At 35.6% G+C, this 72089-nt stretch overlaps 1 protein-coding gene across 1 annotated transcript; it reads right to left on the bottom strand.

The window, feature by feature from the left end:
- Positions 1 to 30192: 30192 nt before the first annotated feature.
- LOC149171691 (3-ketoacyl-CoA thiolase 2, peroxisomal-like) lies at positions 30193 to 53399 on the bottom strand. Its single transcript, XM_089426053.1, has 9 exons — positions 53277 to 53399; positions 52986 to 53137; positions 52761 to 52851; positions 31423 to 31503; positions 31179 to 31262; positions 30916 to 31042; positions 30717 to 30815; positions 30563 to 30630; positions 30193 to 30312 (listed from the first exon to the last, which is right to left on the bottom strand). The coding sequence occupies exons 1-9, from the start codon at positions 53397 to 53399 to the stop codon at positions 30193 to 30195; spliced, it is 945 nt and encodes a 314-aa protein (XP_089282179.1).
- Positions 53400 to 72089: the final 18690 nt, after the last annotated feature.

Raw genomic sequence — 72089 nt, 5'->3', positions numbered from 1 at the left:
TAACACTCCTTAGCATACATTAGCACTTTATACCACACCTTAACAGTCTTCAACATGCCCTGCCACTTCATAACATTATATCACTCACTAACACACATTTGGAACTTGGCACGTGTTGGCACTTGACAAGTCTTAGCATCTCTAGAATTCATTGAGATGATTTGGTATTCTTTGGCATGGTTTAATATTAAATCTATTTGAGATCAATTATTGGAAAGTAGATGAGAAGTAATAGAGGAATATTTCGCACTTGGAATCCACTAACACATGGCACTTAGCACCTATTGGTACCTAGTGTTGGTGTGCATAGCATGCCCCTCTTGGAAAAGGTATGTTGATGACTTATTAACCCTATTATGTGTTCATTCTCCTTTTCGTTTCCTTGACAGTCCTTGACACGTATTTTCACACCCTTGCACATCTTGGAATGCATTATAACTTGACACATCTTAGCATATTTGACATGCCTTAGAACTATCTGGCACATGTCAGCATTCCCTAGTATGCCCTGGCACTCATGCCCTCACAACTAGCCTTAAAACATTTCACGACTTGGGAACCCAATCAAGTCCCTAGCTACTACATTTCATGTGACATTGGCCTGCTTCAGCTGCAACAACTTGACCAATTTCACCTACTACAAGTAGATTATGCTTTTTTCACCTAAGAACTACCTATAACTCATCTTAGGCCACTCATGTCCAAGCTCAAATTGGCCCCCTTAAGAAATTACCAAGAGAAGGATCACATCTAGCCATGTCTATAAAACAACTAGGTAACATAGCCTACACCGGAAATATTTCACTTGTATGTCCTATTCATATAAACAATAGAGCATTAACTGAGAATTTTCAAGAACCACAAGATGGATAAGACACATAAGATATAAGTCAGCACAAGTCGAGTTCCCCAAAACTTATACACAACAATGTACAATATGAAATTGTCTATAATACTTTAAAACATGAGCATTCGGCCAAGGTGTGCCACATGCCATATAAAAATAATAGATAAAGGCAAAACATTGTTGTGTCCAGCGCAAAGTCTCCCTTTGTCGAAAACTACTCCGTTGAGCTCCTTATCGCAACCGTAGGCTTTCCTCCTGCAATCCTATTATGAATTTCTTCTAACACACTTCGTCCTTGGCACACTTGAATTCACTGACACTCCCTCACACACACTCTTATTTGTTCATTTCCATGCATTTTGACCTAGTTCTCCCTTGTGATGCCTCAACACTCCCTAACACTCCTCATCGTGCATTAACATTTCTTGGCATTTGTTAGCATGCCATTATGTTTCTTGTCATGCCATTACCCTCCCTTACTATCATGCCCTCACAACTACCCTTACTTAATTTGGAACTTGGGAACCTAACCAAGTCCTCGCTTGACTACAAGAGCTTGACCAAGTTACAATTACTACAACTAGACTATGTTGTTGAATTATGTAGCTTGGGAGGTGCTCCACAAGCCTAGTGAGATGGGTTTGTGAGTGTGGTCATAAAAGGATTTGTGGGCAAAGAATCCAAGGGAAGGGGTTTTGGATGCAAGATGGGGTTTAAAATCTAAAAGAAAATTAATATTTGATAAGATATAAGTGGATAAAACCTGTAAGTTATAGAGGGTTCCTAAGAGGCCTAGATAGGAAAATATATTTAAGGATGCCTTAGTATGAAGGCAAGAACATGAAGTGAGAAGGAGTTCATTTGATCAAGGAGGTGAGGAGATATGTAGTCCAAAAGTAGGTCGAGTTAGAGGGCTGAGTAAGGGTTGCTAAAAGGAGACCATGATCATCCACCAAGACCGATATCATCATGTGAGGCTTCACAAGAATGTCGCATACTTTAATGGGTTCAAGCTATCAAGTAGGATTACATATTTTGGTTCTCTTTTGGCATATTGAGCTCAAGAGAGGCGGCTCATGAGAATTTGGGCATTTGATTTCAGTGGTGTTTCTGTGTGAAGGATGCATCAAATTATGAAGTAGTAGATAGGGTTGAGACCCTGTCTTGTGGTGGCTAGTAGGCTGCAAGTTTGTGATAAAGAATAGCACAAATGGAGGAGTGCTTACATTGGAATTTAGGGCCATAAAAAAAGTATCCACAAGTGTAATATTGACTAAGGTAATAATAGTTTTAGGGTCATAGAGATCTAAACTTCAAGTCAATATTTAGTCAAAGAAATGCCCAGAATCTATGGATCCATATGATCTAGGTCGAGTCTGTTATGAAGGAAAGAGTTGTTATTTTTTCTATGAGTGGATAGGGATTGTTCTAAAGCAACTAGAATAAAGCTATAATGCCTTAGTTAAGGTGGTTTCCTAGCATGTTCAATTCATAAGGTATGCCCTTGAGACCGTGATAAATCTACGTAGAGGAAGAGAAGTCATGACCCTTAGAGCGAGGCTTATCTCTACGATATAGACCAAAAATCTTGAAGATGGTTTGCAAAAGTATGTGTGGAGATAGCGGACCCAAAGGAGAGTGGAACTTGTGTAGAATATTGATAAGAATAAATGTTCCACATGAGGAATGGATTGACATGAAGAGGAGTTGATTTTGGTGTCTTCCTAGCACATGTTGGCACAACCTGGCACCTGGCACATTTTAGTTGCATGCCACTCTGGCATGCTAGCATGACTTAGTGCTTCTTAGCATACCATGTCAGTCCCCCCTTACCACACCTGGAACTCACTCACACTCCCTGTAACACACTCTTATTCATTCATTTCCATGCATTTTGACCCAGTGCTCCCTTGTGTTTTCCTAGCACTCTCTAATACTCATCATGGATTGACACACCTTGATATGCTTCCTTAACACTCTATCATGCCTTGGAACTACCTAGCATATCTTGTCACTCCCTCCTTAGCGCACTTGGAAGTCATTCACACTTCATTTCCATAAATATGAAACTAGTGCTCCCTTCTGTTTCCCTAACACCTGACCCTAACACTCCATAGCATGTGTTCACACCACACCCTAGAATTTGACACATCTTAGTAGCTAATAATTAGCCATGTTTAGCTTCATAGGAAAAATGGTATTGTAGGAAAGTCTTATGCATTTTTTATAGCATGATTATATCCATAGGTCAAATGTCATTTGCTGTCTTGAAGTAAACATTTAAAATGTGTATTGAGCTTAGTTAACCCAATATGCGAGTTCCGTCATTTTTAAAAGTTCACGATTCTAAGAAATAAAAGGCAACATATGAATATCCAATATTTGAATCCATAATTTGAAGATGTATATGAAGACACCAAGTATGTTCATGACCCTAGAGAAATATGTAGGGAAAATTATTTAGTCACAAGTACCATTATCTTTTGTTGATTATTGTAGCCTTGCAAAGAAACATTTCTTGGTGTAAAGGGAATTCTTGGGTATGCTTGATATGGCATGTTGTAGCTAAAAGGAAAATGTAACAAGAGGTTTTAACTCCTCTAATTGTTCATTAATGAACGGTTGTTTAATGAATGTGGTGGCATAAGTCCTTAGATTAGTAGGTATAGAGTGTAGGCCAATTTAGATGAATTCTATCTCTATAACATTTTCCTAGAGAAATAGTTGGAACATTATTCAGGTACATAAGTGTCTTGATAGATGGAAGTATGTTCCTAAAATGTGTTATTGTTCAATGTTTATAGTTAGGTTGATGTTAGACCCTATAATATAGTAAGTTCCTGATTATTTTGTGTGGTCCCAATGTTTGGCCAAAATATCTGATTGGTCTCCAATTTGTATGTTGTTTGAGATGACAATCCTATAAGTAAATCATAATGGAGGAGCATATATGAAGAATTTGCTGTATATATGCTAGAATGTTTCTATAGTGAATAACTAGTGGTCGGTTATTATAGTGGTGAAATATGAATTGAAACAATATTATTTTACACCTAGTGTTAATGGTAGATAATTCTTAGTTGGAATTATGATTTTTCAACATGGAGGACATAATGATCTTGTAGACATAATAGAGAGTTTTTGGAATTTCATCCAAAAGAATGGCAATGATATTCCTTATGGTAGCAATGGAGATTGGTTGGAGATGGATAAATAGGGTACACCTTTTATTATATTGAATCAAAATGAAGACCACGTGGAAAGATGAATCACATATTATATTTGGAGGAATTCTAACATGTTGTATGTAGATTATGTATATTGGTCATTGATTTTTTTGAGCTTGATCTTAGTTAGAGTTGGTACTCGGGAGGAGTGTTGTAATAACATGCAACATTATAAAAGCTTGTACTTATTTCCTACATGATATGGAGCATGTAAATAGTATTTAACCATATATATCTATGTATTATGTAAAGGGTGTGTCATTGTACGACTCTTTTAAGAAGGCATACCCATTATCCATGTGTCAATAATGATCGGGATAAGTTTTTTAGAACAACCTATGATAGAGTATAGGCCATGTGTGAGTTGAATTCTTTATGAGTGGATTATGTTGGTTGTAAACTATATGGGGCATGATAGGTTGATCCAAAATGGATCTTAGATAGACTTCTAAGTATAAAGTGTTCCTCATAGAGAAAAATGAAAGTCCAAGGATGCTCCTAGAAATAGTCGCATTGCATAGATCTTTTGATTCTGAATCTACTGCAACTTGAATGGGATAAAACGAACTTTAGATGATGAAGTTATCACAAAAAGAAGCTTGCCTTTGTTCCTTTGAAAAGGAGGCAAATTCTTCCAAAAATGGAATAAAATGCCATATAAAGGAAAATCGCATCGGAAGGGTTAAGCAGAGGACTTAAGGCAAGGACAGAAGGAACCCCTGACTGCGACCTTTTTCTTATCGCATCAGAGGTAGGCCTTTGCCCGATATTGGGACCGTAGGCATAATGACATGTGATTGGGCGATATGTGATGGAGCGATTTCGATATCAGCGTCAGCGGATTAGCTTTGGCGTATGCCATAGTATAAGGGAAGAACCCCAGGGTTGTAGCAAAATGTGATATGCCGATAGTGACGTGCGATCTCAATCATCGGATCGGGAAAAGGGATCAACGGTCAGGATTAATTCAACGATTGGCGATCGATGATCCCCGATGCCAGTGCCAATGCGATTGGGATAGTGATATGCTGATAAGGGCCGGACCCGATGCGTTTATAGACCTGACTTCATAGAATTTGAAATTTGGAAATTTCAGAATTTCAATGTATTCCCGTGTATTTGGGTTTTGGCCATGCGACAATGCGATAACGATATTGCGACCGAAGGAGGACCCGATGGGATTATGGACGTGATCCTATAATTTTTTATTTCCGATATAAAAGTGTTTTCGGGCTTTTTCTGTGTATTAGCGCATTTCCATTATAAAACCGAAATACAAAGGAAATGACCCAAAATGATAAAGCTGGACACGAAAGTTTTATAAATGTAGCTTTGGGTTGTTTGAGTTCTGTGGTAAGCGAGATTTCGGGTAGGCCTCAAGTTGTAAGTTTTATTCGATGGGCTCCACCTGATCCCATACACTGGCCGACACATGGCATGGAATAGGAGAGAGAAATCTGCCTTTTCAGGCGGGTAATCTCTGTGCACATAAACCACCCGAAATGGCTGTCAGCAATTGGATTGGAGATCACGGAGATCAATGGTGGGATTCCAATAGCCATAAAATGGTAGACCCAATAGGGATTATGAGCATGATTTCATAGAATTTGAAGTCTAGTATTTCATGCCTGATAGTGTATTTCCTGTAAAACTCCGTGTATTGGAATTTTGTTCCATTTTCGGGTTTTGCCTAAAGGAAGGCTCTGATTCCTTTGTAACTACCCCTAATCATTGTGCCACGCTACAAGCAGTCATTTTATAGACAATGATTCATTTGTAACGCAGAGAGAGCCATAGAGCCATAGAGCTAGATGGCCAGTCGAAGAGACAAGGAGCAGAAGAAACCGCAGAGCCGCATAGTAATGATTACACATAGAGAAACAGCTAGGGAAGCCATAGAGCTGGAAGGATTCCTCAAGAAAGCTAGAGAGCTCAATTGATGAAGTAGCGAGAAGTGCAGGTAGCTGAGGGAGATTTTGGAGTCGCTTGGAGGTCGAGCAAAAAATACCAGAGAGAGCTGGCTGTTGCTGAAAAGGGTTGCTGGAAGGTTGCTAAGGGTCACTTGGAGTTCGAGCAAACCATTTGATGCACGCAGAGGCTAAGAGAGAGCTCAGAGAAGCCAGAGCCAAAGAGCCAGAGCCAGGGCAAGAGCCAGAGCGAGAGCCACGATCCAGAGGCAAGATCCAGAGCTAGAACCAGAGCCAAAAGCCAAGAGCTAGAGTTAGAGCCAAAGACAGAAAGCCTGAGAAATTCAGAGCCAGGGATAAGATGGTGTTCTAGGCCCATTGTGTTCTGTGTTAACCAGTGCAGTTGAGCGTGGAGCTTGTAAAAGGGATTATGCCATAATCCCATAGAGCCTAGTCGAGTTGACTAGAGCTCAAGAAGATGTAGCCCAAGAGTTTTGGGTGAACTCCATATTATATTGTTGTCTTATGTGTTTGTTATTTGTTGTACTGTTTTACTATTACATGTATCTATATATCAACAAAAACAACATAACTTACAACACATAAATAGTTTTAAAACAAACATAAGCATACACCCTTTTAAAGCACTTTTTATTCCCGCAATTTGTTAACCACTAGATATTGGGAATATATATATATATATATATATATCTAAGCTTTGAAAGTGGGAGAGGGACTTGTAAGTTGGACAAGATGCCTTTGACGCCCCATTTTCAGATCAGGTCATATCAAAGCTTACAAGTTGATTAACCCCACCTTCAAAGAGGGCTATATCAGAACTGGTTATACCATGAAGCAGGTGGTATCACGATGCAAGTGGTATCATATCAAAATGCTTGATTTACAAAGCAAAGATTGCTTGTGTGAAAGGTGTTTTGGCAGTCAAGGATTGATTGTCTGATTGATTGTATGCGTGTTTGCGGACTGACTATTGTTTGAGTTTGCAGAGGTGAAGGGAAAGTTATTGTTAGCTAAGTCTAGGAGAGGACAAGAAGGAAGCTGGGCTAAAGGAATTCTTCTTATCCCAAAGGACATCAAGGAAATCCTTGAAGCACAAGAGGTTTGTGGCAAAAGGTTGCTTGAATAAAGATCTTTGTGAATCTCGTTTGAAGGTTTTTTGTTCCTTGGCATAATGACTACTTCTACAAGTGATTCCTCAAATTCCTCCTTCATCACAAGAGTCTTTGATGAAGATGTGAAGAAAGACTTGTTCATCATGAAGGATATGGTGAGAGAAATGTATGAGGATGGAAGGAAGAGAAACATACTTAGAGAGCAGTTGAATTCTGTGGAGGAAGAGAAGCAATTGCTTTCTGACAAATTGCAAGAAATGGAGAGGTAGCTTCATATTGCAAATATGAACCTGAAAAGGATACATGAGTTGGAGACACAGCTCTTTGTTGCCAAAGAAGCCTTAGTCAAGTATCATCTTGAAGAAGAGGTAAACAATTCCTGTTTGTCTTCAAATTCTTCTAAGAATGCTTATATTGGTTCTTTTGAAAAACATACCACAGGCATAGGTTCCAAGTTAATGTCCAAGATGGGCTATGAAGGAAAAGGCTTGGGTAAACATACACAGGGTATTGTTGAGCCAATAATGGGTGAGGAAAGGCCTAATACTTTGGGTCTTGGCTATGGACAAGCTTATGGAGAAAGTTTCAAGGTTGCCATGAAGACCATTGAAACAACTCCAAGAAGGAGTTTCATTTCAGGTCTTCTACCTCAAGATTGTGAAGATTGTATTCTTAGGGAATGCAATAGTGTGAAGCATACTTTGTAGAAAGAAGGTGTATATCAGCATACGCTTGAACCAAAGAGTTGTGGAAACTCTGACAACCTTGAAAAGGTTGATGATGTTCCAAAGGGAGCTACTTCTTCATTCAATTCACCTCCTCAAGAAGGAAATAAAGGTGAAAGAGAAAGGTATAAATTTGGTTCTTATCATATTCCTTTTGATTATGTAAAGCATGATAAATTTCCATATAAGCATGGGAAAAGAGTTGCATGTTCCTTTTGTGGGTTGGATAACCATAATGTTTCTAGATGTTGGAAGAGAGAGGCCACATACAGGAAAATTTTGAAGGAAAGGAAGTAAGAAGCCAAACGTCCACTAGACAAGGCAAATCATGCTGTCAAGAGGATGCACATGTGTCGCACTTACTGCCATAAGCAAGGGCATCTCGCTAAAAAGTGTTGGACTCTAAATCTAGCAATGCTTCCACGAAAGCTGAAGAAGGTGGAAAAAGAAGATGGCAGAAATGGAAAGGAAGTTTCCATGGATGATGTGTTTCAAGATGATTCACTTGTTGATGCTGATGTGCAGACTGAGGTAGCACCTTTGAAATGGATTTGCTTTACCAAGAAGGTGAATGGAAAAAATGGGTAGGAGACTCACTTTATTGTTGCAACATTATATCCATTTCAACTTTGAAAGTACAATGTGCTTAAGCAAAATTTTAAGGATGAAATGCATTCATGAGCATGATATGCATGAACACGGGGATGTTGATGATTTCCTTGTATTTGAACATGTATGTGTAATTAAATTGAAGGGTTGTTTGCTTTGTTTTAAACATGCATGTAATATTGACTTGCGAAAAATTGATTTGGTCTCCAAGATGGAGATAATGATGAAGTGTTTCATCTTTGAAAAAGAATGTAGAAAAGATGTAAATACAAGCTTGACTTGAAGGGTCATTTGTTTTAAAGGCATGTTTTGTGGCCTTGTTGTCTAGTCCATCATTTGTATGCAGATGTAAGACATGGAGGTATTCACAAGATGTGAAAATCTGTTTCTTTTGTTAAAGTAGGAGTTTAGACCATCCAGTTGTTGTCTGTATTTTTGTTGTGGTCAACAGTTGTTGTTGATATCTTGTCAAATAGGTACAAATGAAAATTTTGTGAAGAAAATGTAACTTCACATTTTTTTGAGCCACCTTGGATCAATGATCAAGGCAGAGAAGTTAAAACTACCCTCTTTGACCTTCCTAGCTAGAGTTCTGCATCAAGTCAAGGAGGAAAGCAGTTCTTCCCAGGAATACCAACACATTTAGGAAGGAAAGTGGTCAAAGTCTTTCGTTCAGAGGCACTATGCAAGGCAAGTCTATGGAGGTTGAAAGAAGAGGGTGTTGTTACTCTCATTTACCGTTCAGATCAGTATATCAGTCTTTTGGAGACCAAAATTTCTTTTAGTGGGAAGGCGTGATCCAAAATGGATCTTGGATAGACTTCTAAGTCTAAAGTGTTCCTCACAGACGAAAATGAAAGTGCAAGGATGATCCTAGAAATAGTCCCATTGCACAGATCTTTTCATTCTGAATCTACTGCAACTTGAATGGGCTAAAACAGACTTCGGTTGATGAAGTTATCATAGAAAGAAGCTTGCCTTTATTCCGTTGAAAAGGAGGCAATTTTTTCCAAAAATGGCATAGAAGGCCTTATAAAAGGAAATCACATCGGAAGGGTTAAGCGGAGGACTTAAGGAAAGGGAAGAAGGAACCCCCAACTATGACCTCCCACTTATCACATCAGAGGTAGGGCTTCACTCAATATTGGGACCCCAGGCATAGCGACATGCGACTGGGTGATATGCAATATGCGATGGAGCGAATACGATATCAGCATCGATGTATGCCATGCTATAAGGGAAGAACCCCTGGGCTGTAGCGAATGTGATATGCCGATAGTGACGTGTGATCTTAGCCGTCTTATTAGGAAAAGGGATCAATGGTCAGGATTTAATTGGTGATCCCCGATGCCAGGGCCAATGCAATTGCGATAGCGATATGCAAATAAGGGCCGGACCCGATGGGTTTATAGACCCAATTTCATAGAATTTGAAATCCAGAAATTTCAGGATTTCAATGTATTCCCATGTATTTGGGTTTTTGCCATGCGACGATGCGATAATGATATTGTGACCAAAGGCGGACTCGATGGGATTATGGACGCGATCTTATAAATTTTAAGTTCTGATATAAAAGTGTTTTCGAGATTTTTCTACATATTAGCACATTTCCGTTATAAAATCGAAATACAAAGGAAATGAACCGAAATGATAAAGCTGGACCTGAAAGGTTTATAAATGCAGCTTTGGGTTGTTTGAGTTCCGTGGTAACTGAGATTTTGGGTGGGCCTTAGGCAGTAAGTGGCATTTGACAGGCTCCACCTGATCCCATACACTGGCTGACAAGTGGCATGGTGCTGGAGAGAGAAAACCACCTTTTTAGGCGGGTAATCTCTGCGCACATAAACCACCCAAAATGGCTATCAGTAGTTGGATCAGAGATCACGCAGATCAATGGCGGGCTTGTGACAACCATAAAAGGGCAGACCCAATAGGGATTATGAGCATGTTTTCATAGAATTTGAAGTTCGGGATTTCGCGCCAAATAGTGTATTTCCAATAAAACTCCGTGTATTGGAATTTTGTTCCATTTTCGGGTTTTTCCTGAAGGAAGGCCCTGATTCCTTTATAATTTCGCCTCATCATTGTGCCACACTGCAAGCGGGTGTTTTATATACAATGATGTGTTTGTAATGCAGAGAGAGGCATAGAGCCGCAGATTCAGATGGCGAGTCGAAGAGACAAGGAGCAGAAGAAGCCACAAAGCTGCAGAGGAATGATTGCATGTAGAGAAATGGTTGGGGAAGCTGCAAAGCTGGAAGGATGCCTCAAGAAAGCCAGAGAGATCAATTGATGAAGTAGCGAGAAGCGCAGGAAACTAAGGGAATTTTTGGAGTCGCTTGGTGGTTAAGCGAAAAGAAACCAGAGAGACCTGAAAGTTACTAAAAAGGATCACTGGAAGGTTGCTAAAGGTTTCTTGGAGGTTGAGAGAACCATTTGATACACACAGAGGCTAAGAGAGAGCTCAGAGAAGCCAGAGCCAAAGACCTAGAGCCAGGGAGAGAGCTAGAGCTAGAGCCAGAGCAAGAGCCAAGAGCCAAAGCCAGAGCCAGAGCCGAGAGCCAAAGCCAGAGCCAAAGCCAAAAAGCATGAGAGCTTCAGAGCCAAGTATAAGATGGTGATCTAAGCCCATTGTGTTCTGTGTAAACTAGTGGAGTTGAGTGTGGAGCTTGTAAAAGGACTTACGCCATAATCCCATAGAGCCTAGTCGAGTTGACTAGAGCTCAAGGAGACGTAGCCCAAGATTTTTGGGTGAACTCCATATTATATTGTTTTACTGTTTCACTGTTACATGTATTTACATATCAGCATAAACAACAGAACTTATATCACATCAATAGTTTTACAACAAACATAAGCATACACCCTTTTCAAGAACTTTTTAATTCCACAATTGGTTAATCACTAGATCTTGGGAATATATATATATATATATAAGCTTTGGAAGTGGGAGAGGAACTTGTGAGTTATACAAGAAGCCTTTAGCGCCCCATTTTTAGATCACAGGTCCAAAAACCTGAAATTTCCTATACATTTAGGTGAAGTTCATTGAGAATATGAATGAACCATATACTCGAAGGATATATTAGTGGGTTAGTAGTTGCAATAGTTAGGCACCCATGTATTTTAGTGGATTTCCACTCCCTTATGTGGATGCTAATAGTTTGGTAATGTCTACATGATGTAGGAATGAGATGAAAATGTTGAGTTAGATCATATATATAATTTATTGATCAAGAGTGTCTATGATGCATTGAACCAATCGAAGATGATGATGAAGACATACCTAACAAAGATAAAGACATGTCCAACTCACTAAGGGTCAAAGTTGGGATTATTAACTCCTACCTATCATATAGAATATTATGTGATGCTTATGATCATACATGAAATGGTTGTGGTTTGTTAATATATTTCTCATTATGATGTAGAGTTGGTCTCAACATGTGTATTCTTCTTATCTATTTTTAGGAGGTTATTGGAACATGGCTTGATGAAATTTTTTGGTCAACAGTGTTTTTTAGTTAGTGCATAATTGAAATTTGTTGAACAAGTTTTTAATCTACAAAGATAACACATTTATCTCAAAAAAAACTCTTCATTATTTATATATGTTCTATTACATTGTTAAATAAACTGAAAACACACAATTTTGATGTATAAAATATGTTCACTCTTTTATTATTTACATTAAAATTTCAACTTTTTTTTTAAATATATATAAATTAAAAAGAGACAAATTAATCTTACATGAATTTCATTCTATCCCATGCATCCATAGGTTATTCATCCATAGTACCTATACAAACCCATGAAAAGATAACTCTATGGTTAGGTATATCTTGATCCAGAAAATTTTCCTCGCTAATGCTCAAACAAGCCATGTTGGGAGAAATAAGTGGGAAACAATAAGGGTAGGCCCACAATACATACGGATCCATATGTTTATCGAAAATTTTCACTTTAACATATTGATGTCAGTTTAGAGATGATGTACCAGTGACCCTCTATAGAATAGATATTAAAAATTTAACCACCCATAAGTTTTTTATTATTTTATCTAGATGGGAAAAGAGACTTACTTTTTTTGTGGCTTGGGAACCTAACCAAGTAATTGGAAAAACAATATTATTCCCAACCCAAAATGTTCCTTTATTTGAAACTACTTTATCTAGCCCCTTATCACAACCATAGGCTCACCTCCTGCAAGTCCTATTATGAACTTCTCCTAACACACTTCATTCTTGGGACACCTAGAATTCGCTTACACTCCTTCATGCACACTCTTATTCATTCATTTCCATGCATTTTGATCTAGTTATCCCTTGTGATTCCTTGGCACTCTCTAAAACTCATCAATATGCATTGACACTGTTCAACGTGTGTTAGCATGCCTTTTCATTTTGTATCACGCCTTGACACTCCTTAGCTATCATGCCCTCATAACTACCCTTACTTTTTTTGGGACTTGGGAACCCAACCAAGTCCTTCCTCGGCTACAACAACTTGGCTAAGTTAGCATTACTACAACTAGACTATGCTTTGTTCACCTAAGTGTTGGGAATCACGATTGTCTTTAGACCAAAAACTATAGGCATTAGTCAATGATCACATCACTAGAGATAAGGATCCACAAGAAGTGGTTAGTCTATGTCACGAAACACATGGGAAGAATTGGTGTATCCAATCTCCAACAATCTCCACCACAACACAATTCGGGTGTGTATCAAACTCGTGACCTATAGTCTGGTACCACTTGTTGGGAATCATTGTTGTCATTAGACCAAAACCCATAGGTGTTAGTCAACGATTGCATCACGAAAGATAAGTGTCCACAAGAGGTGGTCAGTCGATGTTGTGAAACATATGGGGAGTGTTGGCTTACCAATTTCAAACACTAAGAGCTACATATAACTCATCTTAGGCCACTCATGTTCAATCTAAACTCATCCCACTTAACAAGTTATCAAGTCAAGGCTCATGCCTAACCGTGGCCATAAAACAACCAAGCAACATAGTTTACATCTTGACATGCCATAGCACCTAGCATGTCTAACAATACCTTGGATGTGGCATCTGTTAGCATATGTTGTATTCCTTTCCATGCTTTGACACTCCCTAGCAGACCCTATGAATTCTTGACATGCCTTGTCACTCTGCCATGTCTTATCACTGCCTAGCATATAAAATTGTCACTCCCACCTTAGCACAAGCAGAACTCGTTGACACTCCCTATCAGACACTCTTATTCATTCATTTCCATGTTTTAAACTAGTTATCCCTTATGTTTCTATGGCACTCCCTAACACTACCTAGCATGCATTGGCACATCCTCGCACTTGGCACATCTTGGCATGTTGACCTGGCACTCTAGCATTCCTTGGTATTACCTAGGATACCTTGTCACTCCCTCCTTACCACACCTAGAACTCAATGACACTCTTTATCACACACTCTTATTCGTTAATTTCCATTAATTTTGACCTAGTTGTCCCTTGTGTTTCTCTGACACTCCCTAACCATCCCTGGAACATGTTGGCACACCCTGGTACATCTTGACATGCCTTAGTAATTGGCATGACTTAGCATGCCTAACATGCCTTTTAACTATCTAGCATTTGTTATCACTTCAAGGGATTCCCTAGCACACCTTCGCACTCCCTATTTATCATTCCCTTATATATAGCCTTACCATTTTTCATGACTTGAAAAACCAACCAAATCATTAAAAAAACAATGTTGTGTCCAATGCAAAGTCTCCCTTTATTTGAAACTACTATGTCTAGCTCCTTATTGAAACCATAGACTAGCCTCTTATCATTCCTATTTTGAACTTCTCTTAGTACACTCAATACTTGACACACTTAGAACTCGTTGAATCGAGGATTCTGTGATCCATATCAAGTTTACGAGAGTAGTCTTCACCTAAAATCACATCATATTTTATTTGTCAACGCGTTTCGAATCCATGAGTGTGGTTCATTTCAATGCATTTTGAGCTAGTTATCCCTTATGTTTCTATGGCACTCCCTAACACTCCCTAGCATGCATTGGCACATCCTGGCACCTAGCACATCTTGGAATGTCACCCTCGCACTCTAGCATTCCTTGGTACTACCTAGGATACCTTGTCACTCACTCCTTACGACACCTGGAACTCATTGACACTCCCTATACCACACTCTTATTCATTCATTTCTATGCTTTTTGACATAGTGCTCCCTTGTGTTTAGCTAGAACTCCCTAACATGCAATGAAAATCTCTAGTACACCTTCTCACCCCCTAACATGCCCTATCCACTCCATAGCATGCCCTATAACTCCCTGACAAATATTGGATCTTGGAACTTGGTGGAACCTGACAATTTTTGGCATGCGTTGGGATACCCTGGAATGCCTTCGCATGGTTTAAGATAAAATTTATTTGAGATCAATTATTCACAATTAAGAGAAAAGTAATAGATGATGATTTTACACTTAAGACACACTAACAATTGACCCTTGGCATGTATTAGCACTAGCGTTGGTATGCCTAGAATGTCCCTCTTGAAAAGGTAAGGTGCTAACTTATTAACCCTATTATGTGTTTATTTCTTTGCATTTTAACTTGGTGTTCCTTCTTTTTTTCCTGACATTCGTTGACACACATTCACATACCGTAGCACCTGGCACATCTTATCATGCCTTAGAACATGGAATGTCTTGGCACGCTTGGAATGCATTGGCATGCCTTGGAACTATCTGGCACATGTTAGTAAACTTCTTAACATGCCCTAGCATTCCCTAACATGCCTTGGAACTATCTAAAAAATGTTAGAAAACCCTCATACTTCTTGACATGCCCTAGCATTCCATAACATGCCTTAGCACTGCCTAACATGCCTTGTCACTCCCTCCTTGGCATGCCTAGCACTCACTGACAGTCCTCAACACACCCTCGTTTTCATTCATTTCCATTCATTTTGACTCGATTATTGGGGTGCATCTCTAGAAAGAGTTACTTTAAGAGAATAAAAAAATGATCACACCATTATTGACATAAGTAATTGTGAGATTTTTCTTGAATGAAATTAGTAAACTACACAAGAGATTTTAGGAATGACATTTTTAGGGTTTGTTTTATGGTGTGGTAAAGGTAAGAAGTGAGTGGTTAATGTTGTGTTTTTCTTTCTCATTAAAGTTCTTATCCTTATGAGAGACTCATCTTGTGAAAACGACACCCTCATCATGCTTACCCTCCAACTCCTAATCTTCTCAAAATAAATGCCAACTTGCACAGTGAGGGAAGGCATGTTGGTCTATGGTGTGCTGAGTGACTCGGTGAGAGTTTTAATGTAATATGATAGGGACCGAACCATTTACATTGTGTCATATATGTATGATATGTTTTAAGAGTGTGTCATGGGACCACCGGGCCACTAGAAAGATTGTGTAACATATAGCCCAACATAATCAATGCCCTGAGAGAAATCTGTGGAGAGGGATCAAAATAAATTATATTGGTGAGTCCGCCAAAAATTATTTACAAGAGTGACACCATGATTATCAATGCCACACATGGAGTGTTTTGAGCTAGGTACTTCTTTTTCTCGAAATGTGTTTGGAGTGTCATCGAATTGGTGGAATTCTCAAATTCATGACATTGTAAATTATGTAGGAACTTTGTTGCTTTTGTTATAGAGGCTAAGGTTTGTAAGTATAATATATGGTTTGTAGGATCTTACAAGAAGAAAAGCCTCAACTTATAGCTCTTTGATATACCAAATACTTTGTAATAATAATATTTGGTCAAATCTTCCATGGCACTAACTAAGGAGGAAAAATAGTACCCTCGGTTGTACTACTCAATTTCTTGGTATGAAATATTGATCTCCTCGGATGTTTTTCTCGATGTATTATAATAATATGGTTGATAGGATTATCTTATGTGAGTTTCAAGTGCTCTTCAGGGTCTTCCACTATACTTAATGACATGCAGAAGACAACTCTATATACAAGTGTTGTTCGATGGAATACTACTTCAAGGCACACCAAGAAAATTTAAAAGGGTGTCCAACTATGTGATGCAAACAAGATGGATGATATTATTGTGTTATGTTGGTTTCAAGTATTCCTAGGGGGCTTCCAATTTCCCTGAGGATATGCATAGTACAACTTCATATACAAGCATTTTCTGATATCATACTATGCAAAAGGGTACTAATAGAGGCTAGAAAGGTGTCCAACCAAGTCATGTCACTTGTATTTTTTATGTGTATTTCCCCAACCACCAATTTACCTATTAAAAAACAACACCTTGATATTTAGAGACATCAAAACACATCCTTGGTATTTTTTTTCTCTAAACTAAGAGTGCACGCTAGCATAACAAAGTGCTATGATACCACTTGTGGTGTTCCTTGTTTGTTGGAATATAATAGTTAGAGAAAAATGTACATAAATTTAATTGCAAGAAGTAAGTAAACAAAAAAAAAAATTGGAGATAAAAATAGTAAGAAAACCTTTATTAATATTCAAAATTGAGTGAAATGTTCAATTTCCTCCTAGAGGGGGCAACCCCAAACATAAGCAGATCTCCAAATACAATAACATTCACATGGAAATTTCTTACATAGCTTCTACTAATATATATACTTTCTAATTGACCAAAACCCTGACCACTTAGTGGAATTCTCTTAGTGAGGCCTCAACCACTAACTAGTGGACCTTCTTCAATGAGACCACTTACAATTATTGATTTGACACTCTATTACCTCATGGGAATTATTCAATAAATATTACCCTAATACATTAAGTGATAGTCTATTCTCCTAATTAGGGGAGTTAGTGTGGGACCCTAAACATGTTCTAATGAACAAGTCAAAATTTCCCAATGCATAAACAATATATATTCTTCATCTATTCAACAACTATTGTACATATGCTTCATGTTATTTATTACATTGGTTCATAATCAAAATACCAAGAAAACAATAGATAACCAAACATAATAACATCCACACACCACATTACACAATATAATAAGCCTTTCACTGGAGAGTGCTCATAGGTAGGACACTATAGGTCTTATTATCCGTTTGTCAATCCAATGATTGAAAATTAATAAGAACAATTTCATTGATCTTTAAGTTGTTGTGGATATTCTATTGGAATAGTTTGTCACACTAGTTCTTACAATGTTTTGAAATATTTTATTATGTTGTTTATTATCTTAGATCTTAGATTAAATATTACCAATGTAGCACTCCAAATTATGGATATATTTGAAATAAAAATGGAATAAACGATCAAATAAACAAACCATCCAAACAAATCAATAGAATATATTACTTGGGAAACCTAATATGAGAGAAAGCCTAGCTAGAGGGTGAGGCATATACTCTAGTCTCTCTTTTTCAATTATGAAATACAAGTAGAAAGAAAGGGGCACTAACTATGGAGTGGGCATGGACATTGTGGCATGAAAGGTTACTACAAAAATATTCTACCTCCTCTGTTATGCTCAATATCCGATTCTTTGATGCCATGCTCAACTATGGAATAATAATAATGCCAAAATAATGGAGCCCCTTTCTTTCCTAGTAACCTAGTACAACACAACTTGTAGTCATTCAACATCAATGTTAGGGTTTTTGCATGGTTCAAACCTCAAATAGTGTTTATATTTTGTAACCACCCCACATGTGTGAGTAATGTGGGTTTACATGGCATCCACTTAGTGCCATGGTGGTCAATAAGGTAGGTCAACTTACAAGAGGCGTAACTTTCACATATGAACTTCATTTGGGGTGATTTTCACAGAGTTGGAAAGCTTCCAGTGTGTAGAGTAACATAAAAGGGATGGAGGTATGAAAGAAAAATGGGCTCCAAATTGAATCTACAAGACCCCAAATCAATAATGTGGAACCTAACTCTAAAGTGGGCCCTATAAGCCAATTCCTCCAATTTTTCCACCTAGAAAGTATCAAGATATGTAACAAAATATATCATGATCTATTTTGGATTATGAGTTCCATGGTACATAGGAATAGTTTGGAATGTTTGACACTATCAAAAATGGAGTTAGAATTATTTTAAGCAACAACCCTCTTATTCTCCTTCTCAATAAATTACATTAATAATATCTATATCAACCAATTTCTTAATGTTTAACAACTCTACTTATATCTTATTTGTCTAATAACAAGTGCTATAAATGTTAATGATGTTGTTCCTCGTATAATTGGGTTTCCCAATAATTACTTGGGTTATTCCTAAAACATTTTAATCCACTAGATGTTAGATGTATGTCTTACACTAACATTCCAACTAAATTATGTGTCTTACCCCTTCGATTAGACTCCAAGAGTAAGCAAAGAATCATCTCTTGAGAGTATTTAATGCCTAAAAGAAAGCTTGACACAATACTCAAGAATTTGTTATTATTCATCGAAGAAGGAGGGTAGTTGTGTTTGTGTCCCCTCCTTTAACAAATATTTCCACTGACCATGTGACATGACCTATTATCACCACATTAACAAAAGTTTTTCTAGGTGGTGAAAGGGCCAAGGGGCTCCTTACTAGTGTTGCAAGGGAAAACACCCTACAATTATAGTAGTTTCCATAAATACCCCCCTTTTATCCAAATCCTTTGCACTTTCATTATAATCTGAAAGAGTAGGTTCACACAAATCAATGTGCTATCATACCATAATAAAGTTTATGAAGGCTCTTTATCATAAAATAAGATTTCATTGCATTTTGTTCACAAAAAGAAAAACAGTTTCACATGAACAGCAATCCATGAGGAATGAAACTTTGTGGCCTAAGGAAGATGTTTTCCTAACAATATTGCATGCCATCTAATATTAGCAAGGGTAATTGGCAACACAAAGAATTTTCCCAGGCCCATGTAGATTTGGCCAAGGAACAAAACTAGAACACATGTTTTAGGGTTTTAACTCATCAAGTATATTAATATTCTATTTACAATTATATCCCCGATCATTAACGATCATACAAAAAGGACTCTCTATGGCCCTACCATCAACTTTCATAGGGTTCACCAAAGGGAGACCTAGGTTTTTTCTTTAGACATAATAGTTTGTTCAAATAACCCTGAATGATAAGGTTAAAATTAAGCCACATGTAATACATATTAGGTTCATGTTTCATGAACATTATAAAACAACCCCATTTTCAATCTCACCACCAATATTTAGGTGATTGAATTATTAACATAAAAATGAGATCAATTGAATCAATTTATGAACTTGTTCAATATAATATTATTAGGGTTAGCTAACATGTATGTAAGATTAAACCACTACCATGGAAGCCAAGCACTTATATGCTAATTTAGGTACGCAATAACATTTAATTGAAATGAATAATAGCCAATGATTGGTTTGTAAAAGATTTTAGTGGAAATCAAGTGATATTGGTTTATCCAAGATTAAGTGAAAGTCTTGGTGTCAATTGATTCCTTGAAAATTCTAGTGGAAGTCATAACATTGGATATAGTTTAGCTATTATCAAAATTCCAATAATGTTTTCAGCAAAATTTCAATGGGGTTTTGAGTCTCTTAATTAAATAAAAAAGCAACCTTAAGTCATACTAAGTAAATGAAAAATATGTCATATACTAAGTAAATGAAAAGTATGTCATACTTCTAAGAGGATGAACTTTTTCAATTTGTATATATTTATTGTAGATAAAAATTTAATAAAATGGATCATCTTCTTCGATAGTTTTTAATTAAAACTTAATAAAATTCAGTTAATATACATTATTGGATGAATTTTTTCCTTGTGTGTTTTAGTAGCAGATTCATTATTTGGGCAACATGGCTTCAGCTAACCCACCCTAAAAGGACAATTAACTAATAGCTTAGTGTTACATGAAAACCCAAGTGACAGAAGGAAAAAATAATTTCCTCAACCAAAAGCTTAAACCCTCATACTTAATTCTGTCACTCTAAATTTCATCTATGAGCAAAATCTTTTCCCTAGAAAAATGTCAACAAAGGTTCCTCCCAAAGCTTGGCATAATCAAGCGAAGACTTAGAACATCATCTTCAATGGATCTCTTGATTTTCATCTTGAAGCTTCCTTACAGTGCTCTCAGAGTACCCCGCATGCCCCTGAAGGCCTCAACCATGACTGTCTTCTCCTCATCTTAGCCACCTATTTCTTGCTGGTCTCTGGCTTCGTCTATGATATCATGGTCAAGCTACTGGGAATCGAGAGCACACAGGATCCTGTCACAGGGAATGTAAAATCAGTGGTCATTCTCTCTAGAAGAGTGAACTAGAAATATATTATTTTCGGGGTTTACGTTCTTTCTTGGTGGTGTGGGGATAAGTTTGCTAGACTTGGCCCTCATAAAACATAGAGCGATGAATGTCAAGGTCTCTTTTGCGGTGGCAGGGGTTTCTTCTTTTGTGATCATTTATATCCTGAGTATGATATTCACTCACATCAAAATTTTGTTTTATTTGAGTTCAGGGAAAATATTAAGAACCCCCCCTAAATTTACATGTATAATAAATGGGCAAATCTCCATGGTATATAAGAAAAATGGAAGGCGATTTTATCAATAATATGATATGTATATATAATTTTTTGGCGAATCTCTCACCAGTCATGGCGAATATTTTAATCAATTATAAAATCTTGTGTTTATTGAATACACAAATGAAATCATTGAATTTCTTTAAAATATCTTTTGAAATCAAAATTACCGAAGATAACCTAGTGGGTGTAGGATAAAATTCACCTATGCCATTCACAGAAAGCATGAGAAAAAACCTAATAATATATATAAAACCAAGAAAAATTCAAATTCATCACTTCTAGGGACCTCATAACCACCGTGCCAATACACAAGTATGTTCCTGTTTGCAATTAGAAAAATTACCCAAATTACAATCTGTTTACTCCAGCATATGTTGGAAAGTTATAGAAGGATGATTAGTGCAATCAATCCATTCCTTTTAGCCCTGGATTTGTTTCAGTTTAAAACAAAAGTATACAAATATACTTGTCCAATGTCTATGCTTTAACCATTCACCTTAAGATGTTTTTACAATATAATTTCCTAAGTCTATTTAATATCTTCATTATCATAAAAACCAACCTATATCCATCTTAAATCCACATCTACCACTCTTAGGGGGATGAAATTTATTTATCCCTCTGAGCACTTGGTAGACCCAGAATTAAGATGGATCTAAGATGATAGAATTTCCCCTTTAAATAGTCTATGCTCACATGAATACCATGGTATTACCATGGGTCAACACCATGGGTTATCATAAACCTGGAGCTTAAAAATTACTAGTAGTAATTTATAAAAATTAATAAAATTAATAGTTGATTTTTATTTTATTTTTTATTTTAACCAAGATAAAATGTTTAACATACATTAAATTACAACATCCATTTTTACTCTTGATCGGATCAAATATTTTTTCACTCTATGCTATTTTGCATATCATGACATTTGATACCTCTCCGGAGTTAGTAGATCTAGAGTAAAGATGGATCTATGCTGGTTTATTTCCCCCATTTAAATAGATCCAAAGTAAACATGGATCTATGATGGTTTAATTCCCCCATTCAAATAGGCTACATTCCAGGTGAATACCATGGGTCAATACCATGTGCCATTTTGGTGAATACCATGGGTCAATACCATGTGCCATTTTTATTTTTATTAATACTAATATTAGGGTTAATAATGTTTTTTTGCATGGTATTAATAACAATATAGTCCATGGTATTTGTCCCATAGTATTTTTCCCATAGGTTTCACCTAAATATAACACATTTTTTCAGTGTCCTTAAATATAAGGTGACTTATGGAGTAAATATAAAAAAAATGTTTTATTTGTTTACCATACCTCTCGTTTATTTATATTTTTATTAATTTACCATACCTCTTTTACAAATATGGAATTTGGCCCATAGGATTCACTTAAATAAAACCTCTTTCTTCAGCCTTCATAAATAGAACCAGGGTTATGGACTAAATATAAAAAGAGGTTTTATTTATTTACCATGCATCTAGTTTATTTATATTTTTATTTATTTACCATACCTTTTGAGTAAGTATAAAAAGACGTTTTATTTATTTACCATACCTCCACTTATATTTTTATTTGTTTACACCCTTGCATGTATATAAGGTGACTTATGGAGTAAATATAAAAATCTTTTATTTATTTACCATACCTCTCATTTATTTATATTTTTATTAATTTACCATACCTGTTTTATAAATATGGTATTTGGGCCTTTGGCCCATAGGATTCACTTAAATAAAACCTTTTCTTGGAAATGGGTGAATGGAAGGTTGTAACTCCTAATTTCAAGGGATAAATTTACCTTTTTTACCCTCTCCCTTAAAATAAGGTGGGCTATTTGAGGTGATTTGTAAAAAAGTACTATGATACAAAATATTCGCCCACTAAAAATTTAAAACCCCTTAATTTTGCCAAAGGGCGAACATTTCGCCACTAAAATTTTCTATGTTTGAGTTAATCAGGATTTTGAATAACATATCTAAATGTTTTAAGTCCATTGTTGATTTAGTAAAACATTTGTGCTGTTATTTTGATTTTATGTTCAATACTAGGAGACCTCTTTGTCCCTCACCTTATTCTTATTCATTGGTTGATATTCCTCTATTATGAGACTAGGGAATTATAATAATCGAAAATCGCTGGCCCCAACATATATTCTCTTAGTTTCTCTAACTATGTTTAGAGTTTTCTTTTTTCAGCGAAACCCCTCCCACTAGATACATAAATGCGAATTTGAGTTTTGTTAAATTCAACTGAACATTTATCCTCCTAGAAAATAGTTGGATGAGTATGATTCTAAAATATTTATGAGATCTTTTCATCCCCAAAATCTCATAAATTTCTCACCAAGAGGGTAGATAAAATTTGGAAGGTCCTTTTTAAAGTATCATGATATGGCCCTCACCTACATGCTCTGAAGATGGAATTGAAAATATGGATATTTCCTACAGCCCATGTCACTTGATGAGATAGCATCCAATATCCATAAAACATACTACCCAAATAAAGCAAGAGTAAGTTGAAAAATATTTCCTTCATTCATCCTCAACAAACTGATCATTTATATGACAAACAAGGGTAACAAAGGACTAGTAACTATGGAAAAATGTTGACAAGAAGGTCGCATCAGTATGATAACTAGGAAAGGTAAACACATATATTAAAAATAGAATATATCTTGTTTAGGTCGTAGCTAGTTTGTTTGTCAAAACATGTCTTGCAATAACAAAAGCCAGATAGAGACTAATGCTTTATATCCATACAAGAATTGTTTATTTTGAACCCTATAAGTTCTAACTCAACTAAAGGATAAAAGAGTTAAGCCATAAGAGGAGCTAAAACATTTTTTCAGATGAAATGAACATAATTCATATTCGTTTAGGCTTTTGACCACCGAAGAGATGCAATGTTGCTCAACTATTTTTCTTTGTTCTCCAAAGAAATCCATGTCTTGATAATTAAGAACAATCCATATAATACATCAACATTCATCCATAAGAATTACAATCTTATTTTTCACTATGGATATATGGCTTCCCCATTCAAATAGCTTCTCATCACAATCTCCAGGCTGTTGTTAACAAAATATGGTAGAACATCACAGCAATGTCTCCTTGGAGACAGAAAACACAGATCCAATTTTTCTTAATTAGTATAAAAAAGAGTAGAAATTTCCTAATATACTCACTCAAGTCAAAAGTTAAGATAGATAAAAGGATGTAAAAGTTCACATACTTGCTTCCAGTTTAGTTGTGACTTCGGTGATAGAGCTCTGATCTATTGGAGAGCCTACAATGCACATTTACCAAGTTGGAAACTAGGCCCAGTTTTTCTTGTATAGGTAGTGGTGATTCCCTTTGATCAAGTGCTAACACTTTCCAAAAATAAGACAACAGGCCTTAAGAAAGGATTTATGGAAACATTACGATTGTTGAAAATAAAATGATTTGTCAAAGTTTTCCTCCAATGCATGAAATTCTTCTGAGGAGATTCGAGTTCATGCGAGAATTGTATGTTATCAAAAACATATGCAGTGTAGCCCTGGTGAAATCTATCATAGCATATAGTATGTTGAAGAATCCTACTAGTATCGGCCTTCACTGCCTTAGAGAGATGTCCAAAGGCCTGTGTTTTATTCATATTAGGGAATATGGGTTTCATCGCATCTAAATGACGAAGTGATACGAATGGTGTTAGTGAGTGAGCAGAAAACCATCCTAACAAGTTTCCATGAAAATCAACCTATTGATTGCAGAAAAATATAAGTCAAAATCCTTGACCATGTATTAAGTTTCTTATTGCAGGTGTTGAACATAAGCTGATCTGTCATAGCTTTCCTCCAATGCATGAAAATCTACTAAGGAGATTTGTGTTCACCTGGGAATTTGAGGCTATCAAAAAAATTTCAGATGTAGCCCCATGACACATACAATGACCCCTACCACAATCTATCATAGAAAATATTATGTTGAAGAATCCTACTAGAATCATCGTTCACTGCCTCAAAGAGATGTCCAAAAGCCTATGTTTGATTCATATTAGGGAATATGGGTGCCATTGCATCTAAATGATGAAGTGATACCAAGGGTGTCAGTGGGTGAGAAGACAACGAGCCTATAAAGTTTCCATGAAAATCAACCTATTGATCGCAGAAAAATATAAGTTAAAATCCTTGACCATGTATTAAGTTTATGATTGCATAAACTGTCACATGGTTAATTTTTCTCACTTATGTGTTTAGATGTGCTAGATTGGATTTCCTCCTTCGAAAGGTTTCTTCGTCTATGTCAACTCCAAACTCAAAGATAGATACTATTATTTTGATTTTATGTTTTATTTTTCTTCAACCTGAATAAACCGAACATCTTTTATTGATATGAAAAAGGTAGTTACATTTCCATAGATAGCTGTCCCTTAACATTCATTTTACATTGTAATGTGTCTATTGTGAAGTATTTTTCTTCTAGATCCAAATGTCTTATTCATTGTAGATCAATTTCGCTAAAAACAAAACTCCCAACAACTTGTAAAACTTTATTCCCTGATCTAATTGCCAACATGAAAACAAAGTCTTGACAAACAATCGCTTTGACTGAGCTATTTTGAAAAAAATAAACAAAAATTTTATTGGCCGACTTTATTCGTTCTATCCTTCAGAATAATGTGTATTTTGTTCATCCAAAAGATCCATGATGATAACAAGGGAAAAGCCCACAAATTTTGTAGCAATTCAAGTAGCTGAGTTCAGAGCCTTAGCCCTATCCTAAAAGGTAACAACACTAACCTTAGATAGCTCTCTATCTATTTTAACTGCGTTAGATAACTCTCTCTATATTTTAACTAATTGATTAAACATTCTATCTCCAACAATTTTTACATTCCTCGCAATGCCTTTGTACTTATTTCACGAAAAAAAATGAAATCCTTCCATTCTTCTATTAAACTCAGAAGATTCCAATAATTTGTTTTCTATTTGAAAAATCTTGTTCTCCATTTTGTTATTAATGTATAGGCCATTTAGAGCACAACTAAAGATTACAATACCCGTGTCATCTTTAGTCACTACTACTCCACTAGTTACCTGGATTTCCTTTGGAGATCCATAATTCTTTATTCAATGCAGATGTCCAGGAAAAACCCAATATGTATTTTGTGAAGTTACAATCATGATGTCATATTTTGTAAGTTGATGTAAATGTTTGAAGACCCATAATTTCGAAATTAGCTACGAAGTCACTGTAATTTCAAGGTTTAAACTTCATATAATCATATCTATAGGTTACAAATTTTGAGTTCCTTCAATTTTATCACTTTATCAATTGATGACATTTCTTAGTTGAACCAGGCTGATATGTAATTTTTTTTCTAAATTGTCTTCTAATTTAAAGCATGCACCAATAACCTATTGATTGTGCATATGTGATTCAAATACAATGTCGATGACATCGAGAGTTTTTACTCATAGTGATGTCATCTAGATCAAATGGATATTTTGTTCGAGGCCTAGAGTTTCCACCTGTTAATCCTCTCTTCCAAATCCATGTAATTACTATTTTGTGAAATTTCATTAATTACTTTAACTTTTTTTGGGAAAGTTTGAAGTCTAAAAACTATGTTTTGGGCAGATCTTACCCAACATTTTGGTAATTCTATAAAGTTAATCATATAATCCATAATTTCTCACTTGATTTCAACATAGAACATTCACAACAAATATACCGAGCACATACTGAGCCTAGTGTTAAGGAATTTAGACTTCTGTGATCCATAACATTGTTTAGATAATCTTCGGCAAAATCACATAATCAATCTTTTGTCGACGCGTTTCGAACCAACCAGTGTGGTTCATCGTCAGGACAAGTTGAAGACCAATCTGGCTAAGCTGGCTTAAATAGAGTGTGCAGAGATCCCAACGGCTATAATGCCAACAGCTAATTTTGACCAAAGGTCTTAGTTAAACCACTAATTATATTTTTAAAATCGCTAAAACCTATAATCTATTTTTATTAGCTTATATACTAAGAGGGTTTCTTTGTTAATTTTGAGTATGAATAATATAGTATTTATACAATCTATTCTTAAATATAATGGTCATGTATAATCGTTCATATTTAATTAAATAATATCATTCCAATGTTATTTAGTATTAAATTATTACTTTTCTAAGAAATTTTGTTACATTAGGTAAATTGTGTATTAATTTAATAATAATTGTATAAAGCTAGAAGTCTAAAGGTAAACTCTAATATAATATTTTAATTAATTATATCAAAGGGCCCATTGGAAAATAAAAATAATAATTAAATCATCTATGTAATTGATAATTCCAATATTATTAAATTAGTATTCTTGTTAAATCTTTATTATTTAGGTAAATACATAATTAAAGTATATGTTAATTAATAATTGTGTATTAATTTAATATTAATTGTTTAAAGCTAATGGTCCAAAGGTAAACTCTAATATCTTATTTTAATTAATTAAATCAAATTGGCCCATTCAAAAATAATTTATGTTTATTAAATAATCTATATAATATATAATTCCAATATTTATAAATTAGTATTCTTGTTGAATCCTTATTATTTAGTTATATTAGGTAAATACATAATTAAAGTATATGTTTATTAATAATAGAATATAGGTACATTGTGTATTAATTTAATATTACTTGTTTAAAGCTAAGGTCCAAAGGTAAACTTTAATATATTATTTAATTAATTATATCAAATTGGCCCATTCGAAAAAAAAAAAAAATAATAATAATAATAATAATAATTTATGTTTATTAAATAATCTATATAATGTATAATTCCAATATTTTTAATTTAGTATTCTTGTTCAATCTTTATTATTTAGTTACATATAATTAAAGTATATGTTTATAAATAATAGAATATCCAAAAATATAACTAACTCAAACTCACTCACAAGAATCAACTATTCATCTTTGAATCACCATCATATTCCATGGTGATTTCCCTCTCTTTGCAACGATATTTTTTTAATTTTTTTTTGAAATAAAGAATTCCATTCTCCTTTAGGATTGAGGTTTATTGGTTGGAGATTGTTTTTATAACTAACTTATATAGGAAATTTTGGGGATTTTCACCAGTTATTATGATTGTGGTCTAATATAATAATCAATTCATCCTATGAGTTGAATCTATCTAGAGTTGTTAAGAAGAAATTGTTATTTGCCTCAACCATTTTCAATATTTATGATGTGGTCACTCTTCGTGAGCCAGTGGTTGATTGAGACTCTTTATGGTCTGTGAGGATTATCCCTTTCTTGTTCATTGTCTAGAGGATGGGTGGCCTGAGGGTGGGGTTCTACGTTACATGTGAAAAAGAATAAACATCTAATTTTGCATAGCTTAGTACTAGAACATGTCTTGTGCTAGTCTTCGATGAGATGCAGTTTCAAAGTTAATATCATATTACATTGTTTTTTCATGTAGGTATAATTTTGTTTTCCTTGGGAAAAGATCCAATAATCTTATATTGATAATAAGATTACATCCATATATGCCAATAGGCATTCCTGAAGGCCAATTAGCCTAAAATAATATTTTTCTAGAAGAGTCGAGATCTACAAAACCTTAAAAGAATTTGTAGCCATGTCATTTGTCAAGTGACCATCCTCTAAAAAGGATACATCTATTCTCCTATTATCTATACTAAACCTTTGTCCAAAATCCAAAGTTTAATCATTTACCTACCCCTATTTATATAATTTACATCCCTGTTATAGTCAAAATGATCATATAGAACTGCTGAAAACGCTGATAAGATCATTTTTCATATTTGAGAAAAGAGCATAGAGAGAGCAACAAGATTATTTACTGCCAAGTGTTATGATGAAATTATGTTTGCTGGCCTTGCTTTGAATTTGTGACTTTCAATGAGGTTGGGTCCATTTCCAAGCCGACTTTGGACAATCTATCTGCTTCTTGATTCTTGTTCCTGGTTAAAGGAAACATAAAAATAGAAGGCTTGGAAAAAGAGGCTGCAAGTGGTAGCTCAAATTTTTAGCTTCTCTTTTCAGCCAATTTATGATTGGCTTTGAGTCCCCATATGCATGAAGGTAGGAAATCCTATATTCTCGAGCAAAGATGAAACTAAAGTTTTAGAGACAATAAGTTTGCATAGTTTTTTAGGCATGATTGGTACAAACTGAAAATGATATGGGTCCCTCACACTATTTTTGTCTCATTGCATAAACCTTTTTGTATAAAGTCTAGTTTGTTTTATGAATAGGTTTGCATGTGTAAAAGTCTACAAGTAAAGAACAACTTTTTAAGTGTTGTAGTAATGCATCTAGATTGATCCCAACAATGTTATAGTTGGAGATGAACTTTTGCATGAGTGGGATTTTAGTTCATAACATTTTGTAGAAGGTGGAGGCAAGAGAGGTGGGAAATAGATAGTTCAAAAAGATGAGGATTTTTGCTCATCCATTCAGAATATTTGTGTTTATAATGAAACTCCATGCATTGATCAACTTGTTTTCTATTGTTCAGTGTGCACCCTTTTGCATGGCCACTGCCCTCTTCATCAGCAATACAAGACCAAATCCATCACTTAATTAGCTTGATTCTCCTTTGTGAGATTGGAATAGAACATAGACATAACTCACACAGACAGAATACTCAACATCCAGTGCTTTACAATGACAGAAAATGTAGCATGTTGTAGCTTTTTTGATAAAATGACCAACATAGAAAACATGCTTAGCATGCAATTGGGAAAAAAACTCTATACCAACAATGGTGCTTCCCCTATTCTTAAATGAACATCTGAGTTTCCCTAAATCATATAGAGAAGCATTAGGATGAAATCCATCATCAACACATATCATCACGGGCTTCTCATCTCTAGTTTTAGGATCAACAATCTTTAGCACAAAAGCAAGAAACACATTAAATACCATTGAGACAACTCTCCAACGACTCCAACTTTGGAAATTATAGGACATGGGTGTTTTTTACCTTTTCTTCAGCTAGGATGATCTCATATTTGAACTTCCCTACAAATATTCGTGTTATTGTGCGCCTATGAGATTCAACCTGAAAAACAATTCTAGCAGCTAATATTCAACTCACATTCCTTACCTTCGCTGATTAATTCATACGAAATGCACCAACATTGACTTCACTCGTATCAAAATCTTAAAATATCATTCATATAACACTGCTTGATCTTGGTCTTCACGTGAAAATCCATAGTGCTCACCTACATTTTCTAAGATGATAACCATGGGTAAAAGACAATCCTGTGCTTTTCTAAAAAATTCAACCTATTGGAAAGGGAAAAAAAAGCCATCAGTGCCTTTCATGCAAATATTTAAAGAAGTACTTATATATCTATCCTTGTACAGTTGTATATATATCTAGGTGTGTGTGTGTGTGTGTATGTGCATAAATACGAAGGCAATCGTAAGCTATATTAACAACATAGAAGAGTGTGGACAAAAACATCAAATTGAAACTATCGACAAAATTAAAAGCCTTATGTTTACAACATCTTTAAATTTTATTGATGCCTACCTTTGAATTGGCAAAACCTTCCCATGCCATAGGATTGATAGTCATTAACTCCACTCCTGCATTGATGCCTGACGCAAACAAATTGAAATCATAAACTTATCTAAATTCAAACCTGATATGATAATACAATGGTAGAAAACATATATTGACATACCAATGTCATAAAACCTAGTTTTAATTGTCGCTGCAACATCTACAATTGCTTGTAGGCGTAAAGAGCATTGTCTAGTGACAGTCTTGATAGGTGCAGTCTCTTGAGGGGTGATGTGGTATGCAACATGAAATTGTCACAAAAGCTCAGTAATCCATCAAGAAAATAACTCATTTGACACATGAAATGGTAGGATATACACTTGGAAATCCCGCATAAAAATTAGCCATCTTGCACTCATTGGCACATTGAGAGCGAGGTGCAAGAATAATACCCACTACAATATCAACAACTTCAATTGGATTAAGTCTAGTATTTTCAATCAATGTCTATAGGAAGATAGAGAAAATTCAAAAGACAAATTTGTGCACTCATGCTTCATGGACCATAATGGTTAGGGGGGGAATTTTCAAACTGCATAAAAAAATCATGAATCAATTTAGCGGTGTAACCACTGATCCATACCTTACAAACAGGAGCAAGCAAGTTATCAATAAGAGTATCCTTCAATCCTCCACATTTAACCTTGCAAATAGGGGTATGATAAGCCTTGAAAAAGTGACAATTGGATAGAGAGAAAATAGGTGTTGATCAACTACTCAACAAAAAATAGGAAAACTCTGAACTCAATCAACCACATATGATAAAATCCAAAGCGTTGGAAGAGATTTCCTGAAAAACCATCAATTAAGCTAGAAAAAATGGAAACTTGTGCAACAGTTATAAAATCATCACCAAACTCAACAACTCTTTCATAGGAAGCACTGTCTCTAGTAGCACAAACTGAAGCCTAGTCAAAAAAAAATAATGATCGATACTTATATTATCGCTAGAAGATCCATGTGTTAAATATACTCAACATAGTCTTGACTCTCTTCTAATGTAAATAAGATAAAATACATTTTTAATAATATATTTATGGAAAAACCAAATTAACAACTGCCTAAAAAAAGGGTACAACAAATCTAGTTAAGGGGATTCAATTGTTAGGATTCACCTTGACTCGGGAATGATAGTCTATAGCTAGTGTTTTTGGGCCCATGGTATTATGCCAGTTATATTTGGATGGAAATAAGCTTATAAATAGGCTTATTAGTCTCCATTGCAATGTTCCAAAGGTTGAGCAAGTGTGTTCTGCATTCCCATTGTAAGGGGCCAAGGGTTTACCGCTTGTCCAGGCTTTCATGGAATTCCATTAGCCGGGTTATCCCCATAGTTGGGGTTTTTCTAGGGTATTTTTTGGGGTTGTTAGTGTCTTTGATTGCTTCTATATTGTGTAGATGATTATTTTTGTTTACCTTACCTTTTATACATGACACCAATTAAGTTGAATTTGACACAAGCATCCATTAATCCCCATACAATAGAACATCAAGCATTATGAATCCATCAACACATTCAAACATATAACGATGAATTTATCATTTGAAAACAGTATCCACTACCATAACCATTGCACAAAAAGTTATGAACAATAGTTTTCACCTAAAAAATCCACAAAAGACAACACTCACAGCCCTTGCCCCAACCCTCACCTGGACTAAATTCAAAAAAGAAAACAAAAATAGGAAGGCTGATATGTAATCATAGAGTAGATTTCACCATATTCTTTTATTTCAAAGAATTCTCGATAAGCATCCATTCGTATGGATTACTTTAACTTTATATCTAGTGTTACAATTCCATTTAGGCTTTGACACAACAGATAATCATGTGGGTTGGGGCTACCCATTCTTCAAGGCACATAGAGAGTCAAGTTTTTGCCTTTCACTCCCCTCAATTCTATTAATTTTCTGGAATTCTTTTGGGCAGTGCCAAACATGGTCCATTAGACTAGAATCATAGATAATCCTAAAATTTGACTATAACACTTAATAATTCCGAAAAACATATAGCGTCAAATTGCACCCAATAACCAAAATAAAAAGGAAACGGAGCAGAAGGATTCAGTTCCATTTTGAAAAAACAAAACATCTTGTATGAAGTTAAGTTATACTGTAATTTTTAAAACCTATGTGGAAAAACCCATTAAAGTTGAAAGAACAATAATCTTGTAATTAAATTTAAAAACAAAGAAACCTCTTCCTATTTTGGTTGCGAATACAATGGCCTGCAACCTTGGCTCTCATCCATCATCACCAAAGAGTTTGGCCTTGATGTTTGCTGCATGCCCTTAACTCTCTTTGATAGTTGAACTACCAATACCTTGGTCCACATTTAAATGGTTCCATCTATTATTATTATTTAGGTTGTCATTTGTGATGCTGTCCTCCGGGTTTGTGATTTTCCAGCTGTAAATTTTGTATCATTATCCTATAGGAGCTTCAGCAGAATTTTCCATTTAAACTCAATGTTCTTAAAATTGTTAACTTCGTGATGCCAATCCTCTTTATTCAGCTCCATTTGTTGTCAATCCCCTACATTCTCTGACTATTTTCTCCACCTTTTATAACATTAAGTCATGTCACATAATACAGTCTCTTCCTGGTGGTTGTATCATAGGAGTGATGCCACCATGACTTGGTGAGATAACAAGTTTGAAGGAATTGTACATTTAACATGACTAGAGGTTCCAGTATTCCCACACATCCACATTTGTTCCACATTCTATTAATTTCTTCCAACATGGAGGGGCCTGAATTCTCACTTAAATTTTCCTTAGTCCCAAATGATCTCCTTAGTTACCTATTTGTTTCCTCATTTTTTGAACCATATTGTTACATAGGAAAACCTTATTACATGAATCTTCACAACAAGACACCTAATTTCCTACAAGATATCATGAATACTCCAATATTTGATACCTGATTTATTTGAAACTTGATTACTAGAGGGTAGAGTCTCTTTCAATATTGAGTGTATCATTGCCTTATTTAGTACTTAAGTTTGTCCCTAAACTGGGGCCTCAAATTTAGATTCTCTTTTATATTCCAATGGATAAAGAAAAAATGATACTATCTTTGTGATTCATTATTAGCCCGTCACTCCCAAATATGCCTTCTTGGAACTTAGTTTCCCCATCAAGATTTAATATGAACCGGCTCTCAAGAGGTACTTCTCTAGGCAAGGGGTTTAGTTTGGTCGAAAATTGTATCAAGTTGTGGTTGTATGTCTATATGTGGTCTTGTTTTGACTATTTTAAATTTTATTTTCTTTGTTGATAGACCTTGTTGTTTTTCTTTGTGTACATTGTTTTTACTTTATCTATACTATGTCTGATTTTCACACGATTGGGAAGATTTTTGACACTACAAAAGATGATTGAAAGGTAAGATAATATTATTCACATTTTGTGGATTATTACTTATCATTTTGTATGCCTGTTATAGCATTTGGTGAGAATTTGTTGGTTGTCCCTTTGAAGAGGCAAAGTTCTGATCTGGATATGCTAAGTCTCTAAACTTATGGAGTTGATAATATGTGTACTTGAAGAGGAAAATAAAAATGTGGCCATTATGTGTGTACTTATATCATTTTTTCATTGTTCCATGCACTACACAAAATCTACAAATAGTTGGTTGCTCTGCAAACAAGAAATCTCTTGATTTTGCCTTCTTGAGTAGTCCATCATGAAAAAATTTGTAAAATAATACTACATTGTCTCACATGTTTATTTTTCAGTTTGACTCTTAGTTTCATTGTGAGTAGACATTCTTGGGCCCCTCGTCAAGTTTTACAGTCACTGTCTTTGAGAATATCTACTCAAAATATATAAAAAATATTTAGAGACTACATGAGAATCTAGATCATATTAAATTGGTTGCTTGTAGAATATTCATAATTATGCTTGTATTTGTATCAAACAAAGTGATATTTTCTTCATTCGTTTTAGCTATATGACAGATAGCTGAAGCAGAGTAAAATTTTGAACGTTGAATGGTTAACAAATTTCATTTGGATATATTTGTGTGCATCAACAATTTCACTGCAAATTTACTGATAAAATTGTGATTATTGAAGCACTGAATTTTTGAGATATGCAGATCCCTTGTAATTCTAACACTCGCTTGAAGGAATAGTTAATGCATGATTTTGATAATTGTTCAACTATATTAACTTGGACTGGATCGTGTCTTGCATGAGTTACACTTTTTTTTGCTAACTAGTTTTTCCATTCAATAAATGAACATCCTTTCATATAAGTTTGGTGATTACATGCTTTTCTCTGGTCCGTTATTGAGAAAATAGTCTTTATTTGCATTTTGGCTCAGTTGATGATTGTTTAGAATCACGACTACTGGAAGCTAAGACCATGATGTGGACCTGTCTCAACTTCTAGTCAAAATTAGATAAGGAGTGTTTGGATTGGACTGAAGGAGATTAACATGAAGTAAATAGTTCCTAGCAAAGTTGTTATGAAAACATATCAATTCCATGTCTATATTCTAAGGATTTATTCCAACAATGATTCTAAAAAATGGCAATGAATCAAAATCCATCTTTAAAATTCTAAAGTTTGTTGTCTTACCCATTGCAAAGGTGTGCATGATGTGTTTCCTTGAGCTCTTCATGGCTACAAATTATGCCAATATTTTAACTACAACAATTTCAAGCTTCTCAATGGGTAATCTTCCTCTTTATCTTCGATACTCATTGCATGTTGTAGCATGTTCATTTTTAGGGGGGGGGGGACAAAAGATCTATATCACAATTACACATAATTACATTGGTGCCTAATAGAGGGTTCTACCAAGACCTTTATTATGTATTATCATTAGTTTACTTATCAAAGACCACCTCCTAAAATATTTTGACCATTTTAACATGTACCACTGGTTCCTTGAGGGTGTAGATAAATTGGCAAAGTCCAGTTAGACACCTGAGCTACGCCACGAGGTCAAAACCCAAAGGGGTAGGGTGGATGCATCCCCATAAGGTGGCCATGTATCGCTGGCAAGGGGCATGACAAAAAAAATTTCCTTTAACCTTTACCAACCATGCTGGGATATGATACATAGGTGTTATCACTTCAAGCATGCTTGGATGAAATGGATAAATTCCTTGCAATGGCCCTTTGTTCATCTACCATCACCTTGACCAATGTGTTAGGACCAAATTTCAATTCAAAGTTTCATCTTATTTAATTGATTGGTGTATGATTGAGGGACATGTATAACTACAAGCCCCTTTGTGTGTAGTAAGTGTCTCAAAAATTCCTGAAAGTGGTCTCATATATGCACTATGTTTCAAGCTAGATCAGTTACCACACTATACATATTTTAGATGTCTTCTGTTGTTCTTTTCAAAATAGGGTAGGAAAATAGAGGTAGTCATTCATATTTTTCCTCCACCCAGAAAGATGATAGTTGTGTTTCCTACCAAATTCATTATGGTTGGTGGTGGAAAGTGTTCCTCTTGCCTTAAATGAGAGAGCCTTGATTTAACAAGACTAGAGGTTCTAGTATTCCCGTAAATCCACATGTCATACTTTCTCTTATTTTCATCCAACATGGCATGGTTTGAATTCTCACCTCAATTTTCTTTAGTCCCAAATTATCTCCTCAGTTTCCTATCTAGTTCCTCATATTATTTAAGCATATTCTTACATAGGAAAACCTTATTACAAGAATCTTTGCAACAAGACACCTAATTTCATTCAAGAGATCCTGAATACTCCAATCTCTGATACCCCATTTATCTGAAACCCGATTACTAGAGGGGAGAGTCTCTTTCAATATTGAGTGTACCATTTCCTTATTAAACACTTAAGTTAGTTCCTGAACTAGAGCCTCAAATTCAATTATTTTTTGATATGCCGATGGAGAAAGAAAAAAAGATACTATCTTTCTGATTCATTACTACCCCATCATTCCCAGACCTTCCTACTTGGACCTTAGCTACTCCATCAAGATTTAGTATGAACCCATTGGTAAGAGTGAAGGCACAATTCGAGCATGAAATAAAGCTTGTAGGAACCTGAGCTACATAAGCCATTTGTGGTGAAATGTATAATTTGGTAGATACTTTAAATTATGGTTAAGTTTCCATAAGATAGAATTGGACTCTTGGGGTCACCTCTAGAGCAAGAGTTAAGCTTAGAATGCAGATATGATCATGACTTGAATACAATATTTTTCGCTCCTCTGGTTAAATATCATGTTGACATACGCGGGTTCCAAGTGACCACTCTCTAAAGGAACTGATTTATCTTTATTTTGCAACATGTGACATGATTCTTTTTCATTTATTGACCGTCACTGACATGCATTGAAACATTGTACATACTACAAAGTAAAAAATGTGTTTTTGAGACATACTATGTACCTCTTTTGTCTCCTTCAATGATTAGAAATTTAGCATCTACATCTACTATTTCTCTTTTTGTTTTCCTTTTTGTTGTATGATAGGTTTAGAAATTTTGTTGTATTTTAGGTTTTTTATATGGGAGTGGGTTCCAAGTTCCCACTCTCTAAGAAAACTGATATATTTTTATTTTGCAACACACCACATTATTCTTTTGCCTGCTTTAACCATCACAGGTGCCCATTAAAACATTGTACATACTCCAAGGTAAAAAATGTGTTAATGAGACATACCATGTACCTATTTTGTCTCCTTTAATGATTAGAAATTTAGCAACTGCATCTATTAATGCTCTTTTTGTTTTCCTTTTTTATATATGATAGGTTTGGTGCTACTTTATTGTATTCTGTGTTTTTTTGTTTGTGCATGTAAAGTATAAGCTCTATCATTCAATAAAAAGGGATACGTGATGTCATTCTACAACTTTAGTTGAGCATATTTAGTATCCATAAATAAGTTTCTCATAAACAAAAGAATCAAAAAAATTGACTATACAATACAACTTCTTGATCGGTGGGATGACAATAACAGTAATTGGAAGCCTTTATATTGAAATATGATTGCCATTAATACTGTTTTTTTATATATGACATGCATAAATTTTTTATTTCATTAATGGTTTGATTACTAGAAATTTCAGTGCTTATTGTCTTCCCAAGTTAGTTGATCATCAGTCCCCTCACATGTTGACCTGATATTATACTGTAGCAAACTAAAGGATGGGGAACATGGTTTTTTTGGATTGAATACTGCCAGTCAATGAAGGAATTTCACCTGTGGACTTATGGAATCCATTCTTAGCTAAGTTGCTATGACCAGGGAATTTAATCCATCAAAAGTCACTCAGAGATATCACCTGCCCCATCCAAATGAAATATCTCATTTTGGAAGCTATGAGCCTATGAGGGGAAAACATGTGATGAGTGAGATTTGAATCTAGATGGTGAGGATTACATTTCCTTTTAGCCACCCAAGCTAGAAACCAATGGCATGGGGAAAATAATTTAACTTCCACATAATTAAAAATGGTAAATGAAAATTTTTGTATTTCTAATTTGTGCTTTGCAATAATTTTTGCTCGAGTAACTTTGAATTTAATAGCAATTTTGTGATTAAATGTTAGAGTTGTGTTATTAAATAACGCAAGCTTTCTGGTGCTTTTTTATGTTGTGGGTAGATGTTAATATTATACATTGATAGTATGTTTATATGTATGCTCCTGTACATTTTTCATCAATGATTACTTGTTCTTTGAACTTTTTTGGATGATTTGTAGTTACACTCAAGTTTGCAAGATATTGAGGTGTTATCTAAATTTACTCATCATCACATACCTCTTCAATTATTTGTCATATGTATGAGATTTATAGGTCAACATGAAAAATTGCCGATGTAATTTTTTTTTTGGCTTGTACAAGACTCTATTCAATATGATAAAGATATCTATTTTAACTATAATGATGCCATATTTATTTAATAGATTTACATTTTTTTACTCTTATCTGCAAAAGTTTTTCCTCCCCCTCTGCTATATCCTAACAACTAAATAGTAAGTTGATTATGTGTTAATCATTATCATTCAACCTATAGAACTTTGTAAAACTGTGAAATATTACAAAAAATAATCTACGGAATATTTCCTTCCACATTCCCCTTAGTCCTCCTATTGGTGTTCCTTTGCACCTCTCGGTGAAATTGCTAGTTATAATTGAGAGGTGGAGAGTGCTTTCCTTGTATCCATGCAATCACATCTTTGGATACTCATGCTTCTCATGGATTTGAAAGTGTTTGAATGCCCTTTGGATATTTTATTGGTGTAATGTATATTGGCCAAACTTTGTGCTTAAAATTTTAGCATCTTTATAGTGGTTACATTTCAAGATCATTGTTATTGATCGTTGTATTTTGACATCTTGAATTAATTAATAATGAGAAGCACTCCCAATCAGTTTTCTAGGCCCCATAGCTAGTAGGAATCAAACATGTAGTTCATTATTCATAATTGCATCATATATACTCACTATTTTTTTTTATTTTTTGCATGCAAATAAGTGTTTCAGAGGCAGAATTTTATGTTGTCACAACAAATTTACATAATTGAAAAGGTGATAAATCAATCTTTGGTGTAATTTCAGATTTTAGGTTTGATAATTATAGGTCATTTATGGCTATAAATGTATTCAAAGTTTTACTTCTAATTGAGTATTCAACTGAACATATTGAGTATCCTATATGTAACTATTGCCCCCCCCAACCACTTTTCATAACTTCCATAACCATTAGAGCTTTGATGTTATTTTTCTTGTTTAGTAAAATATTTGCTAAAACGTTACAAAATTTTATACTTTATTAAAAGTTATAGAATTTACAATTTATAATGTTTCAAGGTGTAATTTTTTAAGGTCTAATTCTTTACAGGGTGTTAGCTCAATGGAAAAGAGCCTTCTTTACAATAAATAGGTTGGTGGTTTGATTCCATCCTGCCCTGATATTTGTATGGAATGGTGATGATCAGTTTTTAGTGATGGAGGCTCTTTTGACCATGACCAATGAGCTAATGGTGATATTTTTTTACCCTCGCCAAAATATGAAAAGGTGATGGTCATTGAACTCCACCATATATGTGCATCAATAGTGACAACCATGAAATGTCCATCCCCATAAATTGTAATTGTTCATATGAAATGATGACGCTCACTATCTATCATTATAATCATTATTTGTGACGGACCTTGAATGTCACCACAACACCTATACTTTTAGAAATGTGGCCTTTCGTGACGTTCAATTTTGGGTGACAAAGACCATTTTGAACATCAACAATGAGTTTATGGTGACATTTTTTAACCCTCACCAAAATATGAAATAGTGATAGTTAATGAATGTTGCCATATATATGCATCAATAGTAACAACCATGAAAGGTCCATCAAAATAAATCGTTGTGTTTCATATGAAATGGTGACGATCACCATCCGTCGTTATAATCATTTTCATGATGGACTTTGAATATAACCACAATACTTGTAATTTTTACGACGCCACCTTTGGTGACATTCTGATTTCTGGTGATAAAGGCTAAGGTTCGTAACCATTGCTCATATGAAATGTTGACGGTCACTGACCATCACTATAAATCATTATTGTTGACGGAACTTGAATGTCGCCACAACCCTTATACTTTTGGCGACATGCCACCTTTAGTGGCGTTCAATTTTTGGTGACGGGAACTCTTTTGATTGTCACCAATGTGCTTATGGTGACATTTTTCAACCCTCACCAATGTGATTTTTTCTTCTAGTGAGTTGTGAGGGCATGATAACTAAGGAGGGCCTGCGAAGGAATGAAAATACATGCTAGCACATATGAGACAGTGCCAATGCATAATGAGGAGTGTTAGGGAGTCCTAGGACATTACAAGGGAGAACTAGGTCAAAATACATGGAAATGAATGAACAAGAGTATGTGCGAAGGAGTGTCAACGAATTCTAGGTGTCTCAAAGATAAAGTGTGTTGGGAGAAGGTCAGAATAGGACTTGTAGGACGCAAGCATATGGATATAATAAGGGGAGAGACAAAGCAATTTCAAAAAAAGGGAGACCTTGGGTTGGGCACAACATTTGTTTACTAATGACTTGGTTTGGTTCCTAAGTCGCAAAAAAAGTAAGGTTATCTATGAGGGCATGATAGCTAGGAAGTGCAAAGGTGTGCCAGGGAATTATAAGAAGTACTAACACATTCTAGATAGTTCCAAGGCATGCCAAAATGTGTCAAGTGACATCGTGTGGTGCAAACACATGCTAGGGAGTGTGAGGACCAAGTACTAAGGAAACATAATCGAGAATTACTTTCAAATGCATGGAAATAAAGTGTCAGTGAGTTCCAAGTGTGCTAAAGAGGGAGTGACAAGGTATGCTAAGCAATTTTTATGAAACCAACTCACAAAAAGATAGAAAAGAAAGATCAACGCCTTAGAATTCAGCCTCTTCGAGGGGGCAACCTCCTTTACATTACACAAATGAACAATTCTTGGATGATACAAATGAAAAGACCTCCTTTCTATATATAGGAGTCTAAGGGTTCATAACATAATCAAAGCCGACATAACAATAATAATGTAAGGGCATAATAATAACAATAGCGGGCTTCTATGGGGCACAATAGTAACAATATGGGCACTACATGTGTACATAAATATCATAAGTGGGTAGTACTAATAACAATAAGGGGCTAAACTAGTAGTATAGGGGCCTAACATGCCCCTCTCCTTCAAAAAGCGTTGTCCTCAACGCTTGAGTAGCTCTTGATGCTTTTGTATAAATTTCTTGTCCTCCCATGTGGAATCTTTAGTGGGTAAGTTCTTCCATTTGATGAGATACTCTGAAATTGATCGATTTCGTAGCTATCGGGTTCTTGTTTCTGTGACTGCTCCTCTTCAATTTTTGGCAATATTGTTTGAATTGGGATCTTTTGCAACTTTTGAATAAGTGGCCATACTTCTTTGTCCTTCTTCCATTCATCCCTTGCTTCGTTTATCAACCTGGTTGGATAATAGAAATAGCACAAAACAATGCTTCCACATCCTCATCCTTGAAGAGTCTTCCCATTCAGTAAGGTCGCCATTTTTTAAGTGCATGTAGTATTGCCAACATTTCCTTCTCATAAATAGCTTGCGTGAGATGTAGCAAAAAAAATACCCAATCACCTACATCAAAACATTTTTCACTACAATTTTGATCTACATGTTGTTTCGTTTGATTTTGTATCGAAGTGGCATTATCCTTTAAAAGCTGGAGAACTTATTGTTGATGCTCGATGTGATCTTTCACTGCTTGAACCTTTTTCTTCTTGATATGTCCCTCTATCTCTAGAGTTTGAGGAGTGGCAATTTGTTCCATTCGTTTAAAAGATATGGTCGGATTCGATTCTTGATGCTCGATGTGATCTTTCACTTCTTGAACATTTTTGTTCTTGATATGCCCTTCTATCATGATAGGCTGAGGAGTGGTAATTTCGACCAATGAATTACAAGATATGGTTGGATTCATTTCTTCTTTCTCGATGTGATCTTTCACTTCTTGCACCTTTTTCTTGTTGATATGTCCTTCTATCTTGAGAGTTTGAGGAGTGGTAATTCTTGCCAATGCTTTACAAGATATCATCTGATTCATTTCTTCTTTCTCTGGGGTGGGGTCCTGGTGTATATCTTCTTCTTTTGATGTTTTTTGATCCATTTCTTCCTCCTCTTCATATTCTATGTAAAATAATTTCTTCTCAGCACACTTATGGCCTTTAGTGCATTTTCTATCACAATTGTAACAAGCCCTTTTTCTCTTTTTTCTTCCAATTGTTGTGGTGTAACCCTTGTAGGTTGTGGAAGGCTAGGAGAAACAACACTTCCATCTTTATAGTTGTGAGGGGTATGCAACCTGGTTTCCATAATTTTGCTTTCCATAATGTCACAAAGCCCTTTTACTCTTTCCAATTGTTGTGGTGTTGCTCTAATGAAGGCGTTGCTCTTTGTATCCTCATAATGTGCTATCATTTCCTCCGTGAAAATTGACCACGTAACAAGTTGTTTACGAGAACAAAGCCCTTCATACCATAAAAATTGATCCGGTTCTAAATATTAAGATGTAATACATACCTTTTGTAACAGTGGTACACCATGTAGATCAAAATATTGCTCCATCTTAAGTATCCAATTTACCAGATCCTTTCCATCAAACTTCCTCTTCTTGCTTTTTCTTGATTTTAGGAGCTCGATATTGAAATGACTATAAATATGTACTTTTGGATCTTTAAGTTCTAAAATTGTGATCTATAGTAGCCCTCTATGTTCTCTTTCCAATGCCACCAATCTGATCCAAATTGGATTCTCCAAGAAAGAGCTATGCACAATCTCCCAAGATGACCTGATTATAGACTAGTTCAGTAGAGTGAACTTGTATGACGTGCCACGAGTCATTGTTTCAACCTTTGGATCTAAAAAAGATATACAAGAAACTAAAGTCCGTCCTCTTTCTGTACCTTCTTACGAAATTTCAATCCGATGCTCAGAGAGAAAGTTATGACGATTTTCCCCAGGTCACTTGTTTGGAATGTACTTCAGGAGTCCACAAAAAGACCAACTTCCTCAGATCATATCTCCGCAAATATAGCGCGAAAAGCTCTGCAATTTGGACCTGAAATTGAACGTGATTTCTTCTCAAATGGGTTTTTCTTTTAGCTTCTGAAACATCACAGAAAAATGTTATAGTGAAAATTCCACGATGACCTGTTCGGAGCAATGAAACCCTAGAATCGAAAGCTTTGATACCAAATGTTATGAAACTAGCTCACAAAAAGATAGAAAAGAGAGATCAACGCCTTAGAATCCAGCCTCTTCAAGGGGGAAACCTCCTTTGCATTACACAAATGAACAATTCTTGGATGATACAAATGAAAAGACCTCCTTTCTATATATAGGAGTTTAAGGGGTCATAACGTAATCAGAGCCGACATAACAATAATAATGTAAGGGCACAATAATAACAATAGTGGGCTTCTATGGGGCACAATATTAACAATATGGGCATTACATGGGTACATCAATATAATAAATGGGTTGTACTAATAACAATAAGGGGTTACACTAGTAGTATAGGGGCCTAATAGTTGTGCTAACATATGATAGAGTGCTAAGGAAGCATACCAAGATGTGTAACGTGCCAAGGTATGTCAATGCATGTTAAGGAGTGTTAGGGAGTGTCATGAAAACACAAGAGAGCCATAAGTGAAAATTCATGGAAATGAATGAATAAGAGTGTTTGATAGGGAGTGTTAGTGAGTTCGAGGTGTGATAAGGAGAGAGTGACATGGTATGCTAGGCAATGCTAAGCCCCAAAAAAGGTAAGTGTAGTTGTCAAGGCATGATAGCTAAGGAGTGCCAAAGTGTTACAAGGAATGAAAAGGCATGCTAACACATGCTAGACAGTGTCAATGCATGATGAGGAGTGTTAGGGAGGGCCAAAACATCACAAGGGAGAACTAGGTCAAAATGCATGGAAATGAATGAATAAGAGTGTGTGTCAAGGAGTGTCAACGAATTTCAGGTGTCTCAAGGATAAAGTGTGTTAGGAGAAGGCCGGAATAAGACTTGTAGGAGGCAAACCTGTGGTTACAATAAGGGGTTGGAAAAACTAGTTTTAGACAAAGGGGGACTTGGGGTTGGCCACAACATTGTTTTTACAATGACTTGGTTGGGTTGCCAAGTATCAAAAAAAGTTAGGCTATGTACGAGAGCATGACAACTAGGGAGTACCATGGTGTGACAGGGAATGCTAGGAAGTACTAACACATGCTAGACATTTCCAAGGCATGATAGGAATGCCAGGATGTGTGAGGTACCAAGGTGTGGCATAAATGCATGCTAGGGAGTGTGAGGGCCAAGTGTTAAGGAAACACAAGGGAGTACTCATTTCAAATGCATGGAAATGAAGTTTCAATGAGTTCCAGGTGTGCTAAGGAGGAAGTGAAAAGGTATGAAGGATGGTGCCAAGGCATCACAAGGAAGAACTAGGCCAAAATGTTTGGAAATGAATGAATAAGAGTGTGTGCCAAGGAGTGTCAGCAAATTCCAAGTGCCCCAAGGATGAAGTGTTTTAGGAGAAGTTCAAAATAGGACTTGCAGGAGGAAAACCTATGGTTGTGATAAGGCCTGTACAAAACAATTTTAGACAAAGGGAGAATTTGGTTGGGCACAACATTATTTTGCCAATGACTTGATTGGGTTCCCAAGTCACAAAAACGTAAGGCTATCTATGAGGGCATGATAGCTAGGGAGTGCCAAGGTGTTCTAGGGAATGCTAGGAAGTGCTAACACATGTTACACAGTTCCAAGGCATTTTAGGCATGCCAAGTGCTAAGGAATGCCAAGAAGTTCCTAGCGCTAGGGTGTGGCACAAACACATGCTAGGGAATGTTGGGGCCAAGTTCGAGGGAAACACATGGGAGCACTAGTTTCAAATGCATGGAAACGAATGAATAAGAGTGTGACATAGAGTGTTAGCGAGTACTAGGTGTGCTAAGTGTCAAGGAGTGTTAGGATGTCCTAGGGAGTGCCAAAGCATGCCAAGAAATGTAGGGGATGATAACACGTGCTACATAGTGCCAAGGGATTGTTAGGCGTTCTAGGTGTAATGGAATGTTAAGATGTAAACTTTGTTGCTTAGTTGTTTTACGACCACAGTTAGATGTGAGCCCTGTCTCTGTAACTTGTTAAGTTGTATGAGTTGATATTCAACACAAGTTGCCTAAGATGAGTCATTAGAAGTTCTTAGTTGAACAAGATTATATGCTAGGTAGTGCCAAGGCATGCTAGAGTGCTAGGGAGTGCAAAGGATGCCAATAAATGTAGTGGATGCTAAAACGTGCCACATAGTGCTAAGGAATTGGTATACGTGCCAAGTGTTATGGTATGTCAAGATGTAAACTATGTTTCTTAGTTGTTTTATGGCCATGGTTGGACAACAACCTTGACTTGGTAACTTGTTAAGTGGGATGAGTTGAGATTTGACATGACTAGCCTAGGATGTGTTATAGGTAGTTCTTAGGTGAACAAGGCATAGTCTAGTCGTAGTAACTATAACTTGGTTAAGTTGTTGTAGTCAAGGCAAGACTTGGTTGGGTTCCCAAGTTCCAAAAAAGGTAAGGATAGTTGTGAGGGCATGATATGTAAGGAGTTCTAGGGTATGCCAAGGAATGAAATGTGTGGTAACACATGGAATATAATGTCAATGGATGTTGAGGAGTGTTAGGGAGTGCCAGGGGAACACAAGGAAAAACTAGGTCAAAAGGCTTGGAAATTAACGAATAAGAGTGTGTTCCAAGGAGTGTCAGTGAATTCTAGGTGTCCCAAGGATGAAGTGTTTTAGGAGAAGTTCAGAATAGGACTTGTAGGATGCAAGAATATGGTTGTGATAAGGGATGGACAAACAAATTTCAAAGAAAGGGAGACTTTGGGTTAGGCACAACATTGTTTTTCTAATGAATTGGTTGGGTTCCCAAGTTGCAAAAAAAGTAAGGCTATCTATGAGGGCATGAAAACTAGGGACTGTCAAGGTGTTCTAGGAAATGTAAGTTCCCAAGTTTTGGAAAAATGTAATGCTAGTTGTGAGGGAATGAGTGCCAAAGTATGTTAGGGAATGCTAGGGCATGCTAACATGTGCCAGATAGTGCAAAGGCATGTCAAACATGCTAATATGTGCCAAGTTCTAAGGCATGCAAAGATGTGCGAGGGTGTGACAATGCATGTCATGGAATGTCAAGGCAGAAAAAGGGAGAAACAAGTTAAACTACAAGGAAATGAACATATAATAGGGTTAATGAATCATTAATTTACCTTTTCCCTGAGGGCCATGGTAGGCACATCAACACTAGGTGCCAATAGGTGCCAAGTGCCAAGTTTCAGTGCATTCTAAGTGCCAAATCCTCCTCCATTGCTTCTCATCTACTTTCCAATAATTGATCTCAAATAACTTTAATATTAATCCATGACAAAGCATACCAAGTCATCTCAACGCCTATCAAACATGCTAATACTTTCCAATTGCCAATGTGTGTCAAGCAGTTTCATGCATGCTATAAAGTGGTAGAGCATGTCAAAGAGCGCTAAGTTGTGCTAGAGAGTGCACATGCATGCTGACGAGTGTTAAGGAGTACTAAGACAACACAAGGGAGCACTAGATCAGAATGCATGGAAGTGAATGAAGATGAGGGTGTGTTATGGAGTGTCAATGAGTGTTAGTTTTCATACCAAGGAGGGAGTGACAAGGTATGTTAAGCACTGGTAAGGCATGCCAAGGAATATCAGAGCATGTCAAGAAGTGATAGAGTGTGCTAGGTAGTTCCAGGGTGTGCTTACATGTGCCAAATAATGCTAAGACATGAAAAGACATGCCAGGTGCTAAGACATGCTAGGATGTGCAGAGTGCTAGAGTATGCCAATATGCGTCAAGGAGTGTCAAGGCAACAAAAGTAATAAACAAGATAAAATGCAAGGAAATGAACACATAAGATGGTTAATAAGTCAAGACTTTATTTTTTTCAAAAGGGTCATGCTAGGCACACTAATAATAGGTTCCAATACATGTCAAGTGCCAATGTGTGCCAAGTTCTAATGTATGTCAATGCAAGATTATTCCAGGGTGTTCCAGGGCATGCTAGGGACTACAGGCATGCCAACACATGTTAAGGGTGTGCTATGTTATGCTAGGGCATCCCTACATGTGCTTCGGCATCCTACGCATGGCAATATGTTATAGGTACAAAGATGTTCTAGGTACAAACATGTTCCTGGTGCAAAGATGTTCCAAGAAATGCGAGGTGCCAAGGAATTTTAGTGTGTTCGAAAGCATGTTAAGGTGTGCCATGAGTGTTGAGGAGTGCTAGGTCTATCTCATTAATAGAATTGATGGAGATTGATTATGTATTAAATAATATAGTTCCTACACATACTATTGGAACTTTATATAAAGGGAATTTTCTAGATAATAAACCTAATAGAGATGAATCATGTGTTGACTCATAGAAAAAATATATTCTCATTATTTGAGGGAAATTATACACACTAATTACTTATTAGATTAAATCTAACCAATATGGCACTCGACACATAATGAAAAAATACTCCACAACAACGATATTAAATCATTATCTTTTGACAAAATATATAGTAACATGCAAATATTGTCATCAAAAACTCATTAGAATGATCAATCATGACGAACATTTTTTGAACATCACCAAAAGTAACAAAAAAGAGCATTGGTGAGGGTCAATAAAGGTTTGTCACTAGAAATGTCACCAAAACGAGAATTAGTGACAAGACTTTAATAACCCTCACCAAAAGTGTCACCAAAGAGAGAATTAGTGATGAGAGAGCATTAGTGAGGGCCAATAAAGGTTTTTCACTAGAAGTGTCACGAAAATGAGAATTAGTGACGGTCCTTTAATAACCCTCACAAAAAGTGTCACCAAAGAGAGAATTAGTGACGGGACTTTAATGACCCTCACCAAAAGTGTAATTGAAAATGGATTTTGTGATAAACCTTAAATGACCATCACTATATACACTTACAACAATGGTTTTTTAAGGACTGTCACCATATGTGATATTGGTGATGGACCTTAAAGGTCTGTCACAAGCATGACCCTCACCAATGACCTTTTTCACTGTAGGGTCACTATAAGTTTAACCCTTTTCCGGACTGAGATAGATTGACTACGAAAAAGGAATACCTTAGTCGAACATGGCTGAGAGGTTCTCTTGGGCATAATTGTTTTCCTTTTCGGAGCTAAGGGACTATATGTGGAAAGGAACATCGGGAATTTTCTTTTCCACCTCTTTTTCAAACTCTCTAAACATGAAAATTATGTTGAGTTATACCTTTGCTCGACTATTGGTTGCTTCTTGGAGGCCCATGAAATGGCTCCGAGACCCAAATGAGAAACCTATCCTGACGTGCTCTTTCTGACATCGACACTTCCTACCCAATCACTATTAGTGTAACCAACTAGCCTGAAATCACTTGTTTCTATGTACAAAATGCCATATTGTTTTGTCCCATTGACATACCTTAGAATCCTTTTCGCTGCTTGCCAATGTGTCTCCTTGGGTGTCGCCATGAACCTCAACACCAAACTCACTACATAAATTATATCTGGCCTAGCGGTGGTCAAATACATCAAGCTGCCCATCATGCTTTTGTATAATGTTGGATTGACATTACTGCTGCAATCTCTTTTGCTCAACTTCAACCCCATGACAGTTGGAGTTGGTGCGGACTCACTGTTCTGCATTTTAAACCTCTCCAAAATTTCTGCCACATACTTTTCTTGAGAGATAAAAATGCCATTTCCTGTTTTCTTCACTTCTATGCACAAAAAATATCTTAACAATCCCAAGTCAGTCATTTCAAATTCACTCTTCATGACTTGTTCAAAATCAGCGATGAGGAAATCATCACTGCATGTAAAAATCAAATCATCTACATATAGGATGATAATGAGAATCTTATCTTCGCTCTCCTTGATGTAGAGAGTGGGTTTGCCATCACATTTCTCGAAACCATTGTCTAGCAAGTAGGCATCTATCCTGCTGTACCATGTGCACGGTGCTTTCTTCAACCCATAAAGAGCTTTCCTCAACCGATGCACTTTGTCTTCTTAGCCTTCTACCTCATAACTAGGCAGTTGTGCAAGGTACACTTCCTCTTTCAGCACTCCATTCAATAATGTTGATTTTACATCTATTTGATACACTTTCCATTCATGCAGTGAATAATCACCACAACTATGAACACTGTCTCCATCCTCGCAACTGTCACGAATGTCTCTGTGTAATATCTTCCATGTTGCTACTTGTATCCTTTGACAACTAGCCTTGCTTTGTGCCTTTCAATCTTTCCCTCAATGTTGCTTTTGGTCTTATAGACCCACTTCACTCCAATGACATGTTTTCCTTTCGGTACGTTCACTAACTCCCGTGTATCATTCCTTTTTATTGCTTCTATTTCTTCCTCCATTACCGCAACCCATTTTTCTTTTTTGACTGCATCCTCAAAATGGATTGCGTCATCTACATGAAAAAAAAGGCAAATAAGGAATTCAGACTAACAGTACCATCAACTTCAGCTTGCCCATAATTTCATTTAAATTTCTAAATTTTGGTCTTCTTATGCTTGCTAAAGATGGGCTTGACATGTCACTTGGTGTTGCGCTTTGCGATGTGCTAGGGGAAGCACTTGCTTGGCTGCGTGAAACTGTCCTATTATTTTTTGATGGTGTTTCTTGCTATCTCCTTTGTTGCACTTGAATAGGTGTAGAGGGAATAACTGTTGAGGAATTACTTGTTGTTGTTAATTCCTATTTTTTTTCATGTGGTATGCATGCTTTGAGATTAATTGTCTTTTCTAAACTTCCATCCCATGCTTCCTCTTCTAAGAACTGCACATCTCTGTTGATTATGACCTTCTTGCTTAATGGATTGTAGAGTTTGTATGCCTTGGATTCATCATTGTATCCAACAAATATAGATTTCTCCCCCTTGATGTCCAACTTATACCTCAACTCATCCGGGACATTTGCATATGCCACACATCCAAAAACTCTCATGTGGGTGACACTATGCTTTCTTCCACTCCATGCCTCTTTAGGAACTATGTTTTGGGCACTTTTGGTTGGACATCTATTCAAGATATATGATGCACAAGCAACAACTTCAGCCCAATAATCATTTGTGAAATGCTTTGCCTTCATCATACTCCTTGCAATTTCTATAATGGTCCTATTCTTCCTTTCTGCCACACCATTTTGTTGAGGTGTATACCATATTGTAAATTGCTTGTGACTTCCATGCTCCCTACAAAAACGAAGGAAATCATTTGAGATGTATTCTCCATGTCTGTCAGTCTTGAGGACTTTGATGTAGTGTCCACTTTGCTTCTCAACAAGAGCTTTATATTAGCAAAAGTGCTCAAAGACTTCACTTTTCTATTTTAGAAGATAGACCCATGTCTTCCTTGTGTAGTCATCTATGAAGGTCAATACATAGTGGCTGCCACAAATTGATGGTGTCTGCATTGGTCCACATAAATGTAAGTGGACAATCTCCAAAGGTGCCTTTTCCCTTACTGACATTCCTGCTGGAAATTTCTCTCTATGTTGCTTGCCCAAGATACATCCTTCACATAGGTTGTCTGGTTTTTCTATTAGTGGTAATCCCTTCACCATGCCTTTCGTATGCAAAAAATTCAAACCCCCAAATTTGAGATGTCCAAATGTCAAATGCCATAACCAATTTTCATCTTTGACCTCTACTCGAAAGTTTACTTGTGTGACAACTGCATCTTTTCTTCCCTCTTCTTCTGAGTTCATTGGTAGTTGTGCTTGTGCACCATCTTCCTTCAAATTCGATTTTAGTTTTAGCGGAAAAATTCTATTGTTTGTCATATGAACCTTTGCAATTAGCTATCTTCTTGGAGGCCTATCCAAAATTGTGCATACATCATTCTTGAAAAAAATATTGTATCCCTTTTGCATGAGTTGTCCAATGCTTATGGTGTTACGCTTCAGACCGGGGACAAAGTAAACATCTGAGATGTACTTCTTCTCCCCCTTCTTTGTTAGGATATTAAATCCTCGTTTTCTCATGACAGAGACTTTGCTATCAGTTCCTGATGTCACTTCAGATTTCACACTTTCATCTAGATTGGAAAACATTTCTATGTTTCCTAACATGTGGTTACTACACCGTGAATTTAGATACCATATATCACTCTGTTTTTCTTGTGCTACATTACAAGCTAAAAACATGCTATCATGCTTCTGATTTTCTTTTGTGAAATTTACACTTGGTTTGTTACTAATGTCATATTGCTTCTTTCTACATTCATTTGCATAATGACCATACTTCTTATAGTAATCACATTGAACTTGAGATTTATCATACCTCTGACCTTGTGGTTTATTTTTTGTTGGACCTTGACTTGGATTTTGATTGCTGTCTCTTCCATTTGAGCTTGAAGAGTTGTTTCTTCCACCTTTGTGTGGGCTTCTTCCTCGTCCTGTAGCATATGATTTTCCTTTGCCTTGACCTCAACCAAATGATACTTGTGCATTGAAATCATGCTCCAATGAGGAGCTTGTTGCTCTATTCAGTATATGTTCATGAGAAATTAGTGATGCATTAGGCTCATCCACTGAGAACTGTGAGAGATCCTTTGTCTCTTCTATGGCCCCAACAATGGCATTAAACCTTGCTGGCAAACTTCTCAAAACTTTCTCAACTATTCTTCTTTCCTAAAGTGTATCACCATTAAACCCGATTTGAGTAACCAACACACTTACATGTGTAAAAAACAAGTCTACATTCTCAGACTCTTTCATACAAAGTGTTTCAAAGTCTCTTCTCAACATTTGCAGCTTTGCTGTCTAGAGGGTGTCACATGCTTGCTTGGACTTCGTTGTTGCTGCAACCCTTGGGGAAATACTTTCATGAACTCCTTGGAAAAGATAGAATAGGGCTTTTGAATCCTTCTTCCTGTTGTCCTTTAAAAAATCTCTTTCTACTAGAGATAAGGCATTGTAGGCTACTGCATCTGTTGGTTCTTGAAAACCATTCTCCACCAAATCCCAAATGTCTTGAGAAGGAAACAGGGCCTTCATTGTAATAGCCCAATAATCATAATTTTTTCATTAAACTGAGCTATTTGAGGATTAGTGAAGCTTGTGCTTGATTTTTCCCTTTCCGAGTGTAAGAAAAAAAACTTTCTACGTGCTCGTAAATATGCTAAACCCTCAAAACAATTTTAACTGCTAGTAAAAATATTTATTTTTATACTAACAAAGTTTAACCTGCTTCGATACCATGTTGAAATTGTTTTAGTGGAGAGGTAGAGGGGAGAGTTTCGTGATACCTTAGTTGAATTTTTTTACGCGGAGAGGTAGAGGGGAAAGTTTTCCGAACCTGATTTCGTGAAACTGATTTCACCCGAGACTTAAAAGCACAATATTCACTCATGGAAACAAAAAAACTCAGAGTAAAATAGAGTAAGCTTGGAGTAACAATAAAAACTTAGGATTAATTTTGAATTCATGAATACATTCATATGAGACTCGACTCGTTCACCAAGTAAAACAAGGTTTACATTGATTTACACTTCACGCTGGTAAAACACAATAACAATTGTTTTCACACGCCCACCAAAATTTGCTCCATGATTTCCTCCTCAATAATAATCACGTAGTTGTTTGTGAAGTATGGGCAATAATCAGGGAATGAATGCTTCCCATATCTATTTACCAAAATAGATTAAACGACTTAAATTCTTTGATGTGTTGCGGAATGGTTCGCGGGTACAGAAAGAAGGTCTTCCATGCGTTTTGATAGTTTTTCTCTATGCACAGTTCTCATCTCGTATTAGGATACCCAGTTCTCGACGCCCTTGAGCAATTCTTGTTTGCTTTCTCTCCTACTGCGGATGGAACATCATGCTGGAGACGATGACGATGGGTGTTCCCATGGCCGCTCTTCACAGAGAAACACTTGAATTCTAAATTTTTGGTCGACGATATCAAGATCTGCCAAATCCTGAAATTAGGTTTTTGAAACGAGATTGAAGCTTCCAAACAACTTAGAAAAAATCTCTGAATTCCCGATGACGAAGGGGGCCTTGAAGTTGTAATTTCAAAAGTGAAAAGGACGTGCAAGTGGGCTCACCCCAAAAAGAGCAAGAAATTCCCCAGGCCGTAGCCATTGCTTTTGCCGCAGGCATTCTCTATCTGGGTGTGCTCGTTGCATCTGCCCTTGTCTCTGGTAGTGGCCACCTTCACTGTTACCCATGTTGATAGACACTATGATGTTGGCTATGGATGTAGAGATGGAAGGGATGCCACTGGCTCTTCTATTGTTGGGCATCACTCATGATATGGAACATCTTTATCTCAATCACCAAGGGGGTTTTGTGAAAAGAAAGAAATCAAGCTTGGTGCAGCAAAGTGTCCTTTTACCCGGAAATTTCAACACACTATGAAGTACAAAAATTCAACATCCTGCCAGACACAGATTCTTTCTTTTGTCTTAATTAAGGCAATTAAAATAATTTTATTTTTAATTTAAGAAAAAAAAGGGAAAAAAATTGGTCTTCGAAAACAACTCAAACTACCCTCTTCTAGAGTAGTGAAATGAACGTTGGGATGGACACGAAACAGAAATGAAAGGCACAAGATTACGGTTTCAACACTCCATCTTACACTACAGAACGCGCTGCTAAATCTTGGACCCAATCTAAAGGGCAGAAGAAAATGGAAATATTTAAATCTAATTTGTTATTTTTTTAATTGGAACTTGAAAAAATTCAAATATTTTTCATGTGGCGTATACAACTGAAAATATTCACTTAATATCAAATCTGGTCCATCTATTTAACAAAAATTCAAAATTTTGCAAACCCACTACTTCATTCCAAAATAGATACGCCTATCGGCGACGATGATTTTAAGCCACCGTAAGAACCCTCGGTATCGCACTAGTCGCAATCCTCTCTCAGATGCTTTTGTGTAACTCAGAAAATTAGCTGACACCGGGACTCTGTGATGTGACGAGGCATTTTCATTTCAGTGCAGTTTTCTACATCAAGTAAGCTGTTTAAACCTTTAAAATCTGCGTAACTATCTCATGGAGTAAACTTTAAAGTCTTTGTCATCATCACATTATAGAGTACGTCTGACTCACGATTCTCTCAAATCAAATCAATGGCACTCTGTCTCAAAATCCTCGAGTATTTTCATTGAAGTTAATGTAGAATTGTGTATCTACTATTTCTAATCTGATCAAATATTCAGTGCCTGCTTGGCGATTGGAAACTAGGTACACGAAACTTGGAAGTTGTCTCCGCCGAATCGAGTGGTGCCGCAATCGAGAGGTGCAATCAATGGTGTCTGCTAGTGATTAAAGTGTGCCTATTGAATCGAGGTAGTGGGGTTCGTCAGCATTATGTGCTGGCAAGAGAGTTTAGCCAGCATTATCAATCACAGAGTATGGTGTGCGCACTGTTTATAAGATGATAAAGTTTGACAAGAATGGCTGAACAACCATGTTTACAATGTGTGTCACCTTTACCTAATTTTAAACTCTGGTTACAACTTTATTAATTATTATACAATTTATCTTGACAACCTCATCCACTTTTTTAACGATGGATGCTCACCGAGAGTCACGGTCAGAAGGAAAGTTCCAGATCATTAACAATAATCAAGAGAGTCACTGTCAGAAAGAAAGTTCCAGATCATTAACAATAATCAAGAAAAAATGAAAGGTGTTGAACGTCAACAATGTCCATTGATAGGATTTATAGAGCTGGAGGTAAAGGAGTTGGTCAAGATATGGATGCTTAGAAGCATGTGGATGGACAATACATAGAGTTTTTCTAAAACGCAAGAGATGTTTGAAATTGATGATAAAGAAGTCATTTTCAATTTCAACCTTACAAGACATGGTCACGGAAGTCTTGTCATTCTCCCACCAAATCAAGGTTCACTCGTTAAATGACCTTCTCGAGTCCTCACTCGATAAGATTGTGTGAAAAATATAAACTAATATAAGCTAGAATCATTATTCAATTTGGCATCATTGACAATTTGCCACGTGGATACGTTGGCCACGGAAGATGTGAAAATATAAAGTGCATAGGAGCTTTTGGATGAGAGAAAAGATATGAAGTTTCCAAATAATATCACAAAGAATTGTTTATTGCATAATATTAATATAGTTTCATCTTAAGCGTTTATTTAATATGAGCATGGAAAAATATAATTTTCTTAGTGCAAAAAAAATTATATAAAATTTTCAATGTTTAGATTGTATTTTTGAATGCTATAGAGATTACATAGTTTTAAGTCTAAAAAAAATTTCTTCACGTGCAAAATTATTTTAGAGTGTAAAAAATAATGTGTAATTTTTCAATGTTTAAATTGTATTTTTGAATGTTGTAGAGATTACGTAGCTTAAATTTGTAAGTCTAAAAAATCTTTGTTGGATTTGAACAAAAAAACATAATACCTAATAATGAGATCATTTAAATTTTTTAAATATTTTACATAACATGTACATTGAGCGATTTTATTTTATCAACAGATTAAAATGGTTTTTTTGTTATTAATATATTTTTAAGTATATGTCAGTATTGATTCATATTAAAATATTTTATTCATAACCCACATTCGATATTTTATTATATACCACATTAAAATATTTTATTTTAACATTTTTTTTCTACATATAGATATACATAAAGTTGATCTCGATATAAAATAGTTAAGATAAATCTTCAAATAGTTTACTTAAATTAGATGGTAAATATTTTTCAAAATATAAGGTTTCACATCTTGCTCACATATTTTTTTTACTTCTAATTACTTTACATGGTAAGGTAATTATATGGAAAACTAATTATAGGAGTTGTCTTTAGTGCGACCTTTTGGACTCTTCATGTTGGAATCCAATGGAAAATTTTGACGTGAAATCTTGATTTGTATTATTTAAACTGGTTTTTTGACTATATACATGGATTCAACACCTGGAAAACCCCTAGGGCACTTGGATTGTGCAGGGGCTACCCATCAAAATGGTGATTTCAATAATTTGGTGCCAGATTTTAGAGAAATTAGACTGAACAAGCCCACCAAAAAAGCTTCCAAAAAATCGCACTAAAGACAACTCGCTAATTAAATATGTATAGCATATATTTTTTTCTTTTGTATTATAGTTCACATTGCTTTTTTATTTAGAGAATATTTTATTTTTATTCTAAGAGGGACACATTTCAATTTTAAGTTGAGCATGGACATACTTACACATCACTTTCAAACTGTAAAATGAGCCACTTAACTTTGGCATGACATATTATGCTCATACTCACTTCATTATATACCATGATTTATTCACAAACATATTTACTAATTTTGTAGATATACACTAATAAATACCATTTGCACAAATAACCAAAACATAATAACCCAAATTAAAAACACATCAAAATATGTATGCCAACCACATTAAAATTTATATATCAACCACATTATTATCTAGTTATACTAATTACTAAAAGTACATACAAATATAAAGTGAACCAATTTTGAGGTAAACGTGAGACTATAGCCAAGATCAATAGGTAAAATATTATTTCGGGTAAATAGAATTTACAAATCAACGTGTAGGTATAATACCTACAGTGAGATCATTGTTCTTGAATCGATGTAAAGTACTCGTTTAAACATAATAACCTTGTTTTAAGATTAATGCTTTATAATAATAATTTATAATCATAACTTTAAATTAAAATAATAAAATTAAATTTATTATCGAATATTAAATATTAGGAAAAGGCAGAAGATGTTTTGGATGCATATGATAATGCAACAATAGTCACGAAGATTCATACGTCCGGCTCCTGCGAGAGGCTTCATGGCCTTTGTCTTGCTTCTCTCGTCTTCCATTGCCAAGTTCTCTCTGCACATTCAGATAATGGTTACTGATGTCAGAGAGGATCTTCAGATCATTAATACAACAAACTGGTAGAGATGGGCTGAGATTCAGATTGTATAAATTCATTTTGATAGTCGATTTAGAATAGTTGCCTCTACTATGATCCAACTTAACTGACTTAAATTAGCCTACCTGATGATATTTTCTGTTTTGTAGAATTCTTGTGATCACGAGGGCGGAATGGAGGGCGGAATGGTGTACATTACCAAATAAATAGCGAGCGAGGAAAGCATGGCCAAATGCGCAGTTCATTAGTAAATGTTGTTCAAATTTCCCGGAAAAGTCTGGCAAGTAGCACTGGGTCCCTGTTCATGTGGGAACATCAAAGGACAAAGGAAAGAGCAGGCCTGGCAACAGGCACAACCAAATAATTATTAATATAATCTTCCAATAACATCAGTTATGAAATCATATATTTTAACAATAAATAAAATATAGTTAATTTCAAAATATAAAATGGGAGACATAAAATCCGCAACTATTGACGGAATCATAAGAGACCAAATGTGAAATGGCCTTTACAGTGACGTAATTTGGCGGTTATTGCTGTAATTTCCAACGCTTTCAGAAACATTTTCCGGACGCAAGTACAGATATGAATGAAAGAAAAAGAAGATATCGGATCAGGAAGCGTTAGCTTCCAGGGTTCAAAGGCGACCAGCGACAAACAACCTAATCCTGGTACCCAATTCCACGTCAACTCCATAATTGAAAAGATATCGACGACAAGTACTTTAATGAGACAGAAATAATTTCACATTCTCGTATTTGAAGTCGATAAGTGAATGGAAGCACTCCTCATAAATGGTTGAAAGGTTCATTCTTGAGAGGCCATTGAAGGAAGCCGTGTTAATCCTTATCCTATTGGACGTTGTGCGCTGCATTTTAGAGCGAATAAGCTGTAAGTTCAAACTAACCCCCATTGTATTCCAGTCCAACATTTTTGAATTAAGACCCTCGCCATTAAATTGTTTCTGAATGATCAATCTGGCTTCGATCTAGATGATTTATTGAAGGAAGATCCATACATCGATGAGATGCATAGATGAATTCAAACGACCCCCACTAATGAATTGAATGGACACGCATGAAACTGTTATATTTTCTATATAATTTTTAAAAATTCCTGGAAGCCTAACGCTTAAAATATTTTCCAAAATTATGGTTTCAATCTGGTTGTGGCTCATTACCTTTTGAATATCCTCGATCACATAGGTTATGGGAGGAAAAATATTTTTAACTTTTTATTTGATTAGCAAAATTATATTTTCTAATATAGCTGATATAAGTTTATAGATTTATATGAAGTATATATACAATACATTTATCAATATAATTAATATACTAATAAGCATATATCAATTATATTAATAATTATTATTTGTATTTTTTTAAGGACTAATTATTTATAATTATTAATAACCATATTCTTGTATTCTTATATATTTATGACTATTATATTAATATTATATTATATATTAAAATAATATTAAGTTACTATATAATATTTTATATAATATTATTTTATTTTAAATATAATTTAAATATTTAATGATAATATTAATTGATAATAATATTAGTAATATTAATTAACAATAATAATTTTAATAACAATAATTTAATTATTTTAGTAAATGTGGTTGATATAAGTATAAGGCTTCATTTCTATTTATGCCATAAACCATTAATAATAATAATTATTATTATTATTTTTTTATAAAATGAAATAAATAATTACTTATTTTATTAAAAAATAAATTAATATTGCTTTTAGAAAAAATATAAATATTTGTATTTTATTTTATAATAATAATAATAATTTACTACTAATAATTTTTTTTTTGCTTAAGCAAGAGTTGTTCCTTCTATTTCATTAACTCGAGAATAAATTTACAGAGTATACGTAAACCCTAAACTCCACGAGGCGACAAGGAAACGAAGGGCATGATGCCAACATAAAGCATCACCCCGCTACAACAAACAACTAAATTTTTCATTCCAATCTTTAGGATGAACCATATAAAATAAAAGCCTAATCTATAGCAAACAAACATCCACATCACTCAAGCGATAAGCCCATCAAGCCTCGTGGCCCCACCAAAAAGCACCAACAGATCTGACGGTTAATACAACCCCATGAAATCGGACGGCACCCCGAAATATCGCACCACCTAACATGTGCGAAACTTAACTCGCGATGGAGGGTGGTATCTTCACCCCACTCTGGCCACGTGGCGGTAGTCTAATGGTATCACTCCCAAACAAACTAAACCACTTACCATCCCAAATCACTGCGATCACCCGTAAACCACTTTATCTTGGTTTTCCAACCAGGAAGAGGAATGAAGGGGAATCGTCATCACCGGGAAATAGAACAAGCCACAGAGACCTCCGTTGACTATGGATAGAACTTGTTGAGCAATCTGAAGAGGAAGAGGCCTCGTCCCTTTCCACCTGGTAGAAACAAGACAACTTCGAACCTGTCCGTCTACCCAAAGCCTCTCTGAGAACAGAGATCGAACTTGATTAGACCTCACCAAATCTTTGCTTTCCTTCAGGCCCAATGTTTGGAAAGTTCTCTATCCTCAGCCGCTTGCTCCTCACAAAGAGCTTTTACTCTTCCCAGAGATATTTCCTTCAATTTCATCTCAAATTTGTTTTATGTATTAAACACTCCTTGATTGGCAAGAGTATCCGCTAGTTTGTTGGCTTCTCGTCTAACATGTTTGAAACTAACAGTTTTTAGACTCAGGAGATGTTTTTTTATTCTTTGATACACTTGTATTAGTCTGCAATGTTTTGAGACCTTCTCCAGCACTGCTCCACAATTGATTCTTCTCACAACTTTTATAGAGATTTCCGAGTCTGCCTCTATGATGACACTTGAATTACGATTTTGATTCAGTAGTTCTAGGCATTGTTCCAAGGCCATTAATTCGGCCATGTTATTTGTGGCTTTACCTAAGTGGCAGTGGAAAATGAAGCTTATGATTCCTTCTTCATCTCTTAACACTCCAGCATAACCAGCCCTTCCAGGGTTGCCTTTTGAAGCCCCATCTATATTGCATTTCAGGTAGCCTTTCGGCGGAGACTGCCAGAAATCCTTTTCCTTTCCCAAAATTCCTTCTTTTCTTCTCAGTTCATTGATAATAGTCTCTTGCAATCCCAGTTTCCCAAGGGTTCTCATCTCATTTATAGTGGGCGAGTTTTTGGGAAAATTGCGAACAACTGTACCAACTATCTCTCTAATCTCCTTCAAGATCAGATCCAATAAGCGAAGAGGACTGGATTTTTCTTCCTTGAATATTCTTTCATTCATTTCTTTCCAAACATTCCAGATGATGAAGCTAGGTGTAAAGGCCCATGCCAGATTGAGAATCTCAATTTCTGAAAAGTTCCTTCTCCACTTGATCAGGGTATTTGTGATGCTTTCTTTATTTCAATTTCTCTGTTGAAAAATGGGTGCAAAAGAGTCCCACACCCAGGTGGTAAAGGTGCAACTGTTAAGAATATGCTCCATTGTTTCCTCTTGAGCTTCACATAGCTGACATCTAGAGGGCCCAATAATCCCTTTTTTCCTAATGTTGTCCCAAGTTAAGATTTTCTTATGGTGCACTAACCACATGAATAGCTTGATCTTCATCCACCCTTGTTGGCTCCAGAGTTGTTTCCAAGAATTCGTTGCAGTGCTAGAATCCAGGTTCAGGAGAATCTTCTTAGCTTCCTTAAGATTAAAGGAGCCTTCTTTATTGAGGCCCCATCTTAACTGATCTTGCCCCTTTGTTACCAAGATTTTCCTTTGTTTTAGTGTGCTCATAATTTCCTTGGCTTTTATTTTTAGGGGACTGTCATCACTACAGTATATGCTTCTCCAATTTCTCCATTTTTCCGAGCTGTAAGGAGGATTCCAGAAATCTTTAACTCTGGTTAGTCCCTGGGAATCTGTTTCCTGCTTGAGGTCTTTATAGTCGTCTTTTAGCAGCATTGGTTCTTGTTGCCATTTGTCCTCCCAAAAGAGAGCAAGATCCCCTGCTCTGATTTCCCAGAAACTGTGGTCCTGTACTAGGCATCTGTTTTCCCAGGCTTTATTCCAGATGTAAGAGCCCTTTATGTTTCCAGACATTCTAATAAGATCATTAGTTTGCCAAGAGCTTGCATATTTTTCTTTCCAGGTTTTAGCCCATTGAGCTTCTGGTTCTTTGACCCATCTCCACCAGAGTTTGGCTCCTAGTACATTACTTAAGATTTCCTGATCATCTAAACCTAGTCCCCCGTGACTCTTCGGTTTGCAGATTTTGTCCCATGAAACAAGTGCCCATTTCTTCCTTGTCTCTTCCTTGCCCCAGAGGAAGTCTCTCTGGATATTCCTGAATTGTTGTAAGACCCCTTTGGGGGCTAGGAGAGCTGATAAAAAGAACACCGGGATTGATTGTAGGACAACCTTTGTCAGAATCAGCCTGCCAGCTAGGTTCAAAGATCTGATGGTCCATTTTTTAACTTTGTCTTGCATTTTATTGAGTACCGGTTCCCAAATGCTCTTGTGCAGGGGTTTGTCTATAAGGGGAATTCCCAAATACTTTGAAGGAAGGGAATCCCTTTGGAAGCCTAGAATTCTTGAAATATTTCTTTGAATTGCAATGTTAGTATTTAAGAAAAAAAAATGATTTGGAGAGATTTACTTCCATACCTGTGGCCAAGGCAAAATTATTCAAAATTTGTTTATACTCTGAAGCTTCTTTGACAATGGGAATTCCATGCAGGATTGTGTCATCCACAAATTGTTGATGAGTCATTGTCTGGCCATTCTTGGTTAATTGAAGTCCTTTATTTTTGCCCAAGTTTTTAGCCTGCTTAATGGCTCTTCCCAATCCTTCCATCATGAGGATAAAAAGGAAGGGAGAGAGTGGGTTGCCCTGCCTTAGACCTCTAGAAGGAGTGAAGATAGTTGAGGGAGATCCATTCACCAGAATAGAAAAGCTGGAAGAAGTTATGAGAGCCATAACCCATCTGATCCAGTTATGATCAAACCCAAAAGCAGCAAGGATCCTCTTGATATAGCTCCAGTTGACTTTGTCATAAGCTTTGGCAATATCTAATTGCATGATCATACCAGCCTGCTTTTTACTGGTTAGCGTGTGGACTATCTCGTGTGCTAGAATGATATTATTAAGAATTTGTCTGCCTTCCACATAACCAGATTGTTCACCTGAGATTAAAGAAGGAAGAAGAGGTTTGAGTCTGCTAGCCAATACCTTGGATATGATCTTGTAAACCACATTACATAAGGCAATGGGTATAAACTTATCAACAGTCAGTTCTGAATCCTGTTTGGGGATCAGAGAGATGAAGGAGGTGTTGAGGGCTTTCAGAATAGTTCTATTTCTTCCGGAATCCTCCACAACGTTCAGGATTTCTTGCTTGACAATGTTCCAACAGGCCTTAAAAAAATCCACATTGAAACCATCTAGACCTAGAGCTTTGCCATTCTGCATGTCCTTGATAACCTCACTGATTTCCTCTTCAGTGACTGGTTTGTTCAAGTTGAAATTGTCCTCTCTAGTCACCAGCTTAGGGATGTTCTTTGCAATTTCTCTGATGCATTGCTCCCTGTTTGGATTATTTTCCTTGGTGATACTTCTGAAATGTTGAACGAATACTTCTTCAATATTCTTGTGAGAGGTCTGGAGCTGCCCTTTGTCATTTCAAATCGCAGAAATTCTATTGTTAGCCCTATTGGCTATGGTGGATCTATGAAAAAATTTTGTATTACGATCCCCTTCTTTGAGCCATTGAATACGAGACTTTTGTCTCCAAAATATTTCCTCTTGTTTGCATAAATTCTCCCATTCTTGATGGTGTTTATCAGCTTGCTGACTTGTGTCTTTATCAAAACCCATTGTGATCAATGCTTGATTGAGTTCCTGTAGTTTGGCTTCCACTGCCTTTTTCTCCACAAAAATGTTGCCAAAAACCTCCTTGTTCCATTCTTTGAGTCTAAATTAATGTGCTGAAGTCTTTTGTGTGGGATGAACATATTCATGCCCTGGATTTGCAGTTTTTCTGCCCACCAATTTTCAATGTTGTTAATGAAATCTGGGTGGGAGAGCCAGATATTCTCAAACCTGAAGGGCCTGTTCTTGGGAGAATCAAACCCCTCGAGTTCTATTTGTATCAGCCAGTGATGAGAACCTCCAAAGGGAAGAACCTTAGTTACTATCTCTCTATTTGGTAGCATAAGCTCCTCTGAGATCAAAAATCTGTCTAACTTGTAGGCGACCTGAGCCTCACCTCCTCTTTTATTGTTCCAATTATAAAGGCCATTATGTGTTGCCGAGTCAACTAGATTCATGTCATCTGTAAAGGTTTGGAACAGTTATGAGTCCTTATTTAGCAATTTGGTGCCTCCTTTTTTTCCGAAAGTGATTTAATCATATTAAAATCTCCTCCCAAGACCCAAGGTATTCCTTCATGTCTATTCTTGAGCTATGCCAAGGAGTTTAATAGTTTTAGTTTTTCATCTATTCTTTGTGGCCCATAGACATTTGTGGTGAGGAAAGTGTCCACAACTCCCAGTGGTTGAATAATTACAGATAGATAATTTCTTGATGCCTCCACATCCAAAATACTAACTCTTTGGGGGTTCCATAAAGTGAGGATGCCTCCCGCTGTGCTTTCCGCTTTCACTTCAAGAAACTCAAAACTGTTCATCCATTTGGTATGTATCTGCTTTAACTTTTGAATGGAACATTTTGTTTCCTGAATAAAGATGATAGATGGTGTTGCTAGTTTCATTCTATGACTTAACATTCTTTGTTTTCTTTTATTGCCTAGATCTCTAATATTCCAAGAAATGATCTTCATAATTAAATATTGGTGAAAGAGTAACTCGTTAGGTCTTTCATCTTACCCGAATCTATCATTAGCTTTCCACACTCCATCAAGAGTTCATTTTGCTTTTTCCTGCCCCTCTTCTTTCTTGGATTTCTAGTTGCTAATCCTGGACTTGATTTCATAGTCTTCACCCCTCTGTGTTCCTGCTTGTGAATACTTTTACCTTTATGCAATCCTCTTTCATGGGTTTTCCATAAAAATAACTGTTGTATTCTAGAGAATTCTTTTAGAGGTATTGATTCTAATCCTTCCTTGGATCCCTGCCTCAAGAATCCTTCCAGAATCTAAGTTTTCCTTGTCTAAAATTTCCTGTAATTCATGATCTTCCAGATCTAGTTCTCTTTGGGTCATTTCCTGGTCCATCTCCATTTTTGTCTCACTCATAACAATCTCATTTTGAAGAACCATATCTTGAGATTGTTTTCTGTTTTCTTCCATTTCTTTTTCATTGGGATCTTTCTCCTGAGATTGATCATCCTTCGTGTTATCCTCATTCTCATCCAGCACTTGAAACCTGTTCTGACTGACCTTCTGTCTTTCGTTCTGTTGTTGCTTCATTCCCCTTTTTCCCCCTTTACTTCTGCCTGCCACTTTCTGAAAGCTTTCTGTATCCTTCGAGGTATTGAGGTATTCTTTGTTGTCTGCTTTACCGAGAGGGCAATCTCTGAACAGATGTCCATGTTCATGGCATCTACGGCATCTGAATGGGATATGCTCGTAGTCCACGATCTGCACCCATTCCTCATCATAAACATCTAGAATAACTTCATTCGAAAGAGCTTCTAATAGATCCTTCTTTTTGTGGCTTCAAAAACTTTGACAAAATGTCCTAGTTTATTACTAATGGCTGCTAGCGATTCCGTTTGCCAATAATCAAGAGGTAGAGAATATAGCCTTACCCATACTGGAACCGAGGTGAAGGTCTCCTGCTCTGGGACGAAGTTCATCATCCAAGGCCTCATATAGAGACCAGCCACTGCATAGAAGTAGGGTTCTCCTTCAAATATTTTGTCTTTGTCTTCGATGTTTGAGAACACCATTGTGAAGAATCCCTTTGACCCAAGATGTAGGTCAATGCTTCCTTTGGGCTTCCAGTGATACTTGATCCACGTTTGCAAAGCTTTTTCAGTGGGCCATATTCCCATGAATTTACAAATAATGGCATAGTTCCCCATGTGTTCTCTGTGCGCTTGCAGAGCAGGGTCATTTAATATTACTCTGGGAGTGATTGTCGCTTTAGGCTTGCAAGGTCCCTTTTGCCTGTGTTCTCGTGAACCAAGATTTTTGTCTTCTTCCTCCTTATCCTTTACGTTGCTATTTGCCTTGGTCTTAGTCCCCTCTGTCCCCTTAGCATTATCTCTATTTTTTTCCCAAGCCACACCTTTGTTGTTACCTTCCATTGTTTTTCCTTTGTTGGAAACCACGTCCTTGTAGGAGGGAGTCGAGCTCCCTCCCTTGCTGCCCTCCATCAGCAACCGTCTCTGCTATCCTCTGAACCATCGCAACTTACTCCCGCCTTTTTTCCTTCGCCTCGAGGCACTGCAACACCCAATTCTCCCTCAGTCTTACACCTTCTAATTTACTACTAATAATTAATAAATAGTAGTTAATTAATTAACTATTGTTAAATGATAATAATATTTTTTGTATTAAATATCATTAAATAATATTAATAGTAATATTAATTGTCTACTTGGGGTAACTCAGTTGGTAATGGTTGTGGAAATGAAGTTTCACTGAACCAAAAGTCTTGGGTTCAAATCTTCGTATCCCCCAATCCAGGTGAGAAGTTGGACATGATGAAGATGTATTCCTACCAAGCTTACAAAAAAAAAAAAAAATATTAATGTTAATTAATTAAATATAAGTAATAATAATTAAATTATTTTTACATAATAATAATTAATTATTTGTCACAATGTGATGTTGGACCATGGTTTTGTGGTTGGCCATGGTTAATTTTCATATTTAGACAATCTTTGTCACAAAGTGACATTTGAGCTTGGTTGACCATGGTTGGCTATGATTCACCATGTTTGACCCAAAGGAATAACAAACCATTTGGATTAATACTAAAAACCCAAGAAATATAAACCCAAGGGAATAATATTAAACCTTGATAATGTGAACCCTTAGATCAAAAAACCCTAACATAAATATTATAAACCCTGAAATAAACATGGTTGATCATGGTTGATTTTCATATAGAGACAATCCTTGTCAAAACGCAATGTTGGACCATGGTTGACCATGATTGATTTTCATATCAAGACAATCTTTGCCAGAATGCGACGTTGGACGATGGTTGACCATGATTGATTTCCATATCCATATGGTTTGACCATGGTTGAACATGGTTGCCTATGATTGGCCATGGTTGACCATGATTAATATTATAAACCCAAGGGATTAATACTAAGAACCCAAGGGATTATTAGCAAAAGGGAATAAAATTAAACCTAATGGACTAATATTATAAACTCAACGTATATAAACCATAAGATAAATATTATAAAGACTAGAATAAACATGATTGACCATGGTTGATTTTCATATTGAGACAATCCTTATCACAATGTCATGTTGGACCATGGTTGACCATGGTTGATTTTCATATGGAGACAATCTTTGTCACAATGCGACGTTCAAACATGATTGATCATGATTGACCATGCTTGGCCATGTTTGATTCTATAAAACATGGTTGACCATCGTCAACCATGACTGACCATGGTTGATGAGAATTCTCCATGATTTTTCATTATTTTTATATGGAGACAATTTTTATCATATTGCGAGATTTGACCATGATTGACCATGGTTAGTTATGTTTGATCATGGTTGACGATGATTGATGTTATAAACCCAATTTAATAATAAACCCAAGGGATTGATATTATGAATTCAAGGGATTAATACTAAAACCCCAAGGGAATAATATTAAACCCAAGGGACTAATATTATAAACCCAACATTGGTAAACCATAATATAAATATTACCAACACTGAAACAAACATGGTTTATTTTCATGGTGAGACAATTCTAGTCACAATAAGACATTCCCATGGTTGACCATGGTTGGCTATGATTGACAATGGTTGAGCATGATTGATATTATAAACCTAAGGGAATAATAAACCCAAAGGATTGATATTAAAAACCCAAACGAGTAATAAACACAAAGGATTATGAACACAAGGGAATAATCTTAAATCCAAGGGACTAATATTATAAACGCAAGGTATAAAAACGCTAAGAAGAAAAATACTAAAATAAACATTGTTGAGCATGGTTGATTTTCATATTGAGACAATCCTTGTTACAATGCGATGTTGGACCATGGTTCAACATGGTTGATTAAGGTTGACCATTGTTGAATAATATTGAACCCTAAGAATATGAACCTTTATATCAATAAAACCAAGGGATTGATATTAAAAAGTCAAACGATTAATAAACCTAAGGGATAAAAATTAAAAACCCAAAGTATATAAACTCTGACATGACTATTATAAACCGTAAAATAACATGGTTGACCATGGTTGATTTCCATATTAGATTAATGTGTTGTGATGTTGACATAATCATAAATAGTTGGAATAATATTTAACCCTTAATATTGGGGTTTCATAAACCAAGGGATTTTTAATATTATAAATATAGGAGATCAATAAAGCCAAAGAATTATTAATATTACAAACTCAAGGCATTAATATTATAGGAAAAAATGATTAATAAACCCAAACAATCAATATACCAAAGGAATCACCCAAGAAACTAATATTATAAACCCAAACGATTAATAAACCTTAGGAATTAATATTTTAAACCCAAGTTAATAATAAACCCAAGGGATTGATATTACGAACTCAAGGGAAAAATAAACCTAAGGGTTTAATACTAAAACACCATGATTGACCATGGTTGAAAATGGTTGTCCATGATTGATATTATAAACCTAAGGAAATAATAAACCTAGGGGATTGATATTATAAACCCAAAGGAACAATAAACCCAAGGGATTTATATTATAAATCCAAGGGAATAATAAACCTAAGGGATAAAAATTATAAACCCAAGGTATATAAACCGTAACATGAATATTATAAACCCTAAAATAAACATGCTTGACCATGGTTGACCATGGTTGATTTCCATATAGATACAATCCTTGTCACAATGCAACGTTGGACCCTGGTTAACCATGGTTGACCATGAATGATTTTCATATTGAGACAATCTTTGTGAGAATGCAACATTGGACCATGGTTGACCTGGTTGACTTCCATATCCATATGGTTTGACCATGGTTAAACATGGTTAGCTATGATTGACCATGATTAATATTATCAACATAATGTATTGATGTTATAAATCTAAGGGAATAACAAACCCAAGTGATTAATACTAAAACCCCAAGGGATTATGAACCCAAGGGAATAATATTAAACCTAAGGGATTAATATTATAAACCCAATGTATATAAACCCTAAGATAAATATTATAAACACTAAAATAAACATGATTGACCATGGTTGATTTTCATATTGAGACAATCCATATCGCAATGCCATGTTGGACCATGGTTGACCATGTTTGATTTTCATATCGAAACAATTTTTGTCATAATGCGACATTGGACCATGGTTGATCATGGTTGATTTTCATATTGGGACAATCTTTGTCACAACGCAAACTTCAAACATCTTTGACCATGGTTGACCATGTTTAATTCTATAAAAATGGTTGACCATCATCAACCATGGATGACCATGGTTGACCATGATTGTCGAGGATTGTCAATGATTTTTATATGGAGACAATTTTTGTAATAATGTGAGATCTGGCCATGATTGACCATAGTTGGTTATGGTTGATCATGGTTGACCATGATTGATATTATAAACCCAAGTTAATAATAAACCCAAGGGATTGATATTATGAACACAAGGGAAAAATAAAACCATGGTTAATACAATAACCCCAAGGAGTTATGAACCCAAGGGAATAATATTAAACCCAAGGGGCTAATATTATAAACCCAACATTTGTAAATCGTAATATAAATATTACAAACATTAAAATAAACATGGTTTATTTTCATGGTGAGACAATCATTGTCACAATACGGTATTCAACCATAGTTGACCATGATTGGCTATGATTGATAATGGTTAAGCATGATTGATATTATAAACCTAAGGGAATAATAAACCCAAGGGATTGATATTATACACCCAAAGGATTAATAAACCCAATGGATTAATACTAAAACCCTAAGTGATTATGAACCCAAGGGAATAATATAAAGCCAAGGGACTAATATTATAAACCTGAGGTATAAAACCCTAAGATAAATATTAAAAATCCTAAAATAAACATGGTTGAGCACGGTTGATTTTCATATTGAGAAAATCCTTGTCACAATGTGATGTTGGACCATGGTTGACCATGATGGTTGAACATGGTTGGTTATGGTTGACCATTGTTGAATAATATTAAACCCAAGAAATATGAACCCTTAGAGCAATAAACCCAAGGGATTGATATTATAAACCTAATGAAATAATAAACCTAAGGGATAAAAATTATAAACCCTATCTATATAAGCCCTAAATAAACATGGTTGCCCATAGTTGATTTCCATATTAGATTTATCTATTATGATATTGGCATAATCATAAATAGTTGGACTAATATTTAACCCTTAATATCGGGGTTTTATAAAACCAAAATATTATTAATATTAAAAGTACAAGAGATCAATAAACCCAAAGCATGTTTTTTTGTAATCTTGGTAGGACTACATCTTCATCATGTCCAACTTTTCATTCTGATCGAGGGGACAACATAAGATTCAAACCCAAGACGTCCAATTCAGTGAAACTTCATTTCCACGGCCATTTCCAATTAAGCTACCCCAAGTAGACAATAAACCCAAGGCATTATTAATATTACAAACCCAAGACATTAATATTATAAAAATAAATGATTAATAAACCCAAGCAATCAATATACTCAAGGAATCAATAAACCCAACAAACTAATATTAAAAACCCAAATGATTAATAAACATTAGGAATTAGTATTTTAAATTGAGGGGATTAACAAACCTAAGGGATTAAATCATAAACCAAAGAAATTATTAATATTATAAACTAGAAGGATGAAAAAACCAAATCTTTTAATATTATAAACCCAAGGGAAAAATATTAGAAACCCAGTGGAGTAAAAAACACATGGGATCAATATTAAAAACATAAGGGATTAATAAAGCCTAGGAATTAATATTTTAAACCCAAAGGATTGATAAACCCACATGACTATGAATATTATAAACCCAAGGGATTGGTAAAATTATAAATCCAAGAGATTAATAAACCGAAGGGATAAACATTGTAAATCTAAGGGATTAATATTAAACCTTAGGACTATTATTTAACCCTTAATATTTTGGATTAATAAACCTAAGGGATTAAATGATAAACCCAAGGAATTATTAATATTATAAGCTTAAAGAACAAATAAACCTAAGCCTTTAATATTATAAACCCAAGGAAATAGTAAACCGAAGGGAAATAATAAATCCAACAAACTAATATAAAAAACTGAAGAGATTAATAAAACCTAAGAATTAAAATTTTAAACTCAAGGAATTATTAATATTATAAACCCAAGGAACTAATAAACCAATGGTTTAATATTATAAACCCATGGAATTAGTGAACTGAAGGGATAAATATTAAAAACATAAGTGATCAAGAAGCCCAAGGGATCAATATAAAAAATACAAGAGATTAATAAAGCCTAGGAATTAATATTCTAAGCACAGAATATTGATAAACTCGCATAATTATTAATATTATAAACCAAAGCGATCAATAAACCTTAGAGATTGTTAGTATTATAAACCCAAAGAATAAATAAACTAAAGGGATAAACAATATAAACCTAATGGATTAAACCCTTAATATTGGGGTTTAATAAACCGAAGGGACTCTTATTATTATAAATCGAAGGAATTATGAATATTATAAATCCAAGGGATTATTAATATTATCAATACAAGGGATGAATAAACCCAATGCATTATTAATATTATAAACACAAAGCATTAATATTATAAAGACAAATGATTAATGAATCCAAGGAATCAATAAACCCAACAAACTAATATTAAAAACCCAAACGATTAATAATCCCTAACACTACAACAAAACCAGCGATTAGCGTCCCTTTTTACTTCTTTTTTTGCATCTAGAGCCCATTTTTGGTGCTATTTGCATCCATTTATCAAATATGGTGCAAAACTTGACACAAAATTTGCATCAAGTTTTGCACCAAATCTTACACCAAGTTTAGCACCAGGGATTGCAATAGGTTTTGCACCACGTTTTGCACCAAATTTTATGCCAAGTTTTGTGTCATCCTTTACACCAGGTTTTGTTCTAGGTTTTGCATCAAGTTTGGCACCTAATTTCGTTTGACATACTTTTGCATCCTCATTTGCATCCACTTTTTGCACCTACACTTGCATCAACTTTTGCATCGACTTTTACATCCTTTTTTGCATCATTTTTTAAATCATTTTTTGCATCCATTTTTTCATCCATTTGTGCATCCCTTTTGCGCCAAGTTTTACATCGAGTTTTGTGTCTAGTTTTGCATAAAATTTTGCATCTACTTTTGTTGCATCCACTTTTCCCTCTTGTTTGGCATCCATATTTACATCCTCTTTTGCATCTATTATTGTACCCACTATTGCATCTAATATTTTTGTGCCACAATTAGCGCCTAGTTTGGCACCTCCTTTTGCACCCACTTTTGATTATAATTTTGCATCCACGTTTGCATCCTCATTTGCGTCTAGGTTTTCATCAACTACTACATCTATTTTTGCATCCCTTTTTGTATCCAATTTTGGACTGGGATTTGCATCGGGTTTTGTGTCTCGTTTTGCATCTACTTTTGCATCGACTTCTATTGCATCCACTTTTGCACACAATTTTGCATCCACTGTTGCACCCATTTTAAATTTCACTTTTTGCATCCCTTTTTACATCTTCATTTGCATCATACTTTGATTCTTTTTTTGC

This window comes from Pinus tabuliformis, chromosome 4_2, assembly GCF_031772625.1.
Source record: "Pinus tabuliformis cultivar Carrire ecotype Pingquan chromosome 4_2, CPIR1, whole genome shotgun sequence".
In the NCBI taxonomy this organism is placed as follows: Eukaryota; Viridiplantae; Streptophyta; class Pinopsida; order Pinales; family Pinaceae; genus Pinus; species Pinus tabuliformis.
The sequence above is the reverse complement of the archived record's forward strand: the minus strand, read 5'-3'. Positions and strand labels throughout refer to the sequence as shown.

Bases quoted from the DNA above. Each gene is read 5' to 3' on its own strand.
- LOC149171691 (XM_089426053.1), bottom strand. From the start codon at position 53,399: ATGGGTAACAGTGAAGGTGGCCACTACCAGAGACAAGGGCAGATGCAA. The intron at 52,852-52,985 runs GTATCCTAATAC...TTTGGTAAATAG, and splicing joins TCAAGGGCGTCGAGAACTGG to ATATGGGAAGCATTCATTCC. The intron at 30,816-30,915 runs GTGTATATCCTA...TCACCCCTCAAG, and splicing joins TTTTTATGCGGGATTTCCAA to AGACTGCACCTATCAAGACT.